Below are 72,089 nucleotides of genomic sequence, written 5' to 3' on the forward strand. Positions count from 1 at the left end.
GGGGTCGTGATAAGTTGGTATCAGAGCTCTAGTTTCATAGGAGTCGTGGATCACAAGTCAGTTTATTAGAGTCTCGTTGATCGGTACGGAGACATCTGTACTTATCTACGTGAGGCTATGTAACTGTTAGGAAAATTCCACTTTATGATTTCCTTGTCGTGCAATATTTTGACATCATAATTCTAAACTTCTATCTTCTATTCTCTCATAGATGGTGAGGACAAGTGCTACCCGAAATGATCAGGAACCCGCGCCCCTACTGCAGCCGTCAGAGGCCGGGGCCGGGATAGAGGCCTAGGACGCACATATGGTGCAGTCAGAGCACCTGCGCGAGCTGCAGCAGTTCCAGACGGAGTCCAGGCACCTGACACACCTACTGCTACCACTACTCCAGCTCTTCAGGAGACTTTGGCACAGTTCATGAGCATGTACACCACTCTAGCTCACACAAGGTTGCTTCCCCTTGCTGCAGCTACATCTCAGGCTGGGGGAGGAGCACAGACCCTCGTCGCCCGCACTCCTGAGCAGCGAGTGCATGTTGAGCAGGTCCCTGAGATTATTTATGTACTGCCTGCAGTGCCAGTTCAGCCCGAGGACAGGACATCGGCTTTTGAGGAGGAGCAGCTGGGGCGTGAGAGGTTCAAGAGGTACAAGCCTCCTGTATTCAGCGGTCTAGCATCGGAGGATGCTCTGGGATTTCTAGATGAGAGTTACCGCATTCTCTGTACCATGGGTATATCAGGATCGAGCGGGATTTCCTTGACCTTCGAGCTTCGAGGTGCCGCCTATGAGTGGTGGCGCACCTATGAGTTAGACAGTCCGGATGAGGCTGCTTCAATGACTTGGACTTAGTTTTCAGATCTGTTCTTGAGAGAGTATGTTCCTCAAAAACTCAGGGACGCATGGAGCGCAGAGTTTGAGCATTTACGCTAGGGTGCTATGACTATCTCGGATTATGTTGTCAGTTAAACTAGTTTGGCTAGGCATGCACCAGCCTTGGTTTCTACTATTCGCGAGAGGGTTCGCCGGTTTATTGAGGGCCTATTCCAACATCAGTTCTAGCATGGCTCGTGAGTTTGAGACGGATATTTCTTATCAGCAGGTGGTGAGCATTGCTAGGAGGATTGGGGGTATGCATGCTAGGGAGAGGGAGGCCAAGAGGTCTTGAGAGTCGGGCTATTTCTCTGGTGCCCGTGCCCCAACAGCAGGTCGTCATTGTAGGGGTTATATGAGTCGCCCTGTTCATTCAGCTCTTCCAGCAGCCAGTGGTATTCTAGCTGCTCCTAGACCTCAGGAGCCTTATTATGCACCTCCGGTATCTAGCGCGCCTCCTGCGTAGGGTGCTTTTAGAGGTCAGTCCAGCAGACTTGGCCCAAGCCAGTCACATCCACCACATCCATCTAGAGCTTGTTTTGAGTGTGGTGACACACGCCATATGGTGAGGGATTGCCCCAGACTTGGGAGGGGTGCACCTCCACAGACTTCTCAACCACAGCGTGCCCCGCAAAGTTGTCAAGCTATGGTTACAGCTCCAGTTGCTATCCCACCTGCTCATCTATATAGAGGTGGAGGTCGGAGAGGTAGAGGTCACCCTAAAAGGGTAGGCCAGGCCTGATACTATACCCTTCCTGCCCGTACCGAGGCTGTTGCCTCCGATTCTATCATCACAGGTATTATACTGGTTTGTCACAGAGATGCATCGGTTCTATTCGATCCAGGCTCCATTTATTCTTATATGTCTTCTTATTTTGCTCTACATTTGGGCGTATCTCGGGATTCTTTGAGTTCCCCTATTTATGTTTCTACTCCTGTGGGAGATTCTCTTATTGTGAACCGCGTTTATCAGTTGTGTTTGGTTGCTATTAGTGGTTTTGAGACCAGAGCCGATTTATTTTTGCTCAGCATGATAGATTTTGACATTATCTTTGGCATGGACTGGTTGTCTCCCCATTATGCTTTTCTTGATTGTCACGCCAAAACCGTGACACTGGCTATGCTAGGTGTACCGCGTGTTGAGTGGAGGGGTACTTTAGATCACACTTCCAGTAAAGTTATTTCTTTTCTTATAGCTCAGCGTATGGTTGAGAATGAGTGTGACACGTATTTAGCTTATGTGAGAGATGTTAGTATAGATACCCCTTCAGTTGATTCAGTTCCAAAAGTACAGGATTTTCCCGATGTGTTTCCAGCTGACCTTCCGGGCATGCTGCTTGATAGAGATATTGATTTTGGCATTGATTTGTTGTCGGGCACTCAGCCCATTTTTATTCCCCCGTATCGTATGGCTCCTCCAAAGTTGAAGGAGTTAAAGGATCAATTACAGGAATTGCTTGATAAGGGTTCTATTCGGCCCAATGTATCACCTTGGGGTGCTCCTGTCTTGTTTGTGAAGAAAAAGAATGGTTCTATATGTATGTGTATTGATTATCGCCAGTTGAACAAGGTTACAGTGAAGAACCATTATCCTTTGTCGCGTATTGATGATTTGTTTGACCAGCTTCAAGGCGCACGAGTGTTTTCTAAGATCGATTTGCGCTTAGGTTACCATCAATTGAAAATTCTGGAGCCAGATATCCCGAAGACTACTTTCAGGACTCAGTATAGTCATTACGAGTTCCTTGTTATGTCATTTGGGCTGACCAATGCCCCAACAACCTTTATGTATTTGATGCACAGTGTGTTCCGGCCGTATCTTGACTTGTTCGTCATTGTCTTTATTGATGATATTCTGATGTATTCCCGGAGTCGGGAAGATCATGAGTATCACCTGAGGATTGTGCTTCAGACTCTGAGAGACAAGAAGTTATATGCTAAGTTCTCGAAATGTGAGTTTTGGTTGGATTCAGTTGCATTCTTAGGCCACGTGATTTCGAGTGAAGGTATTCAGGCGAAACCGAAGAAAATAGAGGTCATGCAGAGTTGGCCCAGACCATTCTCAGCTACAGAGATCCGCAGTTTCCTTGGCTTGGCGGGTTACTACCGTCGCTTTCTTGAGGGGTTTACATCGATTGCAGCCCCTATGACCAGACTGACCCAAAAGGGTGCTCCGTTCCAATAGACGGAGGAGTGTGAGGCGAGCTTTCAGAAGCTCAAGATAGCTTTGACTACTGCCCCAGTTTTGATATTACCTACAGTTTCGGGGTCATATACGGTCTATTGTGATGCCTCGAGGATTGTCCTCAGAGCGGTGTTGATGCAGGACGGTAGGCCGATTGTCTACGCGTCCAGACAGTTGAAGATACATGAGATTAACTACCCTGTTCATGACCTTGAGTTAGCTGCCATTGTTCATGCCCTAAAGATTTGGCGCCACTATTTATACGGGGTTCCCTATGAGATTTATATTAACCATCGGAGCTTGCAGCACATGTTCAAGCAAAAGGATCTAAATTTGCGCCAGAGGACGTGGTTAGAGTTGATGAAGGACTATGATATCACTATTTTGTATCACCCGGGCAAGGCCAATGTGGTGGCCAATGCCTTGAGTCGCCGGGTAGAGAGTTTGGGGAGTTTGGCTTATTTACCAGCATCGGAGAAGCCTATGGCGATGGATATTCAAGCCTTAGACAGCCAGTTTGTGAGATTGGATCTTTCGGAGCCCAGTCGGGTTCTAGCTTGCATGGTTTCTCGGTCTTCCTTATTTGATCGTATCAGGGAGCGGCAGTATGAAGACCCTCATTTGCTTGTCCTCAAGGACAAGGTTCAACATGGTGATGCCAGAGATATGACTATTGGTGATGATGGGGTATTGAGGATGCAGGGTCGGATTTGTGTACCAAATGTTGATGGGCTTCGAGAGTTGATTCTAGAGGAAGCCCATATTTTGCGGTATTCCATCCATCGAGGTGCCGCGAAGATGTATCAGGATTTGAGATAGCACTATTGGTGGAGGAGGATGAAGAAAGATATAGTTGGATTCGTAGCTCGGTGTCTCAACTGTCAACAGGTGAAGTATGAGCACCACAGACCTAGTGGGTTGCTTCAGCAGATAGAGATTCCGGAGTGGAAGTGGGAGCGGATCACCATGGACTTTGTAGTTGGTCTCCCACGGACTTTGAGGAAGTTCGATGTTATTTGGATGATTGTGGATCGGTTGACCAAGTTCACTCATTTCATTCTTGTGTGTATGACTTACTCTTCGGAGCTGTTGGCGGAGATTTATATCCGGGATATTGTTCGTGTGCATGGTATTCCAGTGTCCATCATTTCAGATAGAGGTATACAGTTCACATCACGGTTCTGGAGGGTCGTTCAGCATGAGTTGGGTACTCGGGTGGAGTTGAGTACAACATTTCATCCTTAGACAAACGGACAATCCGAGCGCACTATTCAGATTCTTGAGGATATGCTCCGTGCGTGTGTGATTGAGTTTGGAGGGTCTTGGGATCAGTTCTTGCCATTGGTGGAGTTTACTTACAACAACAGCTATCAGTCCAGCATTCATATGGCACCGTATGAGGCTTTATATTGTAGGCGGTGTAGATCCCCGGTGGGTTGGTTTGAGCCGGGTGGGGCTAGATTATTGGGCACAGACTTAGTTCAAGATTCCTTGGAGAAGGTTAAGGTGATTCAGGATAGACTCTGTATATCCCAGTCCAGACAGAAGAGTTATGCGGACCGGAAGGTTCATGATGTTTCCTATATGGTTGAAGAGCAGGTTCTGCTTCGGGTTTTTCCTGAAGGGCGTTATAAGATTTGGGAAGAAAGGGAAGTTGAGTCTGAGGTTTATTGTCCCTCTTAAGATATTGAGGCGTGTTGGAGAGGTTGCTTATGGGCTTGCTTTACCTCCCAGCTTGGCAGGATTTCATCCGGTATTTCATGTTTCGATTCTCCGGAGGTATCACGCTGATCCGTCGCACGTGTTGGATTTCAATTCAGTCTAGTTGGACAAGGATCTATCCTATGTTGAGGAGCCAGTGGCAATATTGGACAGGTAGGTTAGAAAGCTGAGGTCAAAAAACATTGCATCAGTAAAGCTTCAGTGGCAGGGCCAGCCGGTCGAGGAGGTGACCTGGGAGACCAAGCAGAATATGCGCAACTGTTACCCTCATCTTTTCACTACTTCAGGTATGCCTTTATGCTCGTTCGAGAACGAACAAATGTTTAAATGTAGGAGGATGTGACGACCCGACCGATAGTTTTAAGATTTTAACGCCCTGATCCCTTATTAACTATTTTTCCCTAGTTTATTTCTGCTATTTAGATTTGTCGGGATGTTCGGTTTTGAGTTTCAGAGAGTTTTGGGACACTTAGTCCCTAAATGAGAGCTTAAGTGTTGGAAAGTTGACCGTAGTCGGAATAGTGTGAAGACGGCTCGGAATGGAAATCTGATGGCTTCGTTAGTTCCGTTGGGTGATTTTGGACTTAGGGGCGTGTTCGAATTGTATTTTGGAGGTCCGTAGCTAATTTAGGCTTGAAATACCGGAAGTTGAATTTTTAAAGTTTCCAGTTCAATAGTGAGATTTTGATCCGAAGGTCGGAATGGAATTCTGGAAGTTGGAGTAGCTTCGTAGTATTTAATGTGACGTGTGTGCAAAATTTCAGGTCATTCGGACGAGGTTTGATAGACTTTTTGATCGAAAGCGTATTTTAGAGTTTTTGGAATTCTTAGGCTTGAATCCGATAAAAAAATAGGTGTTTTGATGTTGTTTTGAGCGTTCCGAAGGTTGGAGCAAGTTTTAATGAAGTTATGGGATATGTTGATAGGTTTGGTTGAGGTTCCGAGGTAATGCTGCACTATGGGCCGGGCCTGAACCGGACCGGACCGGGCCGGGCCCGCGGTCCTAACTGGCCTAACGGGCCTGGTGGGCCGGTCTTAACGGTTCTTTAAAGCCCGTGGCGGGCCGGTTCTTCCTAGAAAGCGCACGAGCCCCGGACCGCTAAGCCCGGGACCGGCTGGCGGGCCTGGGCCGGGCCTAGCGGCTAGTTTTTATTTAGAAAAAAAAAATTAAAAAAATTCCAACGGTCAAAATTTAAAAAGTAGCTGTTTGGGCTGCAATTTTGACCGTTTGGATGTTTAGAAAATAGCCATTTGGCCCCCAAACTTTATATAATTACACTTTTTCCCAATTCTCAACTATAAATACCCCCTCATTCTTTCATTTTTACTCACCAATTCATCAATCTCTCTCAATCTCTCTACTATAATTGCTTATTTTATTGTTGAAATTTCGTGAAAAATTGTGAAGTTGGTGAATTGAAGTATTCAAGTCTTCAACGATTTTCAATTTTCAAGAAGTTGTTCGGCAATTCGGTAAACGCGTTCCAACTCTTAAGTTTTAATATTATAGTTTTGTTAGTTTTATTTAGTATAATTATAATTAATATGACATTTTCTTTGAAAAATATTTTTGGTGGTAAGGGTAAAGCTAAAATTGGTGAAAGTAGTGGCCAACCTACTACCCTTCCCCCGGCTCCCCGACCCAGATCTGGTAGACGTCCTGCTGCTCCTATTATTCTTGATAGTGATAACCCTTGTTTTTCATTTTCCGATAGTCAATTTTGCCATAATGTTGCACCAAGTCAAAATTTAGATGATGAAACTATGAATGCTCTTTATCCTAATGAAACTATCTTTGAAAATGATGAGGAAAATGAGGATGAAGATGAAACCCAACCGTATTTAGATGATACACCTACTAGTCCTGTTAATAACCCAACTGATGTACCGTCCGACCCACCTGTAGAAACTCCTAGTTTTAATAGACAACCTTCTAAACGCCTAGAAACATCATTAGTTTGGAATTATTTTACTCAAGTAAGAGAACAAAATAAGGCTAAGTGTAAAACATGTGGGAAATTACTGGCGCATAAATATACTGGAGACCGTAGTGACACGGGTAGTTTGACTAGGCACATAAAAACACACCCTGGAGATAAAGCTAGATATTTACAAATGAAAGCGCAGCTAGAGGGAACACATGTAGATTCTGATGTTAACCCTAGTACATGTTCAAATCTAGTTCAACCAGGAATTAACACTGTGACCGGAGGTATTTTATGTTACGATCCAAATAGAGATCGTGAAGAATTAGCAAAGATGGTTACCGTTATGTGCTTACCCTATTCTTTTCCCTCTAATCCTAATTGGGTGCATTATATTAGAAGAGTTTTTAATCCTACTTATAAAGGTTGGCCTCGCGCAACAGTTAAGAGTGATATTTATAAATATAAACATAAATATGAACAATATTTGCGGTATTTATTTACTCATATAAGTAATCGGATTTCTATTACTACTGATATTGGTAGAAGTGGTAATGATTGTGATTATCTAACTGTTACAAGTCATTGGATAGATGAAGAGTGGACAATGCAAAAACGCATTATTGCGTATAGAATAATTAATTCATGTCACACAGGTAAGTTTATAGCTAACACTGTTGCAGATATTTGTAGATATTTTTGCTTTAGAGATAAAATAATGTCAATTTCTATGGATAATGCTTCTAGTAACACTAGTGTTATAGGCATACTTACAACAACACTAAATCCCGCACTTAGAAATATATTCCATGTTAGATGTATTTGTCATATTTATCATTTAATTGTCGGTGATGATATGCGAATTTTAAATTTAGAAATTGAAAAGGTTAGAATGGCTCTTAATTGGCTTTTTTATTCAAACCGTAGAAGTAGACTAAGAGAATATTTTAAAAAATGTGATGAATATGGCCTTAGAGAAAGAACGGTTCCTAAACCTTGCCCGACTAGATGGAATTATATGTACGAAAGTTTAGTAGTTGCAAATGAATATAGAAACTCAATTAATGCAACGTTTAATGCTAGGGTAGGTGGTGAGGATGATGATGAAATGCTTACTACTCAAGATTGGACGAATGTTAAAATTCTTACAGATTTTTTAGAACATTTTCAAATTGCTACAAATGCATTTTCTGGGCAATATTATCCTACTATTTCCACCACCACCAACGCAATCGCCTCCGAACCTTGAAGGATTTATAAAATTTGTTAGAGATACAATGTAGATTATGGTGTAACTTGTACTTTGACATATCTTCTTTTAGTTTTTTTTTCTCTTTTAATGGTGGTATTAGTACCTTGTTGTGCTCATTCCATTGGGGGGAGGAAGACTAAGAAAGATATGTCATTTTTGGTAATAAAAATTATAATACATGCCCTTGAATATCTTTTTGCAATATTTTTTTGTCTTTAACTTGCAATTATTTATAAGCTATAATATATATACATAACATACAATATATACTACAAGAAAATCTATCTATATATATATATATATATATATATATATATATATATATACTACAAAACATTATAAGAAATTATATTTGGAAATATATATATATATATATATATATATATATATATATATATATATATATATACTACAAAACATTATAAGAAATTATATTTGGAAATATATATACATAACATACTATATATAGTATACTATACTAGTATACTATATATACTACAAAACAAGATTTTTCAAAATTCAAAATGAGGGCCCCACATATATATATATACTATACTAGTATACTATATATACTACAAAACAAGATTTTTCAAAATTCAAAATGAGGGTCCCACCCCCAATGACCACCAATGGCCATATTGCACAAATAGCCATTTTTTTTTAATTTACAAAACTAACCTTCTCTAACACTATAAATACCCCCCTCCCTCTTCTTCATTTCAATACTCAATACTCATTTCTCAATCTAAATTTCTCTCAATCTCTCAATCTCCAATTTTCAAGACTTCAAGTCTCAATCTTAATTTTCAAGTTACATCATGCCTCGTTCGGAAAGAGTGCGCTTATTTGTTTCGCACTACTATGAACTGCTTGAAGAAAATGAAGAAGGCCAAATATTAAAATGCAAGAACTGTGGAAGAGTCTTAAATTTTTGTTCAGGGTGTACCACAGGCATTTTAAGGAGGCATATAACGTATTGTGTTGATGGTATTTATCCGCAAATTCGTCTTTAAGATATTTCAACAATTTGTGTTATTTTAAAATTATTAGACGTATTTATGCTTCATGTTGTACTTTCTTATTAATTTATTATGCATAGCAATTTAGTTTTACTATTGTTTTGTTATTTTACTTTTTCGTCAAGCACTTTAATAATTAGATTTCTACATATATATTTTTTATATAGCCATGATATGGTTTACAAAAAATTGCCTTAAACAAAAAAAATTTAAAATAAAGCCCGAAAATAAAAAAACCCGTTAAGCCCGCTAAGCCCACGAGCCCGGCCCGTTTAGCCCGGGACCATATGGGCTTAGGCCCGTCACGGGCTGGTTCCACCCATTGAGCCCACGAAGCCCGGGACCGCCAGAGCTCAGGCCCGCCAAGCCCAGGCCCGTTAAGCCTGGCCCGTTTGGCCCATTTAGGCACGGGCCTAGCCCAGAATACAGCATTATTCCGAGGCCTCGGGTGAGTTTCGGATGCTCAACGGACCATTTTTGGACTTGGAAAAGCATCAGATTTTTGCTGGTATGTGTTGCAGACTTTTCTTCATTGCGATCACGTGGGGAGGATCGCGATCGTGAAGGCTTAGTCGAGGCAGAGAGAATTTCGCTCTTCGCGTTCACGTGAAGAGGAATGCGAACGCGTAGCTTTGGGGCAGTGCTGAATCGCGAATGCGTGGACTAGGCCGCGTTCGCATAGAAGAAATAAGGCGGGAGTGGATTCTTAAATGTTTCTCTATGCGGTCGCGTAAAGCCAACCGCGTTCGCGTAAGTCTGAGGGAGCTAAGCATCGCGTTCGCGAATGGGGTTTTGCGTTCGCGTAGAGTAAATATGAGGCGCGTGGTTTTTGTTCTACGCGATCGCGATTAAGGAATTGCCTGGACAAATTTTTAAAACTCAAAATCAAGGGTTTAAGCCATAATTCATATTTTGGACTTGGGAGCTCGGGAGATTGCGATTTTTGAAGAGATTTTTACCTGGGCGATTTGGGTAAGTAATTCCTACTCGGTTTAGACTAATTTCCATGAATCTACACTTAAATCCATCCTTTAATTTCAAAATTATGGTGGAAATTGGGGGAAAAGTTCTTAGACCAAGAAATTGAGTTTTGATTGGGCATTTGATATTGGATTGTGATAATTTTTATATGGTTAGACTCGTGAGAGTGTGAGGATTCTGAAAATATAAATTTTACCCGATCTAAGACGTGGGCCTGAGGGGCGTTTTGGTCATTTACATAACTTCACGTATTAGCTTAGAATTTAATTATAGAATCAGTTACTTGAAGTGTTATTTATATTATGAAATTGAATTGATAGATTTGGGTCATTTGAAGTCGAGTACTCATGGCAAGAACGTGATCTCGGGTTGATTTTGAGCCGGTTCGAGGTAAATGGCTTATCTAACCTTGTGTGGGGGACCTTCCCCTTATGATTGGTATATTTGGTAATTGAAATACCTTGTACATGAGGTGACGAGTGCGTACTAGTACTAATTGTTGGAAATCCAATTTTCTTTAAGTAATTACTAGAATGTTTTCTTTCCTATTTCTATTACTTGCACTATTAAGCCTGTTGTTTTATTAGGAAAGCTTGTCTAAGTGACTTAATTTCTTTATTTGCTCAACCTGCCTTACCTGAATTCTATGCAGCATGCTAGGCTAGAATCACTTGTTGCCTTAATATGAAACTTTGTCATTTCTGTATATTTTTCTGTTGTTGCTGTGTATTTATTTTGGAACTACGGTGTGGGATTCCGGTAGCTCCCCCTTGTCTATTTATTTTGGGATTACGGATGTGGAATTCCGGTAGATCCCCCTGCACAGTTATATGGAACTACGGGAATGCACCTGGTAGATTCCCCCAATACTAGGTATTTACATTTGAGACTATAGAACGGGATACCAGTAGATCTCCGCGCACTATGAGTTGGACTACAGGACGGGATCTCGGAAGATCCATTAGATATGTACATATGGGACTACATGGCGGTATCCTGGGAGATCCCCGAGTGTTATTATTGGTGTTGAGCTGGTACTTCCTTGTGGTTTGCCTTTATCTCTGTTTCCGTTATTGTACTCTTATTATCCTATATAGATTCTTACTGTAGATTTTTAATTGTACTGCCTATCTTATCCTGTCATCTTTATATTTATTTAACCTCAGTAGGGCCCTGACCTTCCTCGTCACTACCCGACCGAGGTTAGGCTTGGCACTTACTAAGTACCGCTGTGGTGTACTCATGCCCCTTCTGCGCATGTTTTTCATGTGCAGATCCATGTACTGCGACTCAATCCGATCAACCTTGAGGCGAGGCGACTGCTCCAGTGACTTCGAGGTATATCTGTCGCGTCCGCAGACCGAGGAGTCCCTTTCTATTCTAGCTTTTAAGCATTTGCCCTTCTGTTTCTTTTCCTTGTTAGATATTCTAGAGTTAGACATTGTAGATATCCAAAGGCTTGTGGTTCCGTGAGTTTCCGGATTTTGGGATAGTGTACTTGATTCTGAGAATATTGTGTTGTATATGCCGAGCGGCATTTTAATTATTATTTTCATTCGGTTATTTTGGCCTTTGATTATTTCTTCCGCAAGTTTCGTTTATATTTCGCATTTGTTAGGATTACCTATTCGTAGAGGACTAGGTGCCGTCACGATGGTTCATGGAGGGTGAACCGGGGTCGTGACACACCCAATAACTCATCTTTTAGAGTTGTATTGTTCTTGCCCACTCAAATTAAATTCGTCCAAGGTTTTATTAGGACCATAGCAGAAGACTACAACCCTGGATTCTTGTTATGTGGAGGATTTGTGCAACAATTTCAAGAGGTTAGTGCTTCTAATATAGTAATTATATCATTGTTTAGTTTATATGTATTTGATGCCTGAATTGTCTGCTTGCTTTCGCTGTGTATGTTCTAACAATTGATATTAGATCCGTCTTACATCTAACTAGATAATGTAATACAACATGAATAGAGTAATATCAAAACGTGTATATTTAATGATATATGTTTGGTATGATTATTCTATGTCAAAAACGTGATTGTTTTTATTAGTATTTTAATTCTGTTATTATGAATTTATATATAAATAGTGGATTAATACTATTAATCTGTTTTAGTTGTATTTTTTTCCATAATCACAGTGTTGCTTTAATAAAAACATGGCTATTTTGAATGTTATTAGTTCTGAAATTATGGATTAATATACGAAATTATGAATAGTGGCGTTTTGAACGGGTGAAAAATATTCGGTTTTTTACAATTTTGTTCTAAAACTGTTTTTACATAACACTGTAATAACAATATTATTTTGAGTTCTGAAATCATGAATTAATATACATAAGTATATTACGTGATTTGAACGAGTCAAAATAATTAAAACCATAGAAAATGCCAAAAACAGAATTCTACAAATAAGTCATGAATTTGGAATTCTGAAATTCTGTCGAACTCCGATTGACCTCAAATTTAGTAAGTTCCTCGAAAACTACCCAGTGAGTAATACACATGAGCTTTGCTCATGATATACGTCATTTTTTGGCCATTCGGGGTCGTTTAGATCGGTTTTTGGCCATTTTCTATTTTTTGGAAACTATTTTTATAAAAATAAAAAAAATTAAGAAAATAGTATTGGTAGGGTTCAATTCCCATGGTTTCCAATCATGTTTTACAGTAATATAATGAATTTATATAGACATAGGTCTTCTTCCACATCGGATAAGTTCATAATAGATGATTACTGTAGTTTTGCTTCTAGTTATTTGATTACTTGTATTAACTCTCTAACTGAGTTACATGTTGATTCAATGAAACTAGAGTTTATGAAAGTGATATTTACCTATCTTAAATTAACAGTTTACTCTCTATCTGAGTTGGTCCTATTTTAATTTATGGGGTAAATATCTTACATAACTCATATATTTTGCATGAATAGTTAAGTTTCCCTAACGAATCTAACTGTTCAATGAGCATAGTTATATGTGTAATGTGCTTTTTGAATTTAATTATTCTAAATACATAACTAATTATCTATTTAATGTGAATATATCTCAGATTAACTATGTCTTCATTTAACTCACTTACCTCAATTTTGAACCAAAACAAATTAGAAGGACCGAATTATGTTGATTGGAAAAGGAACCTTGATATTGTTCTAACTGCTGAAGGTTACAAATTTATAATCACTTAGGAGTTCCCATAAAAACCTAAAACTACTATTGATGATCAGGTTAAGACCTATGATAAATGGGTCAAGATTGATGAGATGTCGCGATGTTACATTCTTGCCTCTATGGCGAATATTTTGCAACATCAACATCAGTCTATGGGGTCTGTTTATGACATGCTCGAAAGTCTCAAGGAGATATTCAATGAGAAAAATCGTGCGGCTAAACAGACAGCCATGAAATCCCTTTTGAATACCAAGATGGCTGAAGGATCATCGGTCAGAGACCATGTTCTAAAGATGATGGGTCTTCTGAATGAACTGGAGGTCCTTGGAGCTGTGATTGATAAGGAATCTCAAGTTGAGATGGTCCTGCAGACTCTGCCTGACAGTTTTCAACTTTTTCGCTTCAACTATAATATAAACAAAATGGATTTGTCACTGGCAAAATTATTAAATGAGTTGTAAGGGGCATAATCTATTATCAAACATCAAGTTCCAGTTGTGACACTGAATGTTGAGAAAGCTTCGATTTCTAAGTCGAAAGGTGATAAGAAAAAGATGAAGGCTCAAAAGGTTTTGGCACCTGGAGGTGCGGCTGATGTGAAAAAGCCCAAAGGAAAGTGATATCATTGCAAGCAACCTAGGCATCACAAAAAAACAATGCCCTTCCTATCTGGAAAAGTTGAATAAGCAAGGTAATTTAAATTTAAATGTCGTTCAAACTTGTTTAGCGGCTGTCTCTACCATGTTTTGGTGTGTAGGTTTAGGAGCTACTAATCATATTTGCACTACTTTGCAGGGGTTTCGAGAAACATAGCGGCTAGTGAGAATGAAGTTTGCGTTTTTCAAGCCAATGGCGAGCCAGCACAAGCTTTAGCATTAGGAGATATTAGAGATTCGTTTAGTAGTGATAGAGTTTTAGTTTTGAAAGATGTTCTCTATGTACCTTCTATTAGAAGGAATTTGATTTCGGGTTCGAAAATAATGGATGCTGGTTATAATGTTTATTTTGCTAATAACTCTGTTGTTATTAAGTTTAATAAATGTTTTATCTACACTGCTGCTAGAGTACATGACCTTTTTATTCTTGATATATCTCCTAATGCGCTACAACAACCAAAAGAATTAAATAACATTAATCCGCCACATAAAAGGAAACGTATTTCTAAATTGAGCCGAACTTATTTATGGCACTTACGTCTGGGTCATATAAATCTAAATAAGATTTCGAGATTGGTCTCTGGTGGATCTTTGAGTTCACTGAAAGTGGAGTCACTGCAAACATGTGAATCGTGTTTAGAAGGAAAAATGACCAAGAGACATTTTCCCACAAAAGAAAATAGAGCTAGCGATAAGAGAGAATTAATTCACTCTGATTTGTGACCCTATGAATATACAAGCAAGAGGTGGTTTTGAGTATTTTGTGACTTTCACAGATGATTACTCAAAATATGGATACATTTATCTGTTGCGCCATAAGTCTCAATGCTTTGAGAAATTCAAAAAATTTAAGACGGAAATGTAGAAACGACATGATAAATATATCAAAACATTGCGATCTGATCGTGGTGGTGAATACCTTTATGCGGAATTCATTAAATACTTACTGATTGTGAAATTATATCTCAATTATCTTCTCCAGGAATACCACAACAAAACGGTGTGGCAGAAAGAAGAAATAGGACCCTTATGGAAATGGGTAGATCAATGTTAAGTTAATCCGTTTTGCCTTCTTCCTTTTGAGGATATGCTTTAGAAACAACAAATTATATTCTAAATTTGGTTCCTTCAAAGTCAGTACCTTCAACTCCAGTAGAATTGTAGGCTGAGCACAAGGCAAGTTTACGACACATTCGGATTTGGGGTTGTACAAAACATATGCGTAAAGGGAAAGCGGATAAATTAGAATCGAGGACAGAAGTATGCATTTTTATTGGATATCCAAAAGGAACTAAAGGCGGTTTATTTTATTGTCCCAAAGAAAAGAAGGTAATTATTACGACAAATACCATATTTTAGAAGAGGGCTATTTAATAAACCATATTCCTAGAAGTAAACTAGTTTTACAGGAATTAAGTAATGGAATAACTAATTACTCATCTCTGGAACGTATCCCGAAAGCTAGTATTGACATACTGTGAGCACGTGATTTTTGCCCTATGTGAGAATTACTCCCAAAAATTCAAAATAAAATAATTTTCCTTTGTGTGCAATTTTGAGAATTTTTGTGGCATTTTGGATAATTATTGGTATTTGTCTGTGCATATTTATTTGTTAAATTAATAAAAATACAAAAATATATCGCATTTGCATTTAGGATTTAATTTTACAATTAGGAGCAATTAAGTTTGTTTTTACAAGAACAAAAAAAATCATAAAAATAATGTACGTTGCATTTTTAGCATTTAATGTCCAAATTGTGTGATTTTATCGTAATTGCTATTTAATTATGTGTTAATTGTTATTAAGAGTTAATTTGCACTTTTATAAATTAATTTAGTTCTATAGGATAATTTAGGATTTTTAGAATTTAGTTTTAGTTTAAGAAAAAATAAAAGAAGAAAAAAAGCAATAAAAGAAGAAGAAAATCGGATTGGGCCACCTTTTAATTTAAATCAACCAGGCCCAAACCAAATAACCCCCACCGGGTCGACCCGACCCAGTCCTCCCCATAACCCAAACAAATCCCAACCCCCTTCTTCCATTTTTTCATTTTTCATTTTTGAAAACCCTAACCTAAAAAAAGCCACCCCCCTCTCTTCTTCTTCTCCAAACCAACCCCCCAGCTCCAACGCCCCCCTCCCATGGCTGCCCCTTCCCCTTCACGTCGTCACCTTCATCCTCACGTCCAAACGACCCCTCCAGTCGCGAAAAAAAAAACCAGTCGACCCCTCGTCCGCCATTGACCCGTCCGCCATAGACGAGCAGCAGCGCTGCTGCGTCGACCCCCAGCTTCACCTGCTGCTCCTTCTTCTTCATCTCACAATGCTGCTTCGACATCCAGCAGCAACCACGACTGTTGTGTCTTCTTCTTCGCCAGCTAGCAGCCCTCCAATCACCGGAAAAACCATCGCCAAACTAGCAGCCCTCACGTCCGTCGATCTCCAGCTCCAGCTTCCATGTCCATGGTTGCCTTCTCCTTCATCCAGTCGCGAGCTCCGACCATCAGGTCCTCCTCCCGACCAGCTGCTCAACACACACACACACAGCCTCACGTCCAAACAACCATAGCTGCTTCGTCATTCATCGAACACCAAACGCAGCTACTTCCTTCTTCAACCCATCGCACAGCCTCGCAAACACCATGTCCGTCCAGTTTCATCGTCAAACAACCACACCTGGAAACTCAATTGTTGTCTGGTCGTTCTTCAGGTTCAATCCGTCGAGGTCGTCGTTTGTCGTTCTGAGTTCGTCGAGGTTAAAAGAGAAGGTGGGTTTTCGTTGAGTCGAGATCCGGTACGTCGAGGTTGTTGTCCGGGTTTCTGTTCTGTTGCGGTCATTTCCGGTTAGTTGGTTTAAGTTTCATTTTCTGTCCGTATTTTGTTTGATATTCTCGGATCTGAAATCAGTATATGTTTGATTCTTTTCTTGTTCGTTGTTTATCATTTCTTGATTATTTCTTCAGTTTGTTTTTATTCATTTGTTCTTGTTTAGTTTTAATATAGAAGTGTGTTAGTTTAATTACTTGAATCCTTTATCTTGGTTGTAATATTGTTAGATTTAATTTGAAGTTCAATTGATTATTGAGTTTAGTGATTTGAATCTACTTGTTTGATATGTTCAATTTGTTACTATTATTGAATCTGAAAGTATGTTTGTTGTTAAAAATGTTGTTCAGTCAAAATGATTTCAGTTATTTCTTTATTGTTCATCATATGGTTTGGTTCCCTGAATCCTTAGTCTTTGTTTTGATGATATTTGACATAATCTGATTTTCTAGCTTAAATTTGTTGATGAAATTTGATTAGGAATTGGTTATAGCTGTTGTATTTTGGTTAATTGATTAGGTGAATTGGTTATAGCTGATGGGGGTAGAATGGTAAATTGCAGTATTTTCAGGGGTAGAATGGTAATTTCAGTAGTTTCAGGGCATTTTCGGGATTTTAAATGAGCCTTAAAAAATGATTAATTTGAGTGCTCCGTCCACTAGGTACTAATAATATTAAATTAATACATTTTTTAATATGTAGTGGGGGACAAGACATAATGGTGGGAATTAATGTATTTGTTTAATATAGTGGGGGACAAAGCATGCGGTAGTGGAGAATAATGGAATTAAATAAAAGATATGTGTTAGTGGGAACTAATATATTTGTTTAATATAGTGGGGGACAAAATATTAAGTAGTGGGAAGTTAAAGGGGGATGAGTAGAAGATGGTGGGATTTAATTTAAGTGTTTGAAGTTTGGCTATAAATAAAAGGGAGCTGGACACAAGTTAAAGGGGGACTTTAAAAAAAAAAAATCTTGGAGAGTCAGAGTTAGAGAGTTTTAAAAAATAGACTGGATTTTATCATCAAAAATTCAGAGCTTAAGTTGAAAAGAAAACTGATTTGTCAGAACTTAAGAAATTCAGTCTTTGAGAATAAAAAAACTGAAAGTGAAGCCTTTCTTTACTACTAAGGATCAGAATATTGTTACTGCTTCTGTGGTTTGCATTTGGTACCATTAATTTTCAGATTGGTTTTCCTGGGTTTTCTTTTGGTTTTTGGAGGGCTGTTTCATTGAATGCTTGGGTTTCTGGTATTGGTATTGCTGTCGGGTTATTTTTGAATCTGTTATTGGATGTGGAATCATCTCTGTTGGTTTTAAAATCCATTCCTGGGTGTTCAATTTGCTACTGTTGTTGCTGATTGTTCTTGTTGCTTTGCTAATGCTGATCTTCCTCTTCTTTTACTTCCAATACCAGGTACATGGCTGTAACCTTGTCGATATTGTAAATTGAAATGTGAAAGCATGGAACTTTGAAGTTTAAATTTAGCTTTTTCTTTGTTTCTTTTACTGATTGTATTTAGGCTATTTCATATATTAATTATTCTGTAAATTTCTGTTGCTTTGCATAACTAGGCATCTTGAAGTGATGTATTAAATAATACTATGCTTTAGTTTGATTATTAGATAGTATATATTTAAGCATGCTCATTACTGTCAAACTGTTTAATAATTGGAATAAGAGGAAAATAACATAAGTTGGTCTTTAGTGAATCGGTTTGGCAAAACTGATTAGTTCACTAGCTATGAAGGTTTTAATATTGTCAACAGTAGGTTAATTGTGAACATGTAGCTAAATTGAGTTAAAGCATGAATTTAAATTAATTTCGTGAATTAGGCATTATGGCATGATTTGAGTTCAAACAAGACGAGTTAACGTTTAAATTTAATAAACTTTCAAATATTCATTAGTAATTAAGATTGATTCTAGTTTCAAATAGTTGTAAATAATTAATTCCAACGGTTCAAGTCATCTAACAATGCGAATTTAATCTAGTTATAGGATAATTAGTTTCTTTTGAATATATTATTTGTTGATTCCGTATTTTATTTATAATTTTAATTTTAGTAATATTCCTTTCCATTAACATTTGTCTTAATCTAGCATTTAATATGTTACGCCTTTTTTTTTTAAGCATGTAATTAATTAGGATTTTTTCTCTTTTTTTTAGAGACAAATTTAATAGAAATGTAGTCACTTTAGGATATCCTTAAAATAAATGAGGCGTGCTTCGCCAAAATAAAACGCAAGCTGCGGGGCCCTTAATAAATGGTTAATAAATAATTAGACTTCGGATGGGCCGTTTTAGCAAGATTTCACGGCCTTCTCAAAAATAATAATACGCTAGTCGCTTTAGGCGCGCCTTTAATAATTTACTTTCTTAAACGCGGGTGTACATTGATGTGACCCAAGTCCAAATCTCAACGGAGTCGAAATGTGTCGACGACCACGGGTACATTGATTGTGACGTGGTTCGAGATACATTTTCACAACGTTGCAATTCTCTGTAAAATAATAAAAATAAAAGCGGTAAAGAGTTAGAATTTGCACATAAGTTCGTATTTGTATAAAATCAGATAATTAAGCCGAATATAACAGTTGAGCGACTGTGCTAGAACCACAGAGCTTGGGAATGCCTAACACCTTCTCCCGGGTTAACAGAATTCCTTATCCGGATTTCTGGTTCGCAGACTGTTAAACAGAGTCATTCTTTTCCTCGATTCGGGATTCAACCGGTGACTTGGGACACCATAAATCTTCCAAGTGACGACTCTGAAATAAATAAATAAATCCCGTTTCGATTGTCCTTTAATTGGAAAAACTCCCTTCCGCGCCCTTTCCCGGCGGCGTGGGCGAAAAAGGAGTTGTGACAGCTCTGGCGACTTTGCTGGGGATTGGACCCAGAATCTCTGGTTCAGGGTTCAGAATTCGAGCTTAGATGAATTGTTATATTTGGCTTTATTTATTATTTTATCTTATTACATGTTTTGGCCTAAATGTGCAAAATAATGTTTTTTTTACCGTTTTGATATTATTTGAACTATACATATAAATTGTGCCAAAACCTTCTCTTATCACCTCCGGGGATGTGCTTACTGGATGAGACTCCCTATTATGTTAGTGTCATACCCTGAAATAAAAGAAGCTCGGAAAGTTTCTTAGCCGACTGGCCTTTTGGTTCCCGGAAAGGAGCTCCTTCCTCAACTCGAGTTGTCCGTTCGGGTACACGGTCTAGAACATATACCCAGGTTGAACCTGAATAACTTGACTTCATGTTGGATCCCTAGTAGGAACATTTATTTGCATCATGTTGCATTTGACTTAGGGGACTCAACACAGGGGTTGGGTCCGTCTAGGACAAGCAACCTGAAATGAAAAAAGATCATCCTACTGCATCTTGTTTGTTTTGCACTTTTATTTGCATCAGATCTGCATGCTGACCGGCTTCTGAAATCGGGAATTTGTGAAAAAAATTGTGAAAAAAAAAAGAAAAAGAAAAAGAAATATAGCAGTGTAGGGAGATATCTACTTATTTTTTTAGGAAAATAAAACCAATGTCCAAGTAGTGTCAAAACCCTGCCGAAATTTTGAAAAAAAAAAGAAATTTTTTTTAAGAAGGGAGTCTTGTTTACAAGTTTAGTTTATGTTGGGCGAACTACGCCGGTTTGATTCTCACAGGGCGTGAGATACGTAGGCAACCCTCGTCGGGTCCAACCTCCCATTTTGCAAAAATAGCCCAAAAAAATGTCAAAAATTTTAATTTTTTGTCATAGAGTTGGGTGATGCTGTTTTGTCAGAAATAGCCAAATGTTCCCAAAAGGGACGCCGGAAGGCTGACTTTGCATAAACGGCCACTTCTGTCATTTTTTGGATTATTGATCGGTTGACTCACACAACCTTAAAATCTTCGTCCTTGAAGTGCTGAAAGGTCGTGTTCGGAAAATCGGGTCTTTCTTTTATGAAAAATAATCAAATCGTTTTGAGTCAAACAAATTTTCTTTTGTTTAATCACATTAATAAATGTGCAGAATGAGCACGACTCAAAATGAACCTTTTTCAATCATGAATAAAATCCCCCTCCAGTTGCGGCTATGGTGGAATGATTTAGGCAAAGAAGGGCGAGACGAAGTCAAGAAACATCTGAAAAGTCTCACGGGTTTGTTGGGTATCAGGCCTCGAGGGGATATTATAAGGGCACTAGTCACTTACTGGGACCCGGCGCACAATGTCTTCCACTTCTCGGACTTTGAACTCACCCCGACTTTAGAGGAAATAGCAGGGTACATCGGCAGTGCTGAGATTCCGTTGAGGCATAAATACCTGGTTGCTCCAAGAGTCGTAGCGGTGCACCGGTTTTTGGACTCGTTAAAGATAGTCAGAACGATCCATAACCCAGACTTGGCGAAAGGTTTTTGCACTCTGAGCTTCATATACCAAAGATACGGCCACATAGGAGGATTCGACAAGCCAGAAAACAAGTTGTGCAGCAAAAGTAACCGTCGAAAGTGGGATGAACATAGACGGGTTGCTTTCATGATAACCTTCTTAGGGCTTTTAGTGTTCCCAAGAAAAGACGGGAATATTGACATAAAGATAGCTGGGGTCGTCAGTACTTTGCTCACTCAAGATGACAGCACGCTTGCGCCCATGATTGTATCTGATATCTTCCGAGCTCTCACGGCCTGTAAAGCCGGAGGGAACTTTTTCGAAGGGTGTAACTTGTTATTGCAAATGTGGATGACCGAACACCTATGTCATCGAGCCCAGTTCCTGAGCCATGGATCTTCTGAGAAAACCTGCATAGAGGAATTCTACACCAAAATTAATGAGGTCCGCTTACCTGAAGGAGTCTCAGCATGGACCTCATACTTCCGGACCCTCAACGCCAGTCAAATACAGTGGACACTGGGATGGTTACCGATCGACGAAGTCATATATATGCCAGCAGCTAGGCCCAATTTTCTCTTGATGGGGCTTAAGAGCATTCAAACTTATGCGCCGTATCGGGTTTTGAGGCAGCTTGGGAGGTGTCAGATAGTTCCAAAAGATGAGGACCTGAGCGCCCAAGTGATTGAGATCAGTTCCGATGGTCAGTTTCCTGAAGCAAGGGTCCGCCAGATTTGGAGGCAAATACTTGTGTACTGAATCGGGCAAGAGGGAAGTTTTACCCGGATATCAGGCTTGGTACAAAGGGAAGTGTCGTCTGGAAGGCCGGCTAAAAGACCTCACCTTCAAGACTTTGCGAAGTCCTCACAAGAGCATTGGGACTGGTTGGCAAAGGAAAAAGAATACAGGGCCACAATAGGCAAGTTAAAGCAGCAGGTCATAAATCTTCAATTTGAAAGAGAAATTCAGACCGCGGCCGATGAAGGGGACAGAAAGAAATCAGTCCAAAAAAATGACTCCCTTAGAGCTCAAAACCGACAAGTCATAATGGATGCCGACAACCAACGGAGAAGACGGTCCGATAAAAGGTTGATAGCAGGGTTAAGGAATCTGGTCATTGAAAGCCGAAAAGACTTGGAAAGATCCGAGGCTAGCATAACAAGAATGCGGGCCAGATGGGCAAAAGGTGCAGCAGCGCGGAAAAAGCACCTATGGCAAGTGAGAAGGGATTATGAAGGAAGCATTGCAATATTAAGAGAAACAAATTCCACTCTCAGAGATCGAGTCTTTAAACAAGCCCGAGATGCTAGAACGGACAGGGAGCGCTGTTATGATTCAATAGCCCGAATGGAAGAACAAATGGAGAGGTTCCAAGATCAGCTCGTTGACAACACTCAAGTATTGGGATTAAAGAATCAACGAATAGAACAGCTGTGTATGGAAAGGGATAAAATCAGGGGTCGGATCGATGAGATTGGGCACTACATCACCACGAAGTGTCTAACATGTGAAGAAATGCCTCGTGATACCCTTTTTGCCTCAGTCATGGGTTATGTCCACCGGATCATGGAGGAATTAAAAAGCTTGCAAAGAGGCCTGGCACCAAAGCCCACGGAAAAGCCGAACGATGCCTCGCGGGCACCAAAATTCAAGGCCTTAATGTATCCCTAGTTCAAGTCTGCACTTGTTTGTTTTTAAGAGTCTGTTGTCTATCCTTCTGTTCCCTTTTCATATCAAACAATGTTAATAGTGTGGAGTCTGTATTTTGTTTGTTTTTTTTTTCAAATGGGTAGCTTGTAATAGCATATTTTGGTAATAAAATGCAAAATTGTGTCTTTATTTTTACTTATGGCAGAACTACGACCGGTCTGATTCATGCGGGGACATGATACGTAGGCAATCCACATAAGATTCGACCATCACGAAAAAGAAAAAAAGGGGGAGAAGGCAAAGTGAATACATAAGCCAGAATGACGCATGTAGTCGAAGCAAAAACATGTTAGAAATGGTTAAACTGCCTAGGAACATTGCATTCCACAATATGAAATTGCAATACGTGTTAAACTCTAATGCTAACAAGTTTGTTGTTTATATTAGAGAAAGAGATTTCAAAACAGTTAGTTCGTTAGAACGTTCTGGCAGATTACCATTACCACACAAGATCTAAAGGGCCCATTCCGGAAAGCATGTCTGGTTCGGACAAAAGTGGCGAGGAGGAAAAGACAGAGATGAAAATGATGAAGGAGGAAGTAGACAGGTTGAGACAAGAGATAACTGGGATGCACCTAGCCTGGGCTAAAGGACAAACACCACCAATACTTCCCCCTACTCCTACCCTTTCACCAGCTCGGACTCCGGAACACCCTTCCACTGGTCCATCAACGAGCTTCCCCATTGCCCAATACTATCAAGGGAAACTTCCTATAATCCCCAAGCTTCACCACCCAAACAAAACCCTCCTCCACCAGTTGTTCCTGTTTTCGTGGCACCTCCACCCGCCACATTGCAAAAATCATCCGATGAACCAGTGTTTTAGGTTCACGACAATCAATACTATCCTCCTGAACTCACCTTCAAAGCACCCGAGCCATATACTTACACCCCTCACCTTCAGCTCCCGACAGAAACTGAGAGGCCAGCTAAGAATTTGGAGCAGGACGAAGTGCTTCGTAAAGTGAAAAGCCTGGAGCAATCCTTCAGGAATATGCATGGATTGGGCAGCCAAGTCAGTGTGTCTTATAAAGATCTGTGTCCCTTCCCCGATGTTCAATTGCCGGCAGGTTTTAAGATGCCAAAGTTTGATCTATATGAGGGACATGGTGATCCCATGGCACATCTATGAGGTTTCTGTAGTAAGATGAGAGGGGCAGGTGGAAAGGATGAGCTGCTGATAGCTTATTTTGGTCAAAGTTTAAGCGGGTCCGCACTGGAATGGTACACGAGGCAGGATCCTAGCAGGTGGTATACCTGGGACGACCTAGCACAAGCGTTTGCAGGTCATTTCCAGTATAACCTTGAGATCGTCCCCGACCGTCTCACACTATTAAAACTTGAGAAAAAGCCTGGAGAGAGCTTCAGGGAATTCGGATTCCGTTGGAGAGAACAAGCAGCAAGAGTCGATCCACCAATGAGGGAAGGTGAAATGGTGGACTACTTCTTACAAACATTGGAGCCAACTTACTTTGGTCACATGGTGACGTCAGTTGGTAAATCTTTCAATGAAGTAGTAAAAATGGGCGGCATGGTTGAAGAGGGACTCAGGTCCAACAAGATAATGAGTTACTCGGCGATCAAGGCCATAACTCAGGCTATCCAAAGCGGCACGGGAGGTGCGCTCGGGAAAAAGAAGAGAGAGGAGGTCGCAACGGTCGAAGCAGGTACTTTGTCTAGATCAAGAGGTCCTTCCCCTCGCTACCAACCCAGACCCCATTACCCAAAATATCCACACAATCCATACAACCCTCCACAACCCTATTATCCACCACAAGAGCCACATTTCTCCGTCCATCACGCCCAAACTTACACCCAGCCTCCGGCTCGCCTGCAATGGCGTGCGCCGGATCCCCAACATACATATACACCTCCCCAACATACATATCCACCTCCACAAAACACATATCCACCTCCACAAAACACATATCCACCTCCACAAAACAGGAATCCTTCAGGGCCAAGCTTCTGCGGAAATCAGGCTTTCAGGAATGAAAGGATGCAGAGGCTGAGAACATTCACTCCGTTGGGAGAAACCTATAATACTCTGTTCCACAAGTTGAGGCAGATAGGCCTATTAAGTCCTGTTGAACCCAAATTGCCAAATCCCCTTCCCAAAAATCTGGACCACTTAGTAAGCTGTGAATATTGTTCGGGGGCTCTCGGGCATGATACTAAGAAGTGTTGGAAGTTGAAGACTGCCGTACAAGATCTTATTGACACAAATAGGATCGAGGTTCAGGCACCAGAGGCACCCAACATCAATGAAAACCCGTTACTGGTATACCATGAGGCCCACATGATCATACTAATGCATGAAGGAGGGAAACTTAAAACACCCTTACAAACAGTAATGATGATTCGTGCCAGTCCAAACGAAAAGTCGACCAGTGGAAAGGTAGTTGTACAATTAGGAAAAGGTAGACGACAAGCCATTTGTGGTAGTGAGGAAAGGTTCGTCTATTGCTGCGAAGAAGCCAGAGTCAGTCAGGGCAGTGCTACAGGGAGTATCAAGCACACCAGTGTTGGTGGTGAAGGGAGTCCACGTAGAACCAGTTGTTATCAGGCCAGTAATGCAGTTGCCGATAACAAATGAGAAAGTTGTGCCGTGGAGCTACAGTCAAGTGACAGTGATGCATAAGGGGAAGGAGGTTGTGGAAGAAGTATGCGAGGCCCAGAGCTTAACTCGTTCGGGAAGGTGTTTTGTTCCTGCAGAATTGAGAAGGACCAATCCTGTAACAATAAAGAAGCCAGTGACGGAGGAAGAAGCAGAGGAGTTTTTGAAGAAGATGAAGGCACAGGACTACTCAATTATAGAGCAGTTGAGGAAGACCCCGGCCTAGATTTCGTTGCTATCCTTGTTGATCCATTCAAACAGTCATTGTCAGGCATTAATGAAGATTCTAAACGAAGCCCATGTCCCGGACAAGCTCTCAGTGAACCATTTGGAGAAAATAGTGCACAAGATCTTCAAGGTAAACCGAGTGACATTCTCTGACGATGAGTTACCGGTAGAGGGTACAGAACACAACAGAGCACTCTACCTGACTGTGAAATGCGAAGACTCGGTGATCACTCGAGTACTAATCGATAATGGGTCAAGTACAAATATCTGTCCTTTGGACACTCTGAACAAACTAAAGATTGTTGATGATAGGATCCACAAGAACAACGTCTGCGTCCGAGGTTTTGATGGGGGCGGTACTGACATAGTGGGTGATATCGTACTGGAATTAACCATTAGTCCAGTCGAGTTCACCATGAAATTTCAAGTAATAGATGTGGCGGTGTCATATAATTTTCTATTGGGACGACCCTGGATCCACGCAGCCAAAGCAGTGCCTTCTACACTGCATCAGATGGTCAAATTTGAATGGGACAGACAAGAGATTGTGGTACACGGGGATGATGGTACACATGCCGTTAGCGATGCCATTGTGCCCTTCATAGAAACTGACGAGGACAAGGGCCCATGGGTTTATCAGGTTTTTGACGCAGTCTCAGTAGACAAAATTCCTGAGGGTGGGGGCCTTCCACTTCCCAGAATCACAGCTGCAACCTTCATGATAGCCTCAGAGATGTTGAACAGCGGGTTTGTACTAGGAAAAGGTCTAGGGATTAATCTGCAGGGAGTGGTCCAGCTAGTTTCTTTGCCCAAGAACTTGGATACTTTTGGGTTGGGATTCAAGCCTACCGCAGCGGATGTAAAGCGGGCCCGCAAGTTGAAGAAAAGAGTCTGGGTCCTTCCTAAGCCAATCCCACGCCTGTCCAGATCATTTGTCAAAGCAGGGTGCAGAAAGTTGCCAGTCCCGGAAGTTCTCGGACCCCTGATCGGGCCAGATGGAGATTTGAATGAGGACTTTGAAAGGATGTTCGCTGATGTCAACATGATAGAAGCTAGAGAGGGTTCCAGTAAGGCAGACATACAGTTTGTGGGTCCTATGGCCAAGGTCAACAATTGGACATCTACTACTCTTCCTACCCGGAGGGAGTCCTGGTAGTTGGCTCTGATTTTCCTTCTTGTTTTCTTGATTATTCCAGGGTTGTAATCCAGATTCCTTTTTATTTTTATTATTGCTCAACAAAGTGTTAAACCTTGTTATCCCATAATTCAATAAAATGAAAAGTTTCTTCTTTATTCCTTATTTTTATTTTTTATTTTTGTTTCTTTCTTTTCTTTTTCTGAATAGTTCTTTTCATAATGGTCTAAACAACATGGCATGCACAACGGATCTTCAACCTAGTCTAAAAGATCAATCTAATTCCAAACTAACTATACAAGAGGTTGATTATGATAATGAATCGGAATACGATGAGGATGAAGCCTTCGAAGAAATAAACAGAGAGTTAAGCCAGTTTGAAGAAAAATCCAGACCCAACTTAAATGACACAGAAGCCATCAATTTAGGGGATGCAGTCGATATCAGGGAAACTAAAATAAGCATCCACATTGCACCAAATATCAGGGAAGAATTAATCAAAACACTTATTGAGTTCAAATATGTTTTTGCATGGTCGTATGATGACATGCTGGGGTTAAGCACAGATTTAGTGGTTCACAAATTGCCCACTGACCCGGCATGCCCTCCCGTCAAGCAGAAATTGAGGAAGTTCAAGATGGATATGAGTGTGAAGATTAAAGAGGAAGTAACCAAGCAGCTGCAAGCAAAGGTTATTCGTGTCACTCGATATCCTGATTGGTTGGCTAATGTGGTGTCGGTGCCGAAGAAAGATGGGAAGATTAGGGTGTGTGTTGATTACCGCAATCTAAACAGGGCAAGCCCAAAGGACAATTTTCCTTTACCCAACATCCATATCTTGATCGACAATTGTGTCGGACGTGATATCGGATCTTTTGTAGATTGCTATGCTGGGTATCATCATATTCTGATGGATGAAGAAGATGCGGAAAAGACGGCATTTATTACGCCGTAAGGTACTTATTGCTACCGGGTAATGCCATTTGGTTTGAAGAATGTTGGGGCAACGTACATGAGAGCAATGACCATTGTGTTTCATGACATGATCCACAAAGAAATTGAGGTGTACGTGGACGATGTGATCATACAATCCAAGCATCAGGAAAACCACGTAGCAGACTTAAGGAAGTTTTTCCAAAGGCTTCGAAGGTACGATATTAAGCTCAACCCGGCCAAATGTGCATTTGGTGTTCCATCTGGGAAGCTATTGGGATTCATCGTCAGTCGGCGAGGTATTGAACTGGACCCGTCAAAGATCAAATCTATCCAAGATTTGCCATCGCCGAAGAACAAGACAGAAGTAATGAGTCTGTTGGGAAGGTTGAATTACATTAGCAGGTTTATTGCACAACTCACAGCAACCTGTGAACCCATTTTTCGGCTACTGAAGAAAGATGTTGCGATAGAATGGATGGCAGAATGTCAGGAGGCATTTGACCAGATCAAAGTATATTTATCAAATCCACCTGTGTTGGTTTCACCTGAGCCGGGGAGACCATTAATTCTTTATATAATGATCCTGGAGAATTCGTTTGGTTGCGTGTTGGGGAAACACGACATTACAGGAAGGAAGGAGCAAGCCATCTATTATCTCAGCAAGAAGTTTACAGTATATGAGGTTAAGTACACTCAACTCGAGAAGACATGTTGCGCCCTAACTTGGGTAGCCCAGAAATTGAAGCATTATTTGTCCTCATATACTACTTATCTCATTTCCCGCTTGGATCCACTAAAGTATATTTTCCAGAAGCCTATGCCCACAGGGAGATTAGCGAAATGGCAAATATTACTCATGGAGTTTGACATCGTCTATGTGATGAGGACGGCCATGAAAGCCCAAGCACTGGCCGATCACTTGGCAGAGAATCCTGTTGATGAAGAATACGAGCCGTTAAGGACGTATTTTCCTGACGAGGAAGTAATGCATATAGATCAGTTGGAATTACCTGAGGAACCAGGTTGGAAGCTTTTCTTTGATGGAGCCGCAAATGCGAAGGGAGTTGGAATAGGAGCGGTACTTATTTCTGAAATGGGCCATCATTATCCTGTTACAGCTCAGCTGCATTTCTATTGTACCAACAACATGGCTGAGTATGAGGCATGCATTTTGGGTCTACGACTAGCTACAGACATGGATGTCCAGGATGTTTTGGTATTGGGAGACTCGGACCTCCTGGTGCATCAGATTCAGGGTGAATGGGAAATACGGGATTTGAAGCTCATACCATATCGACAATGTTTGCACAATCTGAGCAAGTGATTTCGATCAGTAGAGTTTAGACACATCCCAAGAGTTCACAATGAGGTTGCCGATGCATTGGCCACTTTAGCATCAATGTTGCACCACCCAGACAAAATTCATGTTGACCCGTTGCACATCCAGGTTCGTGATCAGCATGCTTATTGCAACATGATAGAGGAAGAGGTGGATGGCGAGCCATGGTTTTATGATGTCAAGGAGTACCTCAGGATGGGGATATACCCGGAGCAGGCCACCGGAGATCAAAAAAGAGTCATTCGGCGATTGTCAAACGGATTCTTCCTCAGTGGAGGAGTGTTGTACAAAAGAACCCAGATTTGGGATTGCTGAGATGTATAGATGCCAGTCAAGCCACGACAGTTATGACAGAGGTACATGCTGGAGTTTGTGGGCCACATATGAGCGGATATATATTGGCAAAGAAGATTCTTTGAGCAGGGTACTATTGGCTCACTATGGAGCGTGATTGTATCAATTTCGTGCGAAAATGCCATCAATGTCAGATACACGGAGATTTGATTCATTCTCCGCCAACAGAATTGCATACAATATCAGCGCCATGGCCATTTGTTGTCTGGGCATGGATGTCATTGGACCTATTGAGCCGGCAGCTACCAACGGTCATAGGTTCATTCTGGTAACCATCGACTATTTCACTAAGTGGGTTGAAGCTAAAACTTTCAAGTCGGTAACCAAGAAGGCAGTGGTGGATTTTGTTCACTCCCATATCATCTGTAGATTTGGGGTCCCAAAAGTGATCATCACGGATAATGGTGCTAATCTTAACAGCAATTTGATGAAAGAGGTATGTCAACAGTTTAAGATTACACACCGTAATTCCACACCATATCGTCCCAAGGCGAATGGAGCAGTTGAAGCAGCCAACAAGAACATCAAGAAGATACTGAGGAAGATGGTAGAAGGATCCAGACAATGGCATGAAAAATTACCATTTGCATTGTTGGGTTATCGCACCACTGTCCGTACTTCAGTAGGGGCAACTTCTTATTTATTGGTATATGGAACTGAAGCAGTAATACCGGCGGAAGTCGAAATTCCATCCCTTCGGATTGTCGCTGAGGCTGAGATTGATGATGACGAGTGGGTCAAAACCCGTTTGGAGCAGTTGAACCTGATTGATGAAAAGATTGGCAGCTGTGTCATAGCCAGTTATATCAAAAGAGAATGGCGAGAGCCTACAACAAGAAGGTGCACCCCAGAAAATTTGAGGTGGGCAGCAGGTGTTGAAACGAATCCTTCCACATCAGGCCGAAGCAAAAGGCAAGTTCGTCCCGAATTGGCAAGGACCATTCATTATAATCAGAGTATTGTCCAATGGCACTTTATGTTTAACAGATATCGACGGGAAATGCATCGACATGGCTATCAATTCTGACGCAGTTAAAAGATATTATGTATGATTTCTTTTGATTGTAATTATTGTTTGTTTGTGGTTGGCATTTATCGGAGAATGAAATGACGGAGGCAATTCTTTCTTCTATCCAAACACTTTAACCTTTGCTTCCCCTTTTGAGCCTTATTTATTCTTTCATATCCCTCTTTTGGAATCAGTAATTAAAATGAAAGAAAAAGAAAAAGAGAAAAATAATGATAATAAAGACAAAAGAAAAGTCACAAGAAAAACAAAGGAATTGGGAACTACGTTTGACCTAATTCCTCAAAGAAGGATATGTAGGCGCCTCAAGGCTCGGTCATAGTGTGACATAGTGTGCATAATGTAACATAGTGTAACAAAATAAAAATCCCCGAGCAAGAAAATTGGGGCAGAAGTTTGTGTTTGTAATTTTGGTAAGAAAGTTTGATTCCAAGAGTTGTACTGTTTTACCCATCAAAATTATTTTGAACTTTTGATACCCCTTTTTCCTTTTTAACCCTACACAAAAACTCATATTGATGTCCAAAAAAGACCTCCTGATCAGTATCTGAGAAGTACCAAGTCAATGCAAATGGAAGTCGGGAATAACACTCTGATCCCCAACAAAGAAGAAGACCACAAACTGGAAATGAATTGATAAACAAAAAGAATCCCCAGCAGAGAGAGTCATATCGGCAACACTCCCCAGCTGAAAAGATAAAATAAAATGAGAGAGTCTTATTAGTGAAAACCTTCACAGGCACCATAAGGCGACGGAAGTTGAGAGAAATAAAATGAGAGAGTCTTATCGGTGAAAACCTTCACGGGCACCATAAGGTGACGGGAGTTGAGAGAAATGAGAGAGTCTTATTAGTGAAAACCCCTCGAAGGGCACTATGAGGCGACAAGACAAGATTGGCGGGAAGGATCCGCAGTTGGCAAAGAGTTGAGTGTTTATTTATCCCCAGCAAGATGAGGCCATCCGAAAGATTAATTGATACGAATAGACTGGGTTGATCAATCCGGAATGCACGACATGATCGTTGGGATTGGTTATATCATTCAGATAAGTTCTTTTCTTTCCTTTTTCCCAACATTTGTTCAGAAAGACTTCTTCTTTTTTGATCTTTTGAAATTATCACTTTTTCATTTCTTGGTTTAAAAGACTTTACCTCCCCAGCAGTTTGTTTTTGAAAAGGATTTTCAGAGCTTACTACCAGTGGCCAAAATGGGGCAAAGCAAAAATGCGAGTAGGACAGGCCAAAGATAAGGTGACAAAGTGAAAAGAAGTTGGTTGCAAGACCAGATGATGAATGGGTCTAGATCCCAAGAGGCCCAAATTTCCAGGGGAAGTCGGAGAAAAACAGAAAGAACAACAGTTGAAAAGTTATGGATTGAATTCCAAGAAGATCCCCAGCAGATTTGCAAGAAACAGGAACAACTCCAACAGATTCTCGACCAAGCTCCACAATGGTCGGACAACACAGAGCGGGGAAGGAAGAGAAACGAAAAACCATCCCCAGCAGGAATATCAGCCCTAGCCAACAATATCATCCCCAACAAGTTTTATAGCAAAGCAGGGAAAAAGAAAAAGGAAAAACCATCCCCAGCAGAAGTGGCATGACCACTCGCCCCATTTTAAACTAACAAAATTTTCTTTGATTTAAAGCAGGGGAAGGAAATATTATTGACAACAGGAAGACAGGGTCACAAAGAAGATTATTAAACTGGAGCAGAAAATTTTCTCTCATTACGAAAATTTTCTTGAAATCAGATAGCCATTTAAGAAAGGGAGAAGATAACACAAGTTTTGAAGGAAGTAAAATCCCCAGCAGTATACGAGAAGGGAGATACAAGTTTTAAAAAAAAGCAATCTTGGAAGAAGCAAGATAGCCCAAAGTTTTAAAAGTAATGGCATTTGAATCAATATCATCCCCACCATTGTTAAAAGGAGAAATATAATTCCCCAGCAGTGTTATTCCCGGCAGGTTTCAGGGAAGTGAAAGTGCCAGCTTTAAAGGAAATAGTCTTTGAAGAAGGAAAATGACATATTGGTGAAATAAAATATCGGTGTTATCCCCAGCAGTTTTCAGAGGAATAAAACACCAGTTATTTTTAAAAAAAAGTTGTTGTTGAAGTTAGGAGCCCGCCTGGAGAATGGAGGCTGAATTATTTTTATAAGTTGTTGAAGTCAGGAGCCCGCCTGGAGAATGGAGGTTGTTAAATTTTAATTTGGAGTCAGGAGCCCGCATGTAGAACGGAGGTTGTTTATTTTAAAAAGTTGAAGAAGTCAGGAGCCCGCCTGTAGAACGGAGGTTGTTATATTCTAAAATTGGAGAAGTCAGGAGCCCGCCTGTAGAAAGGAGGTTGTTATATTCTAAGTCAGAGAAGTCAGGAGCCCGCCTGTAGAATGGAGGTTTTTAAATTTTAATTAGGAGTCAGGAGCCCGACTGGAGAGTGGAGGTGTTATATTTTGAAGAAGTCAGGAGCCCGCCTAGAGAATGGAGGTGTTATATTTTGAAGAAGTTAGGAGCCCGCCTGGAGAATGGAGGTGTTATATTTTGAAGAAGTCAGGAGCCCTCTTGGAGAACGGAGGTTGTTTATTTTAAAAAGTTGAAGGAGTCAGGAGCCCGCCTGTAGAACGGAGGTTGTTATATTTTAAATTATGTTGAAGTCAGGAGCCCGCCTGGAGAATGGAGGTTGTGTCATCTTTCAAAAATCAAGTTGGAGTCAGGAGACTGCCTGCAGAACAGAGGAATACATTTCAAGATCAAATCAGAAGTCAGTAATGAGGAGGGTTACAACAAAAATCCCCAGCATAACAAGCTTTAATGTAGGAAGTAGCGTCCCCAGCAGACAGAGCGGAATGATAAAACTTGTGTTCAAAAAAGCAAAAGGCCAATGTCATCCCCAGCATGTTTTCGAAAGAAAAGCACCAGAGGAAACACAAGCCGACAAGAAAGCAAGGCAACCAGAGCAAGTGGAAGATAGATAAGATTTTGTAATTCCTAGATTAGTCTAGCTTCTTGTTTTCTTTTGGCACGGTGTAATAAGGAGATCGAAAAGCAGTAGAAACAGCATGCAGAAGCAATAACGGCAAAATTGTAGTTCCATGATAATCCCAGCTACCAAAACTTCCCGAACTATATTGACCTGATTCCCTTTTAGCCAGGGATATGTAGGAAACCTTTGAAGCAAAGGTCCGGTCAAATCTTTTAAAAATGCTCCGCATGGAGTACTCAAACGGGCAAAAATCGCTTGTATCCGCTCACTTTATCTTTGCACGAAAACTCTTTGTGTTTTCGGACAAAGAGGGGCAGCTGTGAGCACGTGATTTTTGCCCTATGTGAGAATTACTCCCAAAAATTTAAAATAAAATAATTTTCCTTTGTGTGCAATTTTGAGAATTTTCGTGGCGTTTTTGGATAATTATTGGTATTTGTCTGTGCATATTTATTTGTTAAATTAATAAAAATACAAAAATATGTCGCATTTGCATTTAGGATTTAATTCTACAATTAGGAGCAATTAAGTTTGTTTTTACAAGAACAAAAAAATCATAAAAATAATGTACGTTGCATTTTTAGCATTTAATGTCCAAATTGTGTGATTTTATCGTAATTGCTATTTAATTATGTGTTAATTGTTATTAAGAGTTAATTTGCACTTTTGTAAATTAATTTAGTTCTATAGGATAATTTAGGATTTTTAGAATTTAGTTTTAGTTTAAGAAAAAATAAAAGAAGAAAAAAAAGCAATAAAAGAAGAAGAAAATCGGATTGGGCCACCTTTTAATTTAAATCAACCAGGCCCAAACCAAATAACCCCCACCGGGTCGACCCGACCCAGTCCGCCCCATAACCCAAACACCAACCCCCCTTCTTCCATTTTTTCATTTTTCATTTTTGAAAACCTTAACCTAAAGCCCCCCCCTCTCTTCTTCTTCTCCAAACCAACCCCCCAGCTCCAACGCCCCCCTCCCATGGCTGCCCCTTCCCCTTCACGTCGTCACCTTCATCCTCACGTCCAAACGACCCCTCCAGTCGCGAAAAAAAAAACCAGTCGACCCCTCGTCCGCCATTGACGAGCAACAGCGAGCAGCAGCGCTGCTGCGTCGACCCCCAGCTTCACCTGCTGCTCCTTCTTCTTCATCTCACGCTGCTGCTTCGACGTCCAGCAGCAACCATGGCTGTTGTGTCTTCTTCTTCGCCAGCTAGCAGCCCTCCAATCACCGGAAAAACCATCGCCAAACTAGCAGCCCTCACGTCCGTCGATCTCCAGCTCTAGCTTCCATGTCCATGGCTGCCTTCTCCTTCATCCAATCGCGAGCTCCGACCAGCAGGTCCTCCTCCCGACCAGCAGCTTCGTCGCCTAGTTCGTCGTCACACCGCCTCCAGCCTCACGTCCAAACAACCATAGCTGCTTCGTCATTCATCGAACACCAAACGCAACTGCTTCCTTCTTCAGCCCATCGCACAGCCTCGTAAACACCATATCCGTCCAGTTTCATCGTCAAACGACCACCCATGGAAACTCAGTTGCTGTCTCGTCATTCTTCAGGTTCAATCTGTCGAGGTCGTCGTTTGTCGTTCTGAGTTCGTCGAGGTTAAAAGAGAAGGTGGGTTTTCGTTGAGGCGAGATCCGGTACGTCGAGGTTGTTGTCCGAGTTTCTGTTCCGTTGCGGTCATTTCCGGTTAGTTGGTTTAAGTTTCATTTTCTATTCGTATTTTGTTTGATATTCTCGGATCTGAAATCAGTATATGTTTGATTCTTTTCTTGTTCGTTGTTTATCATTTCTTGATTATTTCTTCAGTTTGTTTTTATTCATTTGTTCTTGTTTAGTTTTAATATAAAAGTGTATTAGTTTAATTACTTGAATCCTTTATCTTGGTTGTAATATTGTTAGATTTAATTTTAAGTTCAATTGATTATTGAGTTTAGTGATTTGAATCTACTTGTTTGATATGTTCAATTTGTTGCTGTCATTAAATCTGAAAGTATGTTTGTTGTTAAAAATGTTGTTCAGTCAAAATGATTTCAGTTGTTTCTTTATTGTTCATTATATGGTTTGGTTCCCTGAATCATTAGTCTTTGTTTTGATGATATTTGACATAATCTGATTTTCTAGCTTAAATTTGTTGATGAAATTTGATTAGGAATTGGTTATAGCTGCTGTATTTTGGTTAATTGGTTATGTGAATTGGTTATAGCTGATGGGGTAGAATGGTAAATTGCAGTATTTTCAGGGGTAGAATGGTAATTTCAGTAGTTTCAGGGGCATTTTCGGGATTTTAAATGAGTCTTAAAAAATGATTAATTTGAGTGCTCCGTCCACTAGGTACTAATATTAAATTAATACATTTTTTAATACGTAGTGGGGACAAGACATAATGGTGAGAATTAATGTATTTGTTTAATATAGTGGGGGACAAAGCATGCGGTAGTGGAGAATAATGGAATTAAATAAAAGATATGTGTTAGTGGGAACTAATATATTTGTTTAATATAGTGGGGGACAAAACATTAAGTAGTGAGAAGTTAAAGGGGGATGGGTAGAAGATGGTGGGATTTAATTTAAGTGTTTGAAGTTTGGCTATAAATAAAAGGGAGCTGGACACAAGTTAAAGGGGGGACTTTTAAAAAAAAATCTTGGAGAGTCAGAGTTAGAGAGTTTTAAAAAATAGACTGGATTTTATCATCAAAAATTCAGAGCTTAAGTTGAAAAGAAAACTGATCTGTCAGAACTTAAGAAATTCAGTCTTTGAGAATAAAAAATTGAAAGTGAAGCCTTTCTTTACTACTGAGGATCAGAATATTGTTACTGCTTCTGTGGTTTGCATTCGGTACCATTAATTTTCAGATTGGTTTTCCTGGGTTTTCTTTTGGTTTTTGGAGGGCTGTTTCATTGAATGCTTGGGTTTCTGGTATTGGTATTGCTATCAGGTTATTTTTGAATCTGTTATTGGATGTGGAATCATCTCTGTTAGTTTTAAAATCCATTCCTGGGTGTTCAATTTGCTACTGTTGTTGCTGATTGTTCTTGTTGCTTTGCTAATGCTGATCTTCCTCTTCTTTTACTTCCAATACCAGGTACATGGCTGTAACCTTGTCGATATTGTAAATTGAAATGTGAAAGCATGGAACTTTGAAGTTTAAATTTAGCTTTTTCTTTGTTTCTTTTACTGATTGTATTTAGGCTATTTCATATATTAATTATTCTGTAAATTTCTGTTGCTTTGCATAACTAGGCATCTTGTAGTGATGTATTAAATAATACTCTGCTTTAGTTTGATTATTAGATAGTATATATTTAAGCATGCTCATTACTGTCAAACTGTTTAATAATTGGAATAAGAGGAAAATAACATAAGTTGGTCTTTAGTGAATCGGCTTGGCAAAACTGATTAGTTCACTAGCTATGAAGGTTTTAATATTGTCAACAGTAGGTTAATCGTGAACATGTAGCTAAATTTAGTTAAAGCATGAATTTAAATTAATTTCGTGAATTAGGCATTATGGCATGATTTGAGTTCAAACAAGACGAGTTAACGTTTAAATTTAATAAACTTTCAAATATGCATTAGTAATTAAGATTGATTCTAGTTTCAAATAGTTGTAAATAATTAATTCCAACGGTTCAAGTCATCTAACAATGCGAGTTTAATCTAGTTATAGGATAATTAGTTTCTTTTGAATATATTATTTGTCGTTCCGTATTTTATTTATAATTTCAATTTTAGTAATATTCCTTTCCATTAACATTTGTCTTAATCTAGCATTTAATATGTTACGCCTTTTTTTTAAGCATGTAATTAATTAGGATTTTTTCTCTTTTTTTTTAGAGACAAATTTAATAGAAATGTAGTCACTTTAGGGTATCCTTAAAATAAATGAGGCGTGCTTCGCCAAAATAAAACGCAAGCTACGGGACCCTCAATAAATGGTTAATAATTAATTAGACTTCGGATGGGCCGTTTTAGCAAGATTTCACGGCCTTCTCAAAAATAATAATACGCTAGTCGCTTTAGGCGTGCCTTTAATAATTTACTTTCTTAAACGCGGGTGTACATTGATGTGACCCAAGTCCAAATCTCAACGGAGTCGAAATGTGTCGATGACCACGGGTACATTAATTGTGACGTGGTTCGAGATACATTTTCACAACGTTGCAATTCTCTGTAAAATAATAAAAATAAAAGCGGTAAAGAGTTAGAATTTGCACATAAGTTCGTATTTGTATAAAATCAGATAATTAAGCAGAATATAACAGTTGAGCGACTGTGCTAGAACCACAGAACTTGGGAATGCCTAACACCTTCTCCCGGATTAACAGAATTCCTTATCCGGATTTCTAGTGCGCAGACTGTTAAACAGAGTCATTCTTTTCCTCGATTCGGGATTCAACCGGTGACTTGGGACACCATAAATCTTCCAAGTGGCAACTCTGAAATAAATAAATAAATCCCGTTTCGATTGTCCTTTAATTGGAAAAACTCCCTTCCGCACCCTTTCCTGGCGGTGCGGGCGAAAAAGGAGGTGTGACACATACCACTGCATTATCATAGTCGGAGAAATATCAATAGGCAGCAGAATGCACAAGAGCAATTGCCTGACATCTCACTACCCCAAAGTAGTGGGAGTAATATTAAGCAACCTCATATTGTTGAGCAACCTGAAACTATTCTACAGCCTGCACTCCAGGAAGAAGTTAACGATATCCCAGCAGCATAAGATGTGAAGAATAACATTGAGGCTTCAGTTCCGAAAAATGATGTTGTGATCCAACAACAAAATCAGACTACACCTGTAGTGACTAGTCGTAGTGGGAGAATTATTAAAAATCCTCTCCGATTTGCGCTTTTGGGAGAATCTTATGATAGAATCTCTGAAGAGCCTAATACATAACCTATTAATTACGACGAAGCACTAAAGAATACAGATGCTAATAAATGGGTTGCTACTATGAAATCTGAAATGGAGTCCATGTACTCCAATCAAGTATGGGATCTTGTGGAACCACCTACTGGAGTCAAACCCATTGGTTGTAGATGGATCTATAAGAAAAAGAGAGGAGTGGATCGAGAAGTGCAAAATTTTGAAGCTAGGCTTGTTGCAAAATGGTTTACTCAAAAAGAAGGGATCGACTATGAGGAAACCTTTTCGCCAGTAGCCATGCATAAATCCATTAGGATTCTCTTATCCATTGCTGCTCATTACGATTATGAGATTTGGCAAATGGATGTCAAGACAACTTTTCTTAATGGAAGTCTTGATAGGTGCATCTGTATGGCACAACCAGTTGGTTTCATAAAAAATGGCAATGAGCACATGTTATGTAAATTAAAGAAATTCATTTATGGATTGAAACAAGCTTCTAGAGCATGGAATATTTGTTTTGACACATCGATTAAAACCTTCGATTTTGATCAATGTAAAAATGAGTCTTGTGTCTATAAGAAGCGGGATGGAGATAAAGTTACATTTTTAGTTTTATACGTGGATGATATTTTGCTCATAGGAAATAATGTGAGCATGTTGAATTCAGTAAAAGAATGGTTGTTCTCACATTTTGATATGAAAGACTCGGGACAAGCGGCAATTATCCTTGGGAACAAGCTTATGCGAGATGCAAGCGAAGGTTATTAGGCTTATCCTAAGTACTTTATATTGATACTATTCTCCCCAGGTTTAGCATGCAAGATTCCAAAAAAGGATTTCTCCCTTTTAGACATGGAATATCTCTGTCAAAAGATCAGTCCCAAAAAATGACTGATAAGATAGAAAAGATTAAGGCGGTCCCTTATGCTTCTGCTATAAGGAGTCTCGCCTGGTGAGATACTATTCTCACCAGGTTTAGCATGCAAGATTCCAAGAAAGGATTTCTCCCTTTTAGACATGGAATTTCTCTATCAAAAGATCAGTCCCCAAAAACGACTTATAAGATAGAAAAGATGAAGGTGATCCCTTATGCTTCTGCTATAAGGAGTCTCATGTATGATATGCTATGTATTAGACTTGATATCTACTTTGCTGTTGGACGGGAACATTGGACTGTCGTTAAACATATAATCAAGTACTTGAAAAGGACTAGGGATTGTATGTTGGTTTATCACTCAGGTGATCTTGCACCCATTGGCTATACTGATACAAATTTTCAGTTAGATAGAGACTCTAGAAAATCTACCTTGGGATATGTTTTTACCGTAGGAGGTGGATCCATAAGTTGGAGGAGCATCAAGCAATCATGTATTGTTGATTCCACCATGGAAGCCGAATATGTGGCTGTATCTGAGGCAGCTAAAGAGGATGTTTGGCTCGGAAATATTCTAAAAGAGCTTAATGTAGTTCATTCGGTTCAAACATCGATTGTACTTTATTGTGACAATAGTGATGCAGTTGCGAACTCGAAGGAACTAAGAATCCATAAAAGGAGTAAGCATATTGAGCGTAAATATCACTTAATTCGGGACGTAACTCAGAGAGGTGGTGCAAGAGTGTTGAAGCATGCGTCAGAGGACAATTTGGCAGACCCGTTTACAAAGAGCTTGCCACAGAAGATTGTTGACAACCATGTAGAAGGAATGGGTACTAGAATAGTAGACGCATGGTTATGAGTTTAAGTGGGAGATTATTGGGATATACTATTAACCATGCGGTTTATGCATAGTATTTTATTTTATTCTTTATGAAATAATTATTTATTTAATTCAATAAAGTACTATTTTAAACAGATCATTTGTTATATGTGTGTCATTTTAGTTATGTAGTAGACAATTTAGTATATGGAGTCTTAGCTCATGCACAGAAGATTAAATTGTATCTGTCACATTGAATAGTTTAAGCGAAACTATAAAGAATTTAATTAGTTGATTAAATTAAATTGTTAGTGATTTAATTTAATTAACTGGTATTTGGGATATTAAAATGGGGAGTTAAAGCAAGTGTTAATGAATTTTCGAAAATCAAATTGAGGATTTTAATTGTAGTTTTTTAGTGGAATAAACTGCAATTAATTTTAGTAGGAATCAATTCATGAAAAATTTCGAACTAATACTATAATTAGTAGCCTCTTATTATTTCTGTGGTCCATACTATACCTAGTAAAAATCTGGATTGATTTGGGTAAAAAGTAACTTGGGAGAAAAGTCATCCAGCGGAGTTAGAGTAGGATTCTACTTGCACAAGCAGAATCCTACACGTTCTTGGAGCCCTAATTTTGGCTGTAAAACGTGTCTACTTAAGGAAGATAGATTTCACCCAATTACTCACTTTTTAGATTTGTATTGTTCTTGCCCACTCAAAGCAAATTTGTCCAAGGTCTTACTAGGACCATAGCAGAAGACTACATCCATGGATTCTTGTTGTGTGGAGGATTTGTGCAACGATTTCAAGAGGTTAGTGCTTCTAATCTAGTAATTATACCATTGTCTAGTTTACATATATTTGATGTCTGAATTGTCCGCTTGCTCCCGCTGCGCATGTTCTAACAAGTACTCCATGTGTTTCAAAAAGATTGTCCTAGTTTGATTTGGCATAAATTTCTGAAGCTTTTGAGATATGTGATCTTAAATTAGTCATAGCATTTGTGTGGTTGTAAAACTTTTGAAACTTGTGATCTTAAACCTGCCATAGCATTCATGTGACTATAAATGCTTCATATTAAGGAAATTTTGATAGATGCTAATCTTTTTAAAACGGATTAATAAGAAAATAGGGTCAATATTTTTTAAACAGGGGGAGTACAAAAAAGGAAGGTTTATAAACTGTAATGTTTCCATCCTACTATTCCTTGAGTTAAGGGAAAACTTGTTTAATTTTGGAAAATGAGTTTCTGCCTTATCAAATATTATAAGTCGTGTGAAGGGGAGCTTTGGCGTTAATGGTAAAGTTATTGGCATGTGACATAGGAGGTCACGGATTCGGACTGTGGAAACAACCTCTTGTATAAATGGAAAGTAAAACTACGTACAATAGGCCTTGTGGTCCGACCCTTCCCTGAACCCCGCACATTACGGGAGCCTAGTGCACCGAATAACCCTTTTGCCGGCTACTTCTTGAGATTCCTGAAGCTCTCACAATGGCCATCTCTAGATCCGTGGAATGTTATATCTAATTTTGCACAAGATTGGGATAAACAAATGTCTATGGTGCTTGTTGTAGTTTTTTTCTCTAGCAGGCAATGAATTTCTAGTAGCTACTCCATAATATGTTTAGTAGTATCTCTTTAATTCTAGAGGTCTCTCGAAAAAAACAAAGTATCCTATATGAATGTTAATCGAGGCATGTAACTCTTGCAGACAATCACCATTGATTAAGTAACTAATACTATTACCTAATTCACGAGGGAAAAAAATAGATTAATTAAGATGTTGTCTTATGTATAAGGTTTAGGAGATAATAAAATTAGCTTGCACACAAGCCACATAAGACCGCATAGCGCAGTGGATTAGCGCGTTTGACTTCGGATCAAAAGGTCGTGGGTTCGACTCCCACTGTGGTCGGTGTCTTTTTTCTGTCTTTATTGTTTTGCAATTAATAGCTGTTCACTGTAGTACGACAAATTTTGCGTTTGCTAAAACCAAGATTATTGTTTGACCATCGTATCTGTTTCCACATATTTACCGAACTGTATTGTTTGAATATTAAAATATCATAATTAAGGGTGTGCTTGGTTTTCCATGAAAAATCAATGGTTTTATCATTTATTTTCTTTTGTTTGGTTGTTGATTGAAAACCTTTTTATAAAAAATATTTTTTAATGTTTGGTTAGAGAGTAGAAAATATTTTTTAGGAAAAATAATTTTTTTATGCTGCCCTCCTCCTCCCCCCCCCCCCCGCCTTCCCTTCCCCCAAGTCCCTATATTTCTTGTGCTTCTCCCCCTCTCCCTCCAAAAAAATACTCAACATTTTCATGACTCTATTTTCTTTAAAAATTTAATTATTCTTCTAAAAATTCGTAGAAACCCAAAGGAATTAATTGCTTTACTTTTTACGCAAAAATAACGTTGTATTTGTGCTTCATAACAAAAAAGAATACTCTCTTTTTTTTGAAAAAGTACTATTTTCTACAACATGAAATAAAGTACTCATTTTGTTGAAATGAAAGAAAATATTTTTTCTACGTCATAAAAAGAAAATACTCTTTTTGTTGCAATAAAAGAAATATTTTTTATTATTTTATTTTGTTGAAATGAAAGAAAATATTTTTTCTACATCATGAAAGAAAATACTTATTTGTTGAAATGAAAAAAAAATTACTTTTTCTATAACATGAAAAGAAAGTACTATTAATAATATTTCTATTTATGGTGAGGTGGGAGTGGGGGCGAGGGTGGGTTGGGGTTGGGGCGGGGGCAGCCCGACGAATTTTGTGGCCTAAAGCCAAACTTTATGAGAGGCTTTAACTTTTAAATTTTTTTAATTATTTATTTGAAGTTTATTTTTTTTTAGCTTTTCTTAGATACAAAGTTATTAATAGTTTTCTTATAATCAATAACTCGTAATAAGTATTTCTCAATTGACGATATAGATAATCCGTTTAACCTTTCTTGTGAAATTATTGTTCTTAGGTAAGATTTTATCAATTTTAATTTTGAAATTTTCTTTCCGTTGAAGCAACGGTAACAAGAGTTATGAACATTATTTCATAAGCAATTTAGGCATTTGGAAAAGAATTAAATCTTTTTATTTGATTAAGTATATCAATTAAATTGTTATCTTCTAATTATACTATTTTCCTTAATACTTTTAATTCAGAAAATAAATCTAAACCATTAATGTCGAATTGATTATTATGCTTTAAGGAACATTGAAGATTAAGGCAATATTTTTTCAAATTTCCAACATCTAGTGATCTTAGTTTTTACTGCCAAATAAAATACCAAAAATATTTTCATATGCTTCGAATTGTTCAAATCCATTTTGAAGTGAAAAAATAGTTTTGTTTAATATGTATCAAAGTAATCAACTCTAAAGGACTTTTCGAAAGATTTTGAGATTTTTATTATCAGCATTCACATCAAATTGTTGTTTCCTATATATCACAAGTTTCTTACGAAATTCTGGTTTGACATTCATTTCAAGTGCAATTTCCTTGGTAGAAATCATAGTAGTCGCAAATCCTTCTTTTCTGTATTTGTTAAAGAAAGAAATCAAACTTTTTCACTTTACAGAACTCTTTTTAAACTTATACATAGTCTATTAGGTGTAATAAAAAGTGGGGCCCCACAAATATGGGGCCTAAAACGGTTGTTTTACTTGCTTTATGTGGGTTGGGTGGAGTTTGGGGTGGGGTGGGGTGAGAGTGTGGATGGATTGGTAGGGGTTGATGGGGGATGGGAAACGGGGGAAGGGTTGGAAACTTTTTTTGGAAAATGTTCACTTCTCTAAGTTCTCTTGATAAGATACTGCCTATTACTAGCACCCTTCCCAGTTTTTGTGCATACTACCTATTACTAGTGGGATTAAATCTTTGTTACACGTGAAAAGAGGAAGAGACAAATAGGTAAAAGAAATGTGATCAAACATCTACTTATATATATATATATATATATATATATATATATATATATATATATATATATATATATATATATATACTAATATATATAAGAGGGAATAGCAGAGAGCTCTCGGTCAACATGTCTGTTTCATCACAAGGGTATATTTGATAATTTGCAATATCTGTGCTTCTCTGCTGTTGTACCTAAAGTCTTCATATATATACTACAGCACAACCCTTTTCCGTGTTGACTACTATACCTTGAGGAGTGTCAAAGATACTGTCTTTAAGGATATTTCATCCACACCGAGATGAATAATATTAGGCGTATCCCCCAGGAATCAACAAGCTCTTCTAGTATAACTAGGAGCAGAAACAACAAAGCTTAAACAAAAGAAAACTCAGCAATGAAAGCAAGCAGTTTAGAAAAAAGTTTTACTTTCTGTTTCATACACTTTTTTGTTTGTCTGCCTTTCAAAGTGAATGTAGAATTAATTATATAGTCCGAAAGTGGACATAAGTTAGTAAGCAACGGCAGAAAACAAATCCATTAAGATTAAGCCATTAATATTAAATAAACGCTATTTTGACTTTCAGGATAGTAACGTGCAAATCTCATAATAGTCATATAAAGACTATTCAAAAGGTGGTTTCAAAATGAAAGCCATTAAGGCTAATCAAGTAGTCACATTTTATATTCTGAGCATGGGCTAATCATGGGCTGCTTTCCGGACACGCCTCATGACCCCTTGGTCGCCTACCAAGCCTCACAATGCCTAGCGCCATGGTCGGCCCCGTGGTCTTAGCTGCGCCAAGTGAAAAGCGCGCATGCGCCTTTTGTCGCCCCGCCAATGCCTCTCGCCAGCGCCCAAGGACTGGCCAATGACAACAGCATCGTGCGCCCTAACAATGTCGCGCGCGCAGATCCTGATGCCTCGCCAGCGCTCAGCTGCAGGCCCATTCCAGCAGCGCCTCGCGCACAGACCCTGATGCCAAGCACCAGCGCCCAGCCTCAGGCCAACACAGCAAGTGTCGCGCGCGCCCACAGCAACGCGCGCGCAGACCCTGACCCGCAAGACAAAGTTGTTGCCATCGGACTTAGTTCTACCTTGTAATAAACTAAGTCCTTTTCGTTGTAATTATAGGCTAGTTTACATCATTTTCATTCAGTGTGCTTCTACAGCTTTATTAGGACTTGTCATGTAATGTTGGTTTATTTTTTTTAAGCATTATTAAGGGGGACCAAACAATCAAACATTTTCAAGCAAGCAATTTTCTGGTGTCTCTCCCCCTCGACACCGCATCTTTTGTAATCAGCATTTCAGTCATCAATAAAATCATCATCATCATTCAAAACTCAATTCTCTCTTAGCTTCCGCAATTGCTTGTGACATTGGTTTTCCCGCACGGCACTGATAATTTAGTCTAGCGTGCGAAGGGGACCTCATTGGCGGACAGCAATCGCACTAACATCGGTTGCTTAGCCTTACTTTGCCCTTCCAAAGAACATCAGGAAGGCGTTGCGTAACAGTTAGTAAGCAACGGCAGAAAACAATTCCATTAAGATTAAGCCATTAATATTAAATAAACGCTATTTTGACTTTCAGGATAGTAACGTGCAAATTTCATAATAGTCATATAAAGACTAATCAAAAGGTGGTTTCAAAATGAAAGCCATTAAGGCTAATCAAGTAGTCACATTTTATATTCTGTTACACAAAATATTCAAAATAATTACTATGATAAAGACTTATTAATAAAATATTAAGAAAATGAATCTAGACATAGTTTTGGAATATATTTTTTTGAGATATCAAAATAATTTTTCTATCAATACCCCACATATCTCAAAAAGAATATAAAATAATAATAATAATAATAATAATAAAATAATTTATTGGGTTTCACAAATGAGCATAATGTGTCGAATGTGGTATTTCTTGGACTATGAACCACACCTAGATAAAATAAGATTAAACTTATAGAACAATTGGTGAAGTTTAAAACTTCTATGAACCAAGAATTCTTTTGTAAGTTTAGTGTCTTATCTATCACATTATATCTGCACACACTTTGTTGTTTGTCGCGATTTTGCGCTAATAGTCCATGCACGCGCCTGGTTTTCATGAGTGCCCTAGAAAAAAAATCCATAAATTTCATAGGAGCGGCCCCACTCCACACTCATATAGGTCCATCTATCAAGTGTATTCTGCAGTGTGATACACCACTTAAAATTAGGCTATGAATTAGATTAAGAGTTTAATAACTCAGCCTCCCATTCCTTGCAGTCTTGCACTATTTATACACATACACCGTAGGAAGGGACATAATTTAATAGTGCACATTTGATCAACTAATGACTTGTTATTACCCATATGAACCTACTTCATGGGATCTCTAATCACATAGGTTGAGTTACCATCATAGTTGATATAACTCAAATTGGCAAAAGTCTCATTCCCCTCGATGTTTCAGATATTAATTTTCTTCCCAAAGGTTTAGTCAGAGGATCGGCCAAATTCACTTCTGACTTCATATAATCTATGAAAATAATTCCATCTTTCAGTAGTTGCTTTATCACATTATGTCTCAATCGGATATGTCTACTCTTCCCATTAAAGGATTTATTTTTGGCAATGGCTATTGCAGCTTGGCAATCACAATGCATTGACATAGAAGGTGTCGGTTTAATTCCTAGTGGAGTACTCGCCAAAAGGTTCTTTAACCACTCGAACTCATTGCCAGCTAATTCCAATGCCACAAACTCAGATTCCATGGTAGATCTAGCTATTATAGTTTGTTTATCTGATTTCCATGCCACCACACCCCCACCGAGGGTGAACACATAACCACTAATGAATTTTGTCTCATCTGAATCAGAGATCCAGTTAGCATCACTGTATCCTTCTAGTACAGTGGGAAATCCACTATATTTAATACCATAGTTCATGATACCTCTCAAACATTTCATTACTCTTACTAATGCAATCCAATGATCATGACTCAAATTTTGAGTATATCTACTCAATCTACACACAGCATATGCAATATCAAGTCTAGTGAAATTCATCAAATGCATTAGGCTACCAATAATTTGAGCATATTTATTTTGATCAATAGGATCTCCCTTATTCTTTTTTAATTGACTACTAGCATCATAAAGAGTGCTTATAGGTACCACATCAAAATTATCAATTTTTTTAAGAATTCTTTCAACATAATGTTATTGAGTCAACATTAAACTATTGTCATCTCTTACAATTTTCATTCCTAAAATAACACTAGCTTCTCCCATGTCTTTCATCTCAAAATTAGAAGACAAGAAAAATTTGGTTTTATGTTCCAAATCAAGGCTAGAACTAAAAATAAGCATATCATCCACATAAAGGCAAATAATAACACATATACCATCTACACATTTTGTATAAACACATTTCTCTACTTCAATTGATGAAAAACCATCACTAATCAATACTTGATCAAATTTTTCATGCCACTGTTTAGGCGCTTGCTTTAGACCATATAAAGATTTTAACAACTTACATACTTTATTTTCTTGGCCAGACACTATACAACCCTCAGGTTGCTCCACGTAAATTTCCTCTTCTAAATCACCATTTAAAAATACAGTTTTAACATCCATTTGGTGAATAAAAAGTTTTTAAATAGAAGCCAAGGCAAGTAAAACACAAATTGAGGAAATTCTAGTTACAGGAGCATAAGTAACAAAATAATCAACATTTTGCTTTTGGATAAAATTATTTGCAATAAGTCTAGCTTTGTATTTATCAATGGAACCATCCGGATTGAGTTTCTTCTTAAAAATTCATTTACAACCAATGAGTTTAGCTTCCGGAGGTAAATCAATTAAAATCCAAGTTTTATTTTGTAAAATTGAATTTAATTCTACATCAATAGTTTTTGTCCAAAATGAGGCATCATACAAAGAAATAGCTTCAGAATATGTTAAAGGATCATTATCCACAAGATAAGTATAAAAATCATTACCAAAAGATTTTTCTTTCCTTGGTCTTTTTCTTCTTCTTAAATCCTCACTTTTAAAATTATTTTGTACAATTGGAATATGTGAAATATTATCACTTGGAATAATAGGAGCATCAGAAATTTTCTCAAATTTTAAAGGAAAAATATTTTCAAAAAAATCAGCATTTTTTGTTTCAACAATAGTATTGTTTTCAAGTACATCACTTTTGACTACTAAAAATTTGTATGCTGCACTGTTTTCAGCATACCCAATAAATATACAATCAGATGTTTTAGATCCTATTTTTCTTTTCTTAGGATCAAGCAACATAACTTTAGCAAGGCACTCCCCCCCACTCCTTCACCCCTCGCAAATTAGGTGGATACCCTTTCCACAACTCATAAGGAGTTTTACCCGTTTTCTTATAAGGAATTCTATTCTGTAAATGACAAGCAGATAAAATGGCTTCACCCCAAAGATTATCCGCAGCACCAGAACTAACAATCACACTATTCATCATTTCTTTTAAAGTACTATTTTTTCTTTCCGCTACACCATTTGATTGTGGAGAACATGGCGGAGTTATCTCGTGAATTATACCTTCTTTCTCACAATAATCATTCAACAAAATAAATTCAACCTCTATCGGATCTAACTATTTTGATTTTCTTATCTAATTGATTTTCTACTTCAGATTTATAAATTAAAAACTTATCAAAAGCTTCATCTTTATTTCTCAACAAATAAACTTTTGTATATCTAGAAAAATTGTTTATAAAAGTCACATAATATTTTTTCCCTCCTCTAGTCATAGTTTATTTCAAGTCTCCTAAATCAGTATGAATTAAACTTAATAATTCAGATTCTCTAAATACTTAAGCACATGATTTCTTAGTTTGTTTAGCTTCTGCACAAACTTCACACTTATCAATATTCGAAAAATTAATGTTTGAAATAAGACCTTCAGAATGCATTTTTTTAATATAAGATAAACTAACATGTCCTAATATAGCATGCTATAAATTAAAAGAATCAATCAAGTAAGCAGAAGTACTAGCATTTTCATTGATAACATTGAGTACAAACAAGCCATGGTTATAATAACCCTTGCCAACAAAGTTATTATTCTTGGTCAACACGACCTTATCAGATTCAAAAGAAACCTTCACCCCCTCTTTTTCTAATAATCCCACGTAGACCAAATTGGCTCAGATACTAAGAACATGCAATACGTCATTCAATGCCAAAGTTTTTCCAGATGTGAGTTTGAGAAGAACTTTACTTTTTCCAAGAACTTGAGTAGTTCTTGAGTCACCAAGATAGACAACTTCTTCTCCCTCCTCAACTTGGGTGTAAGACACAAAGTCTTTTTTGTTAGCACATATGTGCCTAGTGACTCCAGAATTTAACACCCAATCTTTCACATTGGCCACAAGGTTCACTTGGGAAACAACCGCAACAATTATATCATCCACTTTGGCTTCAGTCAAATTTACTTTAGCCTTAGTGGGATTGTCATTCCCAACTCTTTTTCGGCATTGAACAACATAGTGGCTAGGCGTGCCACACACAAAGCAGTTGCCTTTTTTCTTAAAGGTTTGATTGTTAGTTTTGGGTTTATAACAATTTCTTTTATCATACATGTTACTTGATTTTCTCTGACGGTTGTTCTCCTCCACAAGGCTGCTTCTAGTAGCAATTTCTTTTCCATTGTCAACATCAGCGTGCTTGCGGTTAAAATTATCTCCACCAAAACTAGCAACAGAAACAGTTGGTGCAGCAGGAGTAGTAGCATCAACAACAACATTAGCAGCGTTATTCTCCATAATAACAACGTAAAATATCCTTAAGATTGTTGGAAAAAGTTGGAAGATTATGGAGAATAAACGGTTTAGCTTGAGGCGTGTCAAAGACACTGTCCTTAGGGATATTTCGCTCACATCGAGATGAATAATATTAGGCGTATCCCACAGGATTGAACAAGCTCTTCTAGTATAACTAGGAGCAGAAATAACAAAGCTTAAACAAAATAAAACCCAGCAATGAAAGCAGTTTAGAAGAAGAGTTTTACTATCTGTTTCATACACGTTTTTGTTTGTCTGCCTTTCAAAGTAAATGTAGAATGAATTATATAGTCCAAAAGTGGACATAAGTTAGTAAGCAACGGCAGAAAACAAATCCATTAAGATTAAGCCATTAATATTAAATAAACGTTATTTTGACTTTCGGGATAGTAATGTGCAAATCTCATAATAGTCATATAAGGACTATTCAAAAGGTGGTTTCAAAATGAAAGCCATTAAGGCTAATCAAGTAGTCACATTTAATTTATAATCTGTTACACAAAATATTCAAAATAATTACTATGATAAAGACTTATTAATAAAATATTAAGAAAATGACTCTAGATATAGTTTTGGAATATTTTTTTTGAGATATCAAAATAATTTTTCAATCAACATTGTCACCTTCAGGTCACGTGGCTAATGTGATAAGTTTCTGGTATAAAATTGTGATGACCCAAGAGGTCATCACTTGTTTTTAAAAGGAATTCTGCGTTTCGAGACTTTAAAAATCTCTTTTAGTATCACCTCGATTTGCGTGCGCAGTCCGGGCGCGTAACCGGAAAGCCTATATGTGAAAATATGTGAAAAAGGATAAATTTTGACTATAAAATGAATTAATTTGACTTCAGTCAACATTTTGGGTAAACAGACCTGGGCCCGTAATTTGACGGTCCCGGAGAGTCTATAAGAAAATATGGGACTTGGGCGTATGCCCGGAATCAAATTCCGAGGTTCCAAACCTGAGAAATGAATTTTTAAAGAAAATTATTTTCTGAAATTGTTTAAAGGATTTGAAAATGAATTTTGATTAGAACATGTTGGTATCGGGCCCGTATTTTGGTTCCGGCGCCAGGTACAAGTCTTATATATGATTTAAGATAATTCTGTCAAGTTTGGTAAGAAACTGAGTCCGTTTGACATGATTCGGACCTTAATTGGAAAGTTTGGTGTTTAAAGAAGTTTTGAGAAATTTCATTAATATTGAGGTTTTATTCGAGGTTTCTGATGTTATTTTTGTGATATGAGTACACGAATAAGTCCGTGAGATGTTTTGAGATTGTGTGTATATTTGGCTTGGAGCCCCGAGGGCTCGGGTGAGTATTGGATAGGTCACGGGGTGCATTTTAAACTTAGAAAAATTGCAGAATTTTAGTTGGTGTGCCCAGGCCTGCAGGCTTCACATTTGCGAAGCCTAGCTCGCAAATGCGAAGGTTGGATCGCAAATGCGAAAATAGCCCAGGTCTGCCTTTCTCGCAAATGCGAGTATTCTTCCACAAATGCGAAAATCCCTGTTCAGCCTTGGGTCGCAAATGCGACCCATTCTTCGCAATTCCCAAGTCGCAAATGCGACATGCTGTTCGCAAATACAAAGGTCCTATTTTCCTAAAGGGTTCGCAAAAGCGAGCCCTGTTTCGCATTTCCCAACATAGCAGAGGTCGGGGTTTGCAATTACGAACCCCTGTTCGCATTTCCCATACATGCGACCTGTAACTTTTATACTTAACCGATTTTAAACCCATTTTTCATATCCTCTCAAAACATAAACACCCTAGGACGATTTTTTTCAAAGGCTTCTTCTTCTCCAAATCAATTGTAAGTCATTTTTAACTAGTTTTCTTCGATCATTAACATCTTTTAACATGATTTCAACTCAAAATCAATGATTTTCATAGGGAAAATTGGGTGTTTTGGGTAGAACCTAGATTTTTCAAAAATTGGGGATTTGGACCTCGATTTGAGGTCCGATTTCAAAACAAATCATATATTTGGGTTCGTGAGAGAATGGGTAATCGGGTTTTGGTTCGAACCTCGGGTTTTGACCATGTGGGCCAGGGGTGATTTTTGACTTTTTGGGTAAAACTTTAGAAAACTCATTTTCATGTGTTGGGGTGCGTTTATTGATGTAATTAAGTAACTTGTGACTAGATACAAGCGAATTGGTGGTGGAATCAAGGGGTAAAGCTATAATTGAATCGTGAATTGTGTTCATGGCATCGAGGTAAGTGTTTGGTCTAACCTTAGCTTGAGGTATTAGGAGTTGTGTCTTATTTGCTACATGTTAATTGTGGAGTACGACGTATAGGCATGGTGACGAGTATCTATACGTTGGTGTAAAGCATGCCTGTGAGTTTTGTATTATAATTGTTATGACTCCGTTGTGATTTATTGCGCTTCATAAGTTATTATCACCATTGTTCCCTTGCCGGGATGTTTGTTTGATATTAATAATTCATTGTCGGGTTGTTTGTTTTGATATTATTATTCCCTTGCCGGGATGTTGTTGAAATATCATTGTTCCCTTGCCGGAAAGTTGTTATATTGTCCTTGTTCCCTTGCCGGGATTCCTTGTGATTATTGTTGGCTTGTAACTGGGAGCGGGTGGTACGCCTACCACAAGATATAATGAAATGGGAGCGGGTGGTACGTCTACCACAAGATATAATGAAATGGGAGCGGGTGGTACGCCTACACGAGATAAATAAAATGGGAGCGGGTGGTACGCCTACCACAAGATATAATAAAATGGGAGCGGGTGGTACGCCTACCACAAGATATAATGAAATAGGAGCGGGTGGTACGCCTACCACGAGATAAATGAAATGGGAGCGGGTGGCACACCTGCCACGATATAAATGAAATGGGAGTAGGTGGCACGCCTGTCACGAGATACAAGAAATTGGAGTGGGTGGCATGCCTGCCACGAGATACAAGAAATGGGATCGGGTTGCACGCCTGTAACAAGATGTGAAAAGAAAGTGAAATCTGCTTTTGTTTTCCTTATTCTTGTTAGTGGTTGAATTTTGATTCCTTTATTCTCTTGATATTCTGTTTTTACCTGTTATTCCCCAAAGCATGTTTCCCCCTCCCATCTTTACTTGTTTATTCCTGCTTTACTTTTCGCTGTATATTATATAACTGCACAGGTTTATTTGGTGGTCTAGTCCTAGCCTTGTCACTACTTCGCCGAGTTAGGCTAGACGCTTACCAGCACATGGGGTCGGTTGTGCTGAAACTACACTCTGCACTATGTGCAGATCCCGGAGCAGCTCTTGGACCGTAGTTGAAGGCTACCTTCAGTCCACGCAGAGATCCAAGGTAGACCTGCAGGCGTCCGCAGGCCCTGGCGTCTCCTCTATCTTTTATTTCCTGTTTCATCTTTTTGCTTCAGAAACAGTGTGTCTTTCATTCTCGGACCTTGTATTTAGCAGTCTTAGACCGTCTGTGACACTGTGACACCAGGTTTTGGGTGATTAAGGCTTGAGTAATTGTATTAGACATAGATTTCAGATATTTTATTGATGTCTTCCGCTTTAATTTAAAATTCCGTTGTTTATACGTTATCGCCTTATATTTGTTAAAAAGAAATAGTTGAACAATGAAGTAAGTAGTTAAAGGATTGACTTGCCTAGCTCACGTTAGTAGGCGCCATCACGACTCCCAAGGGTGAAAAATCTGGGTCGTGACAAAAACCTTCAAAATGCCCTTATATAATTATTTCACACATAGAGAATTTGTTAGTTTAATGCCCTTATATATTTATTTCACAAATAGAGAATTTGTTAACTAATAATTTTTTTAAAATTTTTGTATTTTAATAGTTATTGTTATTTTTGTTACATTTTTTATTTAGGTAAAACAAAATAAATATGTTTACATTACTAATATCGAATGAATTCTTTAACTAAGCCACATCCAAATGCATAAGTCAGTTCGAAATTTTACCAAACTTTTATTTTAATTTTATTTGATCAAATAATTATGTTTATATTATTATAATACTTTAATAATGAATGTACATAATATTCGTAAAACAAAATCTTGTTAATATAGAGTAAAATATTTTCATGGAAAATATGTTTTCTGTTGAAATATTATAGTGATAGAGTGCGCCAATGCGCACAAGAGGTGAAAACAATCTCCACTAATAACTTGAGTATCAAAGAGAATATAATTTTTCAAAATTTACGAGAGATCATTATAAGATTTTTCATAAAATGATTTCGGGATCTTAGGTTGTTAATGAGTAAAATTTTAAATGTACAAATATTTCCCAAACAATAGATTATTAAAAAATTGTATTTATTTAAGGATAACTTGGTTAAATCAATCGTAAACTTTTAACTTAAGTTGGATATGTAAAAGATTTAGTTATACAAAAACTTCAATTAAATCTATGATTTTCTTAAATCAAGGTGATAACAAATATCATCGATCTTACTGAGAGGAGTCTTAAAATATATATGGCTAATAAAGAAAATGGCAAAATAACATAAACCTATTTTATTTTTAGAATAGGAGGATCTATGAAAGTTTAGTTGTCAAAAATAAAAAATACTCCTACCATAAAGGAAAAAAGAAATGTAATCGATATCTATACTATATTAAAAGCACGAAGGCCCTTAGCGAAATATTGTTCGCTTTTTTTGCCCCTTAAAAATAGATTTTACACTAGACAAAATTGTCATTTAAATTGTTTTCCTAATATTTAGGAGTTTGAAATTAACTAAACTTTTAATTAATAAATCTTCCTTATTTGAACTATATAAAAAAATCATAACATTAAATTTAATTTCACTTTCACAACATTTGTATTCGGCAATATTTTAGTTGTCGTAAACACGTTCTCTCTCTCTCTTTTTTTTGTTGCTTTTTTCCCCCTTATATCCTTAAGAATTAGAATATTCTATTAAAGAAATAATTTTATATTTGATAAATTTGTTAACAATCAATTTTACAAACAATTTCCACTTTTCCAATTGAATTTGGGTACCAACGCAAATATCTTCTCATACAGAAAAAGTACCAAGTCATCAACATAAAACATTGAAGGCTTTGTCATATAAGAGAGATATGAGAATAATACTAATCAACCTATCTAGAGAAGATGGTGAAAAAAAATTTATTTAAAAAAGATAAAATAAGAAATTTATCCACTATTTATTTAATTACTATTATACAAAGTAAAAAACTTATAATAGTCAGTTGATAGAACTAAATGTTAAAAATTAGAACTAATATTTAAAAGGGAACATAAAAAAAAAGTGCATGAAAAACATAATTTTGATAAAAATAATAGGGAAGAATTAACGATAATTCTTATTTGAGGTGACATGTAGGCATGGGTTTAGACTTAGCAATTAGGACGTTCTTTTTCATTGAACATACTCAAATTCTTTGTCCATTTTTATTGTCTAAATATTAAAAATGATCAAATTATAATCTTTTTTAAATATAAAATCTTTTTTAAATGGTAAAAAGATTGATTAATATTTTGTACAAAGGAATATGAACAGTAAAATGACGTATATATGTAATGGGTCTCAAGTAAAAGAAGTGCTTTAGAAACAAATTATAGGTAATTAAAATAATGATCGAGCTAAAATTTTATACGAACGGTTAATAATCATTGACTTTGGATGCCTATTGGAATTATAGAGGTAGGAATATAATAGAGTGGATTAAACTCCTAAATATGACTATCACTTTGAAACTTGCAAATTTTTATAAATTTTTATATTATAACGCAACTACATCTTTTGAATATTTTTTATATTATTTTTAAAAAATTATTTTCATTAACACGAAGAACACGCGCACGCGTACGCTTAGACTAGTACTATATTAAAAGCACGAAGGCCCTTAGCGAAATGTCGTTCGCCTTTTTTGCCCTTTAAAATAGCTTTTAGATTGGACAAATTGTAAACTTATAATTTAATTAATTTACTACTACTATTTAGGACTAATTTGAAATCAATTAGAATTTGGGTTATTAAATATTTTCCTTATTTGAACTATGTACAAACTCCTAATATATAGGATAATACGTAATATTAATTATAACTAGTATTAGTACCCGCGCGGATACACGGACACTAATCATATTAAATATTTAAGTTATTTGGATTGTATGTAAATAATTTTAAAATTTACACTTTCTCAGTAAATACAGATAATCATTGGATATTAACTACATGAAAAAAATTAACCATTTCTTCTATTTTTCTTTTTTTTGATACCATTCTTGCTAGTGTCATTGGATCTTAAAAATAGTCAGGAAGCAAAATAATAACTCATATATAAGGCAATACAATCAAATGTTGAGACAATGACTCTTTGGATAAGACTTAACTCTTTTACTACTACTTGAACTCTTATTTGGTGTGTTGATATCTCTTAAAAAATATTTCTTTCTTAAAATTTCTGTTTCTAAAACATTATTTTTTTAATAATAATTATTTTTATAATAATGTAATTGAAACTATTATTCTTAGTTCAAAACTCATTTTAGTTGGCTATCTAAAAATATAAAAAATTCTTTAGCTAGTGAATTTTTTTTACTCCATTTTGATATTTGACATTAACCATGTTAAATATCTGAGTTATTTGAATTATATGCAAATAACCTTAACATTTAAACCTTCTAAATAATTATAGATAGTCGTACGATATTAATTAAGAAACACTACATGAAAAAAGACAAACATTTTCTTAATTCTGTAGTAATAATTTTATTTTTGCACTATTCTTATAGGTGTCATTGGAACCTAAAAATACACACAAAGTGAAATAATAACTCATATTTATGGCAAAGCACAAAGGTTGACACGATATAAACGATTCTTTGATTACGGCATGACTCTTATACTACGATTTGAACTCTTATTCGGTATGATTTTATCTTTCAAAAAATATTTCTATTCTGAAATTTCAATTTCTAAAACTTTATATATATTATAATAATGATTATCTTTATAATGATGCAAATGAAGATATTATCGTTAATTTAAAATTCACTTTAATCGGCTATCTAAAAATTTAAATGATTCTTTGACCGGATTTATTTCAGTATGACTCCGCTTTAAATTTATTGATATCTCTAGCCCCAGAATTTGAATTTTTAACACCCTATATATACAAAAATTTTGTTCTTTGAATCATCAAATGTTAAATTAGTTGATTATTATTATAAAACAATGCATATATTGTCTTAAAATTGTCAAGTAGTTTAGTTTTCGGCACCGTACTTGGCTTAAGCTCAATGCAAACTACTCAAATTGCATTCCAATTCAAATTCGAATATCATATTAGTTTGTTAGTAATAGTAATTTTTTTAAAAACGACACATAATATAAATTAAAAAAATATTCTAAGATATCCTTATCTTATAATCTATGTATTTGAGTTGAAAAAAACAATATTTGAAATCAATGAGATTAACTTTCAAAAAATTTATTCTCAAAAAAGATGAAACATAAGAAGAAATTTGTTATCATCTTTTATTTCTCATTTTTAGATCTTTCCAACATTTTTTCAATATTTATTTTCTTTTATCTTATTTTTTATGTCGTTATTTCTTTTGTTACAAAAAATTAATTTATTTCACTATAAAAGGATGAGTTTTAATAAAAATTATCTACATATGAACTTTAATTATATTTTTAGTCTTTGGTTGAAATTATTTCATATTTTTCTTTTGGCTTTATCTAATCAGCCTAAATAGGTGCTCACCCGACCACTTAAATTTAAAAATTGAATGATGTGTAATTTATATATAATCCATATATAATATGTGTATAATTGTGTGTTATCGGTATATAATATATTTATATTAGCTATAAAAAGTAAACAATAAATATGGCCGGATATTATGTAAATATTCCATAAGATTTCGATTTTTTGAGTTTATCCATGATATAATTTCTATTATAATAATTTTAAAACTCTCTACTAATGTTAAAAAATATCTTATCTTTTTATTATCTTTGAATTAAAAAAAAAAGTAAAGATTTTTTTTCGAAATAATTTGTTTACATTTTAAAAAAAAATATTTCACGTCATACCAATTTTTTCTTTATATATATTCTTTGTTACACTTAAAAGTCGCTATAGAAACTATCAATTAGAAACCAATTTCTCTCTTGTTGAGTTTGAAAAAAAAAAACCTTTCACGTAATCTAATGATTCAAAACTAATATTTTTCTACGAAAAAAATATTATACCCTTGCAATATTGGTCTGACTACACCTAAATGAACGGATATCAGCTTATACCCTTCAATTCCTTGAATATGCTAAACTGAAATTAATGATAGCAATTGTATAGCTAAATTTTTGTTATTTGTTTGATGTCCATTTATGCAAATTGACTCTTGAAACAAATATTCTTCAAGAAGAAAAAAGAAACAACTTTTTTTTTTTAATATTGACCGATTTTGTGATGTTTCTTTCTCTAGCATGTATGTTTACTTTGTTATATATGTAAATAAATTTTTATTTGGTTTTGTAAACTCTTTTTGTTATTTAGATAAACATAGACGTGTACCCTATATATTACATTTATTTTAAAAGAATTTCATTTTATTCAAATCTAGCTACAGTGTTTTAAAGAACTATACTTATAGGATTTTAAATGTGAAAGAGTTTTATAGTTATATTGAGTAGTTTTTTTTTGTTTGTAGAGGCGAAGTAATATTTAAATAATTAGAAAAAATAACAAAAGTTCCTAACATGATTGCATATGATAACATGATAAAAAAAAAAGATAAATTTTATTTTTAATTTAAATTGAATTTTAGAACTTTATCTATAAATTCGAAATTATCTTTTAATTCAAATTCCGTATATATATATATATATATATATATATATATATATATATATATTCAAATATAGAATAAAATTACCATATACTATTGATATTTATTAGCTTGCCACTTGGCTTAACCATAATGTTAATTATATACGGTAACTTTCTTGATTTAATATATATATATATAGAGATACTTTTCCTTTTAACATGTAAACACTAGCCTTAACATTAAATAGTTCTTTATTTTAGGTACAAATATCTGTTTAAACTTGTATTTGAATAACGATTTCCTTATGAGATTAATTACATCTCTGTGATGATGTCAACGTAATGTTACGGTTGAAATCTATTAATAATAATTGCACCAACCTTTGTCCAAAAGTGAGTTCAAAATTAATACTATTTTTAAAGATATAACTTTATGAATAAACAATATTTGCAAAAATCTAAGCAATATTAAAGCTCTTTCCATTTTATACGTGGATATAATAAAATAATGCAAGGTTAAAATTAGAAGGCGCCATTTATAAATATGTTTTATGTAAGTAGAAAATTAATACAAAAGGGAAAATATCATAAATAAAATTTTTAAGAAAAATAAGCAAGCAAAGTATCTATGTAAATTTTTCCTCAAAAATGCTTTTTTCACAAAATAGACAATTAAATATATTATTTTGAATCAAATTGAACTTACTATTAAAATGGTTCAATTTAAATGAGAACTAAATATAGACAAAAATATATTTTTCGTAATATAGACAATTAAATATATTTTTTAAATTAAATCGAATTTACTTTTAAAAAGTTTCAATTCAAATTAAAATCTGAAGCAACTGTAGACATGCAAAAATGAAATACTATATTTGTGATATGTGATAAAAATAAATTCTAAATCTGATATTCACATGCATGAATCTTATATTTTCACTCATATGCTAGGATGATATTAAATTCTAAATATGTTTTCAATCATAAATTCTCCTTTTTATAAAAAGACAATATTTGGATGCATAATTATATCCTTGGACAGAGAATGAAAAATCTCTCAAAATAAAAATAAAAGCTTAAATTAATCAAAATTTAGCAATTTTTACTTTTGCAATAGAGATTTATTCTTTCTGATAAGTTGGAAACAATTCCTATAGTATTTGTCATTGACCAGGAATAGAGTAATTTTTATTTTGTTTGACAGCAAAAAACAGACATCTTGTGTCAATTAGTAGATCTTCCCTTTTTTTTACAATTAAACTTAAAACATTTGTGTACCAAAAAAATTAAAAAAAATAATAAGAAGAAACATTCTTGTTGAAACTAAAGAGGAAGTATTTTAATTTGTAAATTGAAGTTCAAATTATAAAATTGGAATAAACTTTAGTCGATCTAACTGATTGAGATGATTGAAAATATTCGCAGACCGAGTTTCTTCCTTGGCTTAGCTAAATAAGAACAACAATCATCATTTTTATGAATTTATAAATTTTTTAACTTTTATTTTATAATAACTCAAATGTGATTTTTGATATTATATTTATGCATTTGTTTAATAAAATTTATACTTAGGTGTACACGTACAACGTGCGTACGAAATGTGCGTACTAATCCAACAAAATTCATCATCTTTTGCATGTTTAAAAGATATTGAATTTAACTACTCTGTCAATGTAAATTAGTTTTTATTATTTAAACATATATTGCATTTTATTTTAACTTCAATTGCTATTTTTCAACAATTTTTTATTTTGTATATATTTAATAATGATTAACGCGATGTACATGTGCAACGCATGTACACTAACACTAGTAATACTATAAATCCAACCGCCTTACCGAAACAAAAATGAAAAAATCAAGCACCAACTTTACGTAGATAATATAATAATGTTTTGTTTGACATTAGAGTAAATTTGTCACATGCAATAATTTAAAAGTTTTAACTATTAAGACTGGATAAGATACAGAATTACAGACAACATACAATAAAGTGATTAAATTTTAAATGATAATTACTAAGTTGATAACGCTTTATTGATTAACGTTGGTCAAATAGTATCTATTTTGTTGAGAGGTCTTAACCATACTAAGGTTAACAGACATAAGATAGTCAGAGATATAAAACTTATTTTATTTAAAGAAAAAAGAGCATCCATGGAAGTTTAGCGGTAAACGACAACAAAAATATTCCTAGCATAACAAAAGAAAAAGAATATGTAACTCAATAACCTCACCTAAGAATATAAAAATCAATTAATCAATTTTACGTAAACATAAAATAAAAATATACTATTTGACAATAAGGTAAACTTGTCTGGTTCAACAATTTAAACTTTTAAACTATTAAGATGAGTGAAAAAATTATTAATAAGTTACAAACAACATCTTTAATGAGTGACAAAACTTCAAGTAACAACTCCAAAGCAAATTACATATGTAAGGGAGAAATACTTAAACTTGATATAAACAAGAGTAATTTATCTGATACATAGTAGCAGACCCATGATTTTATGCAAGTGGATTCAATCTTAGAAGTACATAACTTTAGTCGTAAAATAGTAGTTGTCAAGTGGGTTCAAATAAAATATTTATACAAAATTTACGCAACTTTATTCGTAATTTATATATATACACAATATTATTTTTTGATGAAGTGGGTTCAACTGAACCCGCTTGCCATCACGTGCGTCCGCCAATGCTGATACATGTAGAATTTAATTTAGAAATTATATGAACTTCCTATTGTAAGAAGAGAGTTTACACTATATATATCGTATTGTAAGATCAGTTCCTTTATCACATTCAGAGTTTGCAAGATTTATAACATAAAATATTAACTTTTTTTTATATCTGGTAAAACATTAAATTTTGCTATTTTAAGAATTATAAAATTTATTTGATATAAACGACTTTTACCTAAACTTAAATATGCACGGGCATCAACTCGCCTAGTCCCAGATATAAGTGGAATAAAAGTAAAGTTAAAATACAAATGTTCCGCTAGAATGCTTTGAGAAAAACAAAATCTATATATTTGTTTCCCAATTAAGAGTCAGAAAAAATAGCACTTAGGCTTTCTTTGCAGCTAACAGAACCTATTAAGAATGATAAGTTTTTTTCTTTTAAGTATATCTAGCATGTATATGATAAGGCAAGAACACTCTCAACCTCTCGTTGGAATGTTGCAGGACAAGAATCCCGTTTGGCCATAAAAATATTCCTTTTTTTTTCAAAATTATTTTTACTTTCTTTCGAAGTTTTAATTTTCACCTGAATATGAATTTTTGAATATTTCGAAATTTTGAAAAACTCCAAAAAAGTATTTTTCAAAAAATTTACTTGAGATTAATCACAAAAAGCCAAAAACAACCCAAAATTATATTCACGTCCAAACACAACTCTAATTTTCAAATACCATTTTCACTTGAAAAAACAATTACTTATTTCGAAATTTTACAATTCTTATGTCGAAACGGCCACTTAGTAGCTTGATAATCGGAGAAGAAGAATCAAAATAAACTCCATTAACACGAGTTCTTGCACAATAATCATCCACTTGTTCTGTGCATCTAATAAGCGAGAAAAAGAAGGCAAACAAAATAATAAAACTCCAACTTCATAATGCAATAATAGTAGTAATACAAAATATAACATTGCAAAATGGTAAAAATACGATCCTCAGCTTTGCTCTGCAAATGCTAACATCACAAACTATCTAAATTGGATCAATTTAAACCTTAATGGCATACTTTCTAATTGGAAAGTACATCTCTTTCTTCTTCTCCCTTTCTGTCTTCAAAGATGCCTGCATATTGAACCATGATTAAGTTATTAACAAGAAGTAAAGAAGCAAGAGTCTGCGCGGCGAAGAAGAGGTGTATAAACAAGAAAATCTATTTCTGTGAATTTAAAACAAATGCTCTCAAGTCTCAACATAACAAGTAATCCAGTGTTTAATAGCTTCAATATTACGATTTAGATAGAGGCTATCGGGTCAGTTCTTCGGCAAAAACCTTTAAAACTTCAACAAAATGATCATGCTACAACCATCCAGGTTTAAGCCTATAGTGGCAGTGACAAATAATGACAAGCACACTTCTATTCAAACAAACATTTTGGTTGAAGTTCAAACCTTGAAGTTCGATCAAGAAATCAATCCTAGCATTTCTGAGCAATTGATGGACCTAATTACAACAACAACAACAACCCAGTAAAATCCCACAAAGTGGGTCTAGGGAGGGTAATGTGTACGCAGACCTTACCCCTACCCCGATAGGGCAGAGAGGCTGCTTTCGATAGACCCTCGGCTCAAAAAACAAGAAAAGACAATTCATTAGTAACTCCAGTAGAAACCGTAATAGTAACAGAAGCATAACAACCAAAAGATAAATGACATGCAATAACAGTAATCAGTAACTAAGGCTCGGGGCTAAGATAAACAGCAAGGATAGTATGGATTCAACATAAACTGCAAGCCATCTAAGATCAACCCTAATTCAACCCCGCCTCACCCCCGGTATGAAGTAAGTAAAGTTCTACTACCCCCTAACCTACAACCCTAATGCTTGACCTCCAAACCTTCCTATCAGAATAACTTCGTCATGAAGGAACAAAGCAAAATGAGCATACCATTGCTAGAACAACTTTTTTGTTCGTGATGAAAATTGGTGTAAACACTACGCTGAACTATTTTCAGAGAGGTGGGAAAACTGCTGTGCTAGGTCTCTACCTCTTCTTATATTTGTATGCTATAGGGGGGAAAAGTTATCTATCTCCCCTTATATTTCCTATTTCCCTAAATCCAAACAAACAACGGAGTATCACAAAGGAAAATGATCAAAGACATGTGAACATTAAGGAATCCAAGTTGGAAGGATGTAACAAATGATATTCAAACAGTCTCTTTATATTGTTATTTTAATAATGGTGGTATCGGAGCTGGCACTTGATTATTACACTAGACACCTGCTAACTTCCACTAGCACAAATACCAGGTAACTTTGTCCAAGGCTTAGGCAAATGAAACGAATAAATGTTTATTTGTCTCTGCTAGGAGATGCTATTCAGATAATCAGTGACTACAAATGTTGCTTGTTTCCCGTTCATGAGATCCATTACATAACTCGTGAAACACAGATGGGAAAAAAAGAATCCTTCCTGAAGACAAAGCTGTTTAATAGCATTAAACATTTTAATGCATCACAGAAAATCACATTATTTTCAAGTCTGACATTGAAATCCTATAGATATATAACATATATCACAAACAACTTGGAATTAAATTTTCCCGATCATCACTCAATTGAAAGACCAACAAGTGGAACACGTATTACTCCATGAAACACAAAGCATCCGCTTTAGACCGAAATCAGTAAAAGATCAGAACAGCATAGTGATAAAAATGAGAAAATTAAAATACCTGATGTTTGGTAAGACGTTTACGAATGGCCCTGGTCTTTTTGGGACGAAGGTCAAGCGGCAAGTACTTCTTGTTCTTATAAGCTTCTCTCAGTGCTGTCTTCTGCTTCTGTGATATCACAGTCAATACTTGTGCTATTGACAACCTCACCACCTTACTGAATCAAACCACATTTCATTTCAGACCATTACTCTCTCCATCACAAAGAAGAAGAAAAATTCACAATTTACAGTAACTATTTATATATTCACTACATCCCTTTTAGGTAATATTTTTGACTAGCCACATAGTTATATAAGAAAAGACTTTTGAATTTTGTGATACTGCATTAATAACCCACATTTCATTTTAGAACATTAATCTCTCCATCATAAAAGACCCGCAATTTACAGTAGCTATCTATATATTCACTACATTCCATTTTATGTGTCACTTTTTTACTAGCCACATAGTTATAAAAAAAACTTTTGAAACTTGTAATCTAAGACAAGCCAAAGCCACAGATATTTGCGTGACTTCTGCTTCTGTGATACTGCATTAACAACCCGCATTTCATTTCAGAACATTTATCCCTCCATCATAAAAGACCAGCAAATTACAGTAAATATTCTATTTACTGTGCCCCATATTATGTGACGTTGTTTGACTGAGCACATAGTTAAAAAAAGAAAAAACTATAAGAAACTTGTAGTCAAAAACAAGGTAAGATATTAGTGACTTCTGCTTCTGTGATACTACATTAACCAACAGATAAAGGACTGTTATTTTACGGTAATTTTTTATGTAAAATTCTAAATATATTAATTTCATTCGTACAGTAAAAGAAATTAAAAGGGGTAGAAAACTTTACATTTTGGAGAGTTTGTTAGGGGCACCGCCAGTGACCTTAGCAACACGGAGAAGAGCGAGTTCTGCTTTCAGATCCTTTAACTGAGCCAAAAGCTCAGTCTTTGATTTTCCCCTCAGCTCATGAACTTTGATTCTTGCTATTACAACCAAAAACAAAAACTCAACAAAATCGTAAAAAAAAAACATAACAAGTTTAACAAAAGAATTATGCTTTCACTTACCCATTTCGTTTCTCTCTCTCCCTCTCTCTCTGTAAAGTAATAAACGGCGATGTTAATTGTGAAACCTCAGAAACCCTAATAATTGGCAGCAGATAGGAGAACAGGAGGCTGCTGATCTCGCACGTGCCAACAAAAGTATGGGCTTGTAAAGTATTTTGGCCCAATATGAAAATTTTTACCTACGGTTGCAAAAGTTAATATCTTATTTATTTTAAATAAATATCCATTTAAAAAATTATATTTTATAGTTACCTTTTATTTTTATAGACAGATATCTATTTATGGTCATCTCCTACCCTTAAGCCATAAAATACGCTTTGCATTATTTTTCTCTCTCATTCTTTCAGATTTTTCTCCGCCCTCTCTCTAGTTTTATTCCATTGAAGAATCTCTCTGTTTTGCTAACGCCAATGGCAATTTCTGTATCTGCCCCTGCACACAATTGTGGCCTCACTGTTGGAATTAACAGAAGTGTTCATCCCCTCCCAATTCACAATGTTAATTTAATCCCACAATCATTAAGTTTTAACTGCAATCTCAGCTCTCCTCTCCACTTAACGCCCACTTTTTTAGCCTCCCACAGGTCCTCTGCTATCTCCATAAAAACCCAACCTAACAAGTGTTTCCTCTCCTAGGGTTCTTGATCAAAACGGGAACAGTGACGTATCGATTCAGAATCGCGGCCCTCTCTACGAGACGACATTAGGGTTGTTCTTGAACAAATACGACGAAGTTTGGGGCTGAGCAACTTGAAGATTCTGTTACCTCTTTTTTAATTGTATTTTAATGTATCTGTGATGACCCAAAAGGTCATCTTTCGTTTTAGAATCTAATTCCGTATTCTGAGGCCTTAAAAACCTCATTGTTATTTTTTCAATTTGTGTGCGCATTCCGGTCGAGCTTCCGGAAAGCTTTTGTGTGAAAAAGTTTAAGAAATAATGATTTTTGGCTTAAAAAGATGATTTTAGTAGACTTCGGTCAACATTTTGGGTAAATGGACTTGGACCCATGTTCCGATATTTTTGGAGGGTCCGTAATAAAATATGATACTTGGGCATAAGCTCGGAATCGAATTCTGGGGTCCCTAACCCGAGATATGAATTTTTGAAGAAAATTATTTAACTGAAAATATAGTAGTTTATGAAAATTGAACATTGTGTAAACTTATTGGTATCGGGCCCATATTTTGGTTTCGGAGCCCGGTACAGGTCCGTTATAATATTTAAATCATATCTGTAAAATTTGGTGAGAAACGAAAGTGATTTGATGTGATTCGAACCTTTGGTTGAGAAAATAGGAAGTTTGAACTATCTTAAAAATCTCATGAGTTTTGGTGTTAAATTCGTTGTTTAAGATGTTATTTTGGCGATTTGATCGCACGAGCAACTCTGTATGATATTTTTAGACTTGTGTGCATATTTGGTTTGGAGCCTCGAGGGCTCGGGTGAGTTTTGGATAGACCGCAGAGTGTGTGAACATTAAGGAAAATTTTCTGGTATTGCAGGTCTGCAGACTTCGCATTTTGCGAAGTCTGGCTCGCAAATGCGAGCACCGCAATTGCAAAGAATCATCGCATCTACGAAGAATCGTCGCATTTGCGATGGTTGGGCTGGCAAGGGACCTTCGCATTAGCAAGTAGGTGTTGTTGCCTTATTTGTTACTTGTTTAGTTGTTAGGTACGACGTATATGTGTGGTGATGAGTATCTGTACGTTGTTGTCGGGTCATAGTATGCGAGTGAGTCTTATACTTGTGACCATTGTGTTCTTTTATACGTATTGTTCTTGCTGAAACTAGTTATTACTCATGTTAAACAAGTCTTACTATGTTTTTTCTTGGTTTTGGATATTGGTTGAGTATTGGTTCAAGTTGAGATTTCTGTTGTGAAATTAAATGATGAAATGAAGTTATTTGATTGTGATGCTCTTGCCGGGTGGTTATTGTTTCTGTTGTTGATTATGGTGAGAAAGAGTGATAAAGCACGAAGGGTGATGTCGTGCACAATTCTATTTATGCATATGGTGAGGAAGAGTAATAAAGCACGAAGGGTGATGTCGTGCATATTTACATTATTCATATGGTGAGGAAAAGTGATAAAGCACGAAGAGTGATGTCGTGCATATTCTATTATTCATAAGGTGAGGATGAGTGATAAAGCACGAAGGGTGATGTCGTGCACGTTTCAATTATTGAGTGCATGGTGAGAATTGAGAGTAAAAGCACGAAGGGTGATGCCGTGCATTTTGCTGTTTACTGTGTTTATTTCTTGTTATTGGTTCAAGTGTTCTAGCTGTTGAGATTCCTTTACAGATGTGATTCTTTGTGTTGGAGCCCCTATAGCGTGTTGCCCCTTCCCGTTCATGTCTTCTCAGTTTGTAATACTTGTTATCCTATTAGTATATTATTTTGATGCACATGTTTATATTGTTTGTCGTGTCCTAACCTCGTCACTACTTCGCCGAGGTTAGGCTCGACACTTACCAGTACATGGGGTTAGCTGTACTGATACTACACTCTTTACTTTTTGTACAGATTTCGGTACTGGACCATACTGATCATAGTCGAGGTTGCTGCCTTCAATCCACCGGAGACCCAAGGTAGTCTTGCAGGTGGCTGCAGGCCCTGGCGTCCGCTTCTATCCTACTTCATTTCTGTTTTATCTACTTTCGAGACAGATATATATTTTTCGTTCAGACCATTATTTGTAGTATTCGTAGACTGTTCGTGAATTGTGACAATAATTTTGGGTGGAATTTATTACGTTTTTCGTTATTAATATAAAGATAATCTTTAAAACTGAGTTCTTCCGCATTTATTTCCGCTGATTCACTTTTGTCAAGTTTTGATTGTTAAAAGATAAAGGAAAATGGTGAAGTATTTTGTAACGTTGGCTTGCTTAGTGAGTATAATGTTAGGCACCATCACGGTCTTGATGGTGGGCAATTCGGGTCGTGACAGTATCTCGCTCTATTTCCATGTATTCATTGTATTCATTATCTTTTTTTCCATTGTATTTCAATGTATCCCGCTGTATTCCATGTATTTCATTGTATTCACTGTCTCGTTATATTCCATGAATGTATTCATATTTTTTTTAATTAATTTAATTTATGTATTCAGATGTATATATGTATTCAAATGTATCTGCAATATGTATTCATATGTTTTTGCACTATAAATAACCTGTTATACTTCATGTATTCAATTTTTTTTTTGTATTTAACTGTATTCAATGTAATTATATAATTTCTCTGAAGACTATGTTTTTGTGGTATTTTTCGATTGAGAATCTTTTTTATAACTAGAAATACAAATTTTGTGTGTTATAATTGAGTTTGTTGAATTATATTAGAAGTCTATTATGTTTATTGATTCACTTTCCGTTTAAAAACATCTGAATAGACCATGATTGCACCGTGAATACAGTCGAATACAATAATCTGTCTAGCTGTAATTTCCTGTTTCACGCCGTGAATATAGTCGAATACAGTTGAATACAAAAATCTTTCTAGCTGAAAAATGCAACTATATTCATGAATACAGTAGCTTAAATACATCGAATACAAAAAACTGAAAAACATAGTTATAGAAAGTAATATAATAAATGACAGCTACAACTAGCTAATAACCACTAAAACATAATGGTTTGTGAACGTTTCTCGGGGTTTTGATTCTGCGGATCTTGAGGAGTCCATTCTGGCTCTTTATCTTATGTGACTTGGTGAAAAGTCTTTTTTAGACCTCATTTGAAATGCGGGAGTGGGACACAAAATCTAACATAATACTCCCTAAAATTTATATCTATTTAAAAAAGAATGTTATAATAAGTTTTTGATTCAAAGATTCTCATTTTACTCTTTACAATAAATAAAGTGACATATTTAAGATTTAAACGACATTTTAATATGTTACACGTTATTAATTTAAATCATACAATTGCTTGGACAACTATGACTTCCCAAAACCAATTGTCCAATTTGAGCTACGAAACGCCAATTGTTTATAGGTTTAAGACTCAATGGTAATTATAATACATTATGCACATCTTTAATTTACGATCACAAAATAAAATAAATAACCTATGGTTTCCTAATTGACAAAGTCGTTGCTCCTCTTCAAGCCTGATTTCCAGGTGCCCAAAAGTTAAAAGCAAGATTCGAATAAAATCATCACAAAGCTGAAGTGAACTGAAAAGCCAAATTATTGTAAAATAACGGAGTTATATGAGCTATAGTCATTTCATTCTTATACATTGTTATGATATGCCAAAAGACTTCTCTTCTGATTGTGCTCTTTGGGATATTAAGCCTAGGGTCCATCTTTGAAGAGTGGCTTTGTTATGCCAATATAGCTTATCGAGTTATCAAAAATATGCAAATCACCATATTAGTAAATAAAGTTTTTTATAATAACATCTAAAGTAATATATTACAGACACATGACTATCATACGCATCATGGTGTAGCAAAATTTGCATATATAGTAGAAAGTGCAATTACCATCAAGTATAATGAGTGTTCCCTTCATCTTTCCAAGCTAAATAGAAAATATAAAAAAAAACATGTCGCTTGTAATATACTAAAAGAGAGTGTTGAAAAAAGGTCAACATATTTCTAACATATTAGATGTAGCTCAACTTTACTCTCCTTCTATCTATTTCGTAAATACGCTCAATATTATTTTTTTATCGTAAACGAAAAACATTTTATCTTTGAACATCACTCTAAATGGGTCTCGATTTTTATTTTATTTCTCACATCACAAATGTTCTTTAACTAATGCCCTTTAACTTGACACTCTATGTGATTTGAGATTTCTTTATACAAACAAAAATTACCGAAATCAAAGATAAGGAAATATCATATGAAGAGGAAGGAGAAGTTCATTATATTATTGACCATCATTGATTCAACTAAATCTTTGGAAAGTGCAACATGGTTTTTATAGGATCTACATGCATAGAAATCGCCAGCGAGCCAAATTAGTATTTTTCATGCTAATTGAAATTAAGATCAGCTAAGGTATAAGCAGTGAAAAAATTAGTAGACCTGCTTGTATTTGTAACAGTATAACGGGACTCTACCACAAGGCGGTTACCCCCTTTTAAAAAAAATTTGAAAGCTTGATTTCAAGAAATGTAATAGTATCAAACACAGGAATGAAAGCTTCAGTGCTCGTCACTAATATTTTGCTTGTAAGTGAGTTCGTATATGTGTTATCTCGTTTTTGAGTCCTTATTTCCTATTCCAAATTGATATTTAATATTATTTTTCAAGCGAGTTTGCTCTATTTTTATATAGATATTAATTTTTATTTTAAAAAACCTTAAAAATATTACCCTTATACATATATAAGAAATTATTTTGTGAGATTATGTTGGATGATATCCCTTACTATTTGCCACCAAGAACGAGGGTTTCGGTGGCATACAAAAATAATTGTTGTTTTTGGTATATATATTTTTTGAGGAAAAATCGGTTTTTAGAAGTTTGTTAGGATATGTATATTACAACAAACACAACTTTTTAAAATGACACACTGAATAAATTATACTAGTTATGCGTCTTTAAATATTATTTATGTTTTGATTTTACTATTAAATAAACTTCTTTTTCTTGAAGAACATATAGTTCTTCAATATTGGAAGCCTGAAACTTTTATTTGGAGGTGGAAACTGGAAGCTAACAATTAATTATAGTTAAAATCGTTTGAATATTGATAGTAAGTGTTTAGATTTTTAGTTCAAGCACCGATTTAGTGATTTGCTTTAAGAATCTCAAACTCAATATGTGGTCCTTAGAAATAGAAAGTATTAGAAAGACAAAATGCGTCTTCTTGATTTGATATTATTTAATTAAATTGATGATTGTGTCACGACCCTAAACCCAGACTCAATCGTGATGGCGCCTCTCGTGAAGACAAGGTCAGCCGACACAAACCCTCAATTAAATTATCAGATAATAATTCATAATTTAGTCATTAATAATGATAGATCCCATAATAGAGTGAAATATAACAATAGCGGAAAACCAAACACAGCTCGACATCGGGGTGGCACCAGTCATGAGCATCTAACATAGTCTAAGAGTATAAAAGAGTTTATACAATCTATTACATAACTAGGACAAGGGAAATAAAATAGGAGGGAGAAACATTGAGCTGTGAACGCCGAGCAGCTACTTAGTGGACTCCGAATAGCCTGCTAAGCATTCAACCCTCACTGGCAGGACCTAAAGCTCCTGAATTTGTACACAGGGTGCAGGGAGTAAAGTGAGTACTCCAACTCAGTGAGCAGTAACAATAAATGAAGACTGAGAGATAAGAAATCATGTAAACACACAACAACATGCTATAAAGAGACAATAATAAAACCAATAAAAGGCAATAAAACAGTGAAATCTTATTGTAAGGGAGTTTTTCCAATTAAAGTGACATTATTCGAAATGGGATTATCTAATTAAAATTCAGAGTCGCCACTTGGGATAATTTATGATGTCCCAAGTCACCGGTTCAAATCCCGAATTGAGGAAAAATTGACTCTATTTAACAGTCCGTGAATCAGAAATCCGGGTAAGGAATTCTGTTAACCCGGGAGAAGGTATTAGGCATTCCCGAGTTCCGTGGTTCTAGCACGGTTGCTCAACTATTATTATTGGCATAATTATCTGATTTTTAAAATATTTTCAAACCTGTGTGCATTTTTCAACTATTAACCTGCTTTTTAAATCACTTGATTTATTTGTAAATAAAGAATTGAGTTACGCATACGTATACTCTTTCCCTTTGGCGTGTCAAAAATCATGTCACGCGAACGTGTCCACAATTAATAACGTTTTGTTTATTTAAGAAAATTTTAGTTGAAGCTGCGCGAACGCATCCCTCGAGTCCTTTTTTTTAGAGTTAAATTTGCAATTATGTTACGCGAGCGTATACATAATCACAATACTAATCTAAATCGGTTCTAAAGCAAACTACGATCGTTCAAAATAACAAAAGAAATTTGCGGAGGCCATGAAAAATTCAATTGATGGCACACCCCGATTTTAAAAGAGTTAGTATTAATTATCTGAAGGTCATACATTTTGAGATTTTATTTGGCACGACGCACCTCGATTCTAATTTTTCTAAAGGAAATTCAA

The 72,089-nt window shown here is 36.4% G+C and overlaps 2 protein-coding genes and 1 non-coding gene across 4 annotated transcripts; 2 read left to right on the forward strand and 1 right to left on the reverse strand.

Annotated features, from left to right (window-relative positions):
• Window positions 1-39,281: 39,281 nt before the first annotated feature.
• Window positions 39,282-39,944, forward strand: LOC142172736 (secreted RxLR effector protein 161-like). Its single transcript, XM_075236412.1, has one exon. The coding sequence runs from the start codon at window positions 39,282-39,284 to the stop codon at window positions 39,942-39,944; it is 663 nt and encodes a 220-aa protein (XP_075092513.1).
• A 1,813-nt stretch (window positions 39,945-41,757) lies between these two features.
• Window positions 41,758-41,831, forward strand: TRNAR-UCG (transfer RNA arginine (anticodon UCG)). Its single transcript has one exon. It is a non-coding gene; the product is annotated as a tRNA-Arg (tRNA).
• Window positions 41,832-62,062: 20,231 nt separating this feature from the next.
• LOC107822355 (large ribosomal subunit protein uL29) lies at window positions 62,063-65,089 on the reverse strand. 2 transcript variants are annotated; one of them, XM_016648888.2, is made up of 5 exons: window positions 64,952-65,089; window positions 64,732-64,867; window positions 63,882-64,038; window positions 62,595-62,646; window positions 62,063-62,267 (listed from the first exon to the last, which is right to left on the reverse strand). In XM_016648888.2, exons 1-5 carry the CDS (start codon window positions 64,953-64,955, stop codon window positions 62,215-62,217), a joined length of 402 nt encoding a protein of 133 aa, XP_016504374.1. In that variant the 5' UTR covers window positions 64,956-65,089; the 3' UTR covers window positions 62,063-62,214. The 2 variants fall into 2 exon arrangements, with proteins under 2 accessions (XP_016504374.1, XP_016504375.1); XM_016648889.2 differs by lacking the exon at window positions 62,595-62,646.
• Window positions 65,090-72,089: the final 7,000 nt, after the last annotated feature.

This window comes from Nicotiana tabacum, chromosome 18 (genome assembly GCF_000715075.1).
Source record: "Nicotiana tabacum cultivar K326 chromosome 18, ASM71507v2, whole genome shotgun sequence".
NCBI classification, from domain to species: Eukaryota; Viridiplantae; Streptophyta; class Magnoliopsida; order Solanales; family Solanaceae; genus Nicotiana; species Nicotiana tabacum.

What these genes read in the sequence shown, in the direction of transcription:
- LOC107822355 (XM_016648888.2), bottom strand. An exon ending in CCTAACAAACTCTCCAAAAT is followed by an intron (nt 64,039 to 64,731) that starts GTAAAGTTTTCT and finishes GGTTTGATTCAG; the next exon opens with TAAGGTGGTGAGGTTGTCAA. An exon ending in TTTCTTGATCGAACTTCAAG is followed by an intron (nt 62,268 to 62,594) that starts GTTTGAACTTCA and finishes TTCAATATGCAG; the next exon opens with GCATCTTTGAAGACAGAAAG.
- LOC142172736 (XM_075236412.1), top strand. Translation starts at nt 39,282, where the DNA reads ATGAAGGTGATCCCTTATGCTTCTGCTATAAGGAGTCTCATGTATGAT.